We start from the raw sequence: 65,804 nt of genomic DNA on the forward strand, positions 1-65,804 counted from the left end.
CTCCTCCAAAGAAACACCTCAAATTCTTGATAGAATGTATCCCCGTTCTCAGTGAAAATTTGAGGAGGGACTAATACTGGGCTACATCAGGGGTCCAACCTCTGCCTCTACCATCTTTGGGCATTGTATTTAGGGAGCAGTTCTTGGGCTGGATCTTCTGGCGGCAGGCGTAGGAGAGACAGCAGCGCGCGTCTGCTGTTCAAGGGGCAGGAAGGAGCCTGAGGCAGGTGGAGAGGCTGGTACACGGAGGGGCTGCCCCTCCCCCTGCCTCTCCCAGGGCCTGCGCCCCCTCTCTGGACCTGACCCAAACCCCTATTAGCAAACAAATCATGAAGTCTCTGTCCCACCCTTCGTGGTTGTGGGGAGAAGCTGGGTCTTCAGAGAGAGTTCAGTCCTGGACCAGGCGGGATTGGGGTGCGACATTCTGGTCCAGTATTGCTAACAAGCCTAGGACCCCGCCCCACCCCCACCCCCACTGCTTCCCTAAGGCTCACTTGGGGCTGCCACCAGCCTCCCACCCTCCTGGTTCCGCTGGCCGGGCCAGGAGAGGGTGGGGGATGGGAGTCCCTGGGGGGGTCCCAGGCGATTCTTGTATATAGTGGGGTGGGACTCTGTCCTAGGTGACCTCTGAGCACGAAGGCTCGGGGAGTCCCATTCTGTCTGCTGGAGAGGGGGCGCGGGGATGGAGGCACAGGGGGGATTTCCTCCTCTCCTTCCTCCGGTGGTGAATTCACTCCCCCCTCCTCAGCCTGCCCCTCCAGACCACCAGCCAGGGAGGGGAGAGGAAGGAGGTCACAGTCAGGAAAGTGGCCTGTGACAACTTCCCTCCTTCCCGCCAACGTGAGCCATCCTGAGATGTGTGTACAATAGAAACCAAACCAAATGGGCGCCCTCGGTCGGTCGTCGGTCGCCGGTCGCCGAGGGGGGTGGGGAGGGGGTGGGAAGAAGGGATGTGTGTCTGTCGGTCCCCCTCCCCCTCTCCACTTCTTACCCACAAAGGCAGAAGACTGTTAGGCTAGGGGGCTCAGAGAATTCAGTCCCGCCCTGACTAATTGAGCCAAACCTAGAAACCAACGCAAAACACACATAGTGAGAGACAAAACAGAGGAGAGAAAGCGCGAGAGGGAGCGAGATAGGCGAACAACACAGAGGAGACAAAACAAAAATAGCAAAAAAAAAAAAAAAAAAAGCAGTTCTTTATAATTTAATATTCTATTTTAATAAAGGCGTTTATTACCGTATAAATGTAGCAAAGAACCTGGGCTAATATGAAAAAAAGACTTTTTATTAGGTAATTTATTATATGAAAAGGATATTTTATTTTATGATAAAGTGATCCTTAAAAAAAATAAAAAAACTTTAGAAGGTTTAGAATATATGTAGGGAGAGAAGAAGAAAAAAAAATACATTTGTATTCAGAGTTAAATCTTAAAAAAAAAAGTGTTTTTAATATATGTTCGGGTTTACGTTCCTTTTTCCCCCACTTTTATTTGGGGAGGAATGTCATTTGCTTTTTGTGGGGAGCGTCCTGGGATGTGTGGTGGAGATGGGGGCCTGGGGGAACCTGGTCCCTCTGGGGCCCCAGTAGATTGGATTTCACTCCGTGGGCCCCCCTCCCCACTCCCCTCCCCCTCGGGGGAGCCGGCAGAGCCAAACAAAGAAAGGGATTAACAAGAAAGGAAGAGCGCTTGGACTGAGGATCCTGGGCTGCCCCCCCCCTCCCCTGCCCTGTCCCAGGGGCAAGTGGGGAGGGGAAGTCCAGAGCTGAGGCCTAGCAGGCCTGCGGGAACCCTCAGAGAGGTGTGAGATTTAAGAGAACTAGTTTTGTTTTGTTTTGTTTTGTTTAACCAAAAATGAGAGAGAGAGAGAGAGAGAAGAAAAAGAAAGAAACCGAGGGGTTTAAAAGAAAAGAATACTACAAAATAATAATTATTAATAATAATAATTCAAATTTATTTCATATAATCCTAGAGAAAAAGAAAGAATTACTAGTTACTTAGTAGATGATATTCAGATAGCTTAAAGTTTAGTAGCATCGAGGGCCCCTGGGTCCAGTAGAATGTATAAAAGTTGTAACGAGAGGAAAGTAGTTGAGGGAAGCGGTCAAGTGCACCCTGCATGTGGGGAGCCCCCATCTCCAGATACCGGGCAGGAGCAGGCCGCTAGCGGAGCTCGGAGCTTCTGGTCTGCTGGGGTTGATTCTGAGAATCCTTGGATTTTTAAATTGTAGGACAAACAGATGAGGGGCTCCGTCCCCTGGGTCTTTGGAAGATGGACACTGATCCATTTCAACTACATGGGAGCTGGGCTGGCCAGGGCGGAGGGGAAGGTGAGCGCCTTCGCCTGTGCCCTCGCCCCTGGGGGCCCACCACCCTGTCGGTCCCCAGGTCTCTGCAGAGCGGTCCTTACTCCTAAGTGCTGTGTCCTCTTGGGGCTCTCTGGGAAGGTGCAGGCTTCCCAGCTCAGACCCTCCCGGACCTGCTTCTCCCAGGCCCCAGGAAGTCCTTAAAGTGCAACCTCGATTCACCCCGCGGGGAATTGATTCAAGAGCCTGGTAGGTCATTCTAGAAACAAGACACGCACACACTTCCCACCTTCCTGGAGCTTCATGAGGGCTGGGGGTCAGGCCCCTGTCCTCACTCCCACACGGTATCCCGCTTAGTTTTTGGCCTCCGTGGGATTGACAATCTCAGTCATGGCTCTTTCTCTGGGCCTGCTTTGTCTCCTAGAAGTTAGACTCCAAGAAGGACTTCCCACCCTCTGGGGTACCGTGTAGACACTGTCCTTGAAGGCCTGGGAGAACTGGGGCCCCCAGGGGTATGAAGGCAGGGGGCGGGCAGCAGGACTGGGGGGGGGGGCGCTGCCCCTAGCCCTGTGCTCCAGGCCACCTGCAGCTCTAAGTGTTCAGGACACAGCAGCACCCCTGGGTGCCCTGCCCTGGGGGCACCTTGCCCTCCCCACAGGAAACCTGGGAGCGTGGCTTTGCATGTGAGAAATCACCTCCTGTTTTCTAGCACTTGCCTCCCACCAGCGGCTCAGGGCCGGCCCTCTGTCCCGCCCCAGGGAGCACAGGGGACCTGCTCCAGCGTCACACCTGAGGCTCTGTCGTGCCCCTCCCCGGCCCTCAGCCCCCAACACATCTCCCTCTCCCCGGTTTACTCTTCTCACCCCACCTAGGGAGAGTCCCCCCTGCTCTTTTTGTCCTAGAAACCCCGCTAGTTTGGGAAGGTAGAGTCTGGGGTGGGGAGGGCTTCCCCTTCCCGCCAGAGGGTGCGGGTGGGGTAGGGAGGGAGGGGAGGCAGCCCTGGGGCAGGGGGTGGTCTCCGCGGTAGAACGTAGAGTAGGATTGTGGTCAGACTTAATTTGAGGCATCTAGTGAGGACACGTAAAAATCCACCAAGGAAAAATATTTCAGAAACAAAATAAAGGCAGGAAACAAAACGAACCCATGGATAATCAAGTCAAAGTGAAGTTGCACAAAACGCAGAGAAACCAAGAAGGGGAGGGCTATTGTATTAAATGTGCTATTAAGAACTTAATTTTATTAAAAGTATTATTAATTAAGGCTCTGGCCTCTTTCTCCGCGTGTGGGTCTGACCTGCGGTGGGGCAGAGTGAGGGGCCACCTCAGGAATTGCCGGATGGAGGCAAGTGACTCCGGGGGCCCTGCCCCCTTGTGGGAAACGCCACAGGGCGATGTTGGGATGTTGGGCACTGTTGGGCCTCCAGGTCCCTCCCGTCCCTCCCCATTTACCACCTAGTCCTCCCGGGGGTGGGGGTGGGGGGTGGGGGGGCGCAGCTTGTCCTGCAGAGCAGGGGCCTGCCAGGCCCAGGCCCGACGCTGGGAGACTCTCCCCAGCCATCCCCCTGGAGCGGGGCCCTCGCCGGACCCCACGCCCCCTCTCTCTGGGGTCAGGACTGCGTCCTGGGCAGGAGGCTCGCCCCCCCACACCCCGGGCTGGCTGTGCCCCCCCCCCCTTCTCTTCCAACACTTCCCCCTGCCTCCTCCCCTCGCCCCTGGCATTGGAGTGACCTCAGTTCTTGGCACCAGGGCCCTGGGCACCAGATGGTGCCTGACGGTGAGTTCCTTTGTCTCTCCTTCCCCGGACACCCCTTCTTGGCCACGCTGTCCCCCTCCCCCACCTGCCCTGGGGGTTGGCAGAGGGAAGGGTGGGCACCTCCCTCCCCCTTGGCACTGTCCCCAGACCACAGGACTCCAGAGGCAGCTGGCCCTGGGGGGCAGTGGGTGTGGTGGGGAGGCTGGGGGTTGGGGGAGGGGACACGAGCTCAGAGGGGCCAGAGGTGAAGGGGGACAGGGATGGGAGGAGCAGGCTGGCCAGACGTTGGTACAAAACAGCTTTATTGGAAGGCTTGGTCTGTGTGGTGGTGGCGGTGGTGGCGGGGCGGATTCGGGGAGGGCAGGTCATAGAGATACAGGGGTCGGGGAACGGGAAGCTCCTGGAGCTCCGTGGGGCCACTCTGGCATCTGGAACCACAGGGCAGGGAGAGATCCTGGACCCGGGGTGGGAGTGGGGCACCAAAAAGCCAGCGGGGGTCGGGCAGGGGCCGGCCGGGGTCAGAGGCTGATGCAGCAGGCCCTCTTCTCCCCTGGGCCCTGCTCCTGCCCCACCTGGGCACCGCCTAGAGTGATGGCGTTGGTCCGGCTGCTGCTCTGCCTCTGCTTGGACACTTTGGTGAGGATCTCTGAGGGGGTGCGGAGGGCAGTGATGGGGTCAGAAGACCGAGAGCCCACACTCCCCTACACACGGCGCAGGCTCGCCAAACAAGGGGTGTGACCACACTTCAAGGAGGCTTTGCTGGAAGGAAGTGGAGTTTGGGCACCACGGCCCTTCTACTGATTTGGGTGGAGAAGGGCTAATGCTTAGCTCCGAGGGAAATGTGACCTTCTGGTTCCCTCCACAAACCTTGGGCTTGGGGGTGGGGTGGGGTGGGGTGGGCGCTGGGGAGGCTCTGAGGAGGCTGGGGGCCCACGGAGGGGCAGAGGGATCATTGGGGTAGGCCAGGGCCGGCGGGCTGCACTCCAGCCACTGCCCACAAGAAGCCTCAGGACCGGAATGGGGCCGCCAGGAGGAGGCAGGGCTCTAACCTTTGAGGACCGTCTGGAAGGCCAACTCGACATTGGTGGAATCCAGGGCTGAGGTCTCCAGGAAGAGCAGCCCATTGTTTTCTGGCAGGAAAGGCAACACAGTAATAATAACATTGACCCTGTGTTTACTGGGTACATCTGCAAGGTGCTAACCCGTTGGCATGTGCAGTTCAATCCATGCTTGAAACCACCTGCCAGGGAGATTTGAATAGGATCCTTTCTCGCGCAAGAGGACGCTGAAGGCCAGCGGCACAGAGAGCTAAACAAAGGCCCGGCCAGGCAGGGGCACGGGACACCTAGCCTGTACCCTTGACCACCAGCTTGCTGACTCTGACCCCAGAGGCCTCCTGGGGAGATCGTGAATGGAGAAGGTCATGGGGAGCGCACCTCCCACACCCCAGGGTCTCGCGGAGTGGCCGGCTTTAAAGTCAAGGACAGGGGCGCCTGGGTGGCTCAGTGGGTTAAGCCTCTGCCTTCGGCTCAGGTCATGATCCCAGGGTTCTAGGATCGAGCCCCGCATCGGGCTCTCTGCTCAGCAGGGAGCCTGCTTCCTCCTCTCTCTCTGCCTGCCTCTCTGCCTACTTGTGATCTCTGTCAAATAAATAAATAAATAAAATCTTTTTTAAAAATTAAAATAAAATGAAGTCAATGATAAGGAATCGCCCATAAAGACAATCCTGGGGCAAGTGGTGGGACCCGATGAGGGACCCAGGGTGACTGAGAGGAAGGGCTGGGAGACTGGGAGGAAGGAGTGACGCTGGAGGGGGCTCCGTGGAGGAAAGCCAGGCTGGGGCAGGAGCAGGGGCTGGGGAGGTGGGAGCGGGAGGGGCGGGGCTGGGGGGGGGGCTCTCACCGGCAAACATCCGGGCCTCTTCTGTTGGCACTTCCCGGGCCTGTTGGAGGTCACTCTTGTTGCCCACGAGCATGACCACGATCGTGGCCTCGGCGTGGTCGTAGAGCTCCTTCAGCCAGCGCTCCGCCACAGCATAGGTCTGGTGCTTAGTGAGGTCAAACACCAGCAGGGCCCCCACCGCACCACGATAGTACCTGGGGGGTAGAGCAGGGGACAGAGGCAAGGTCAGAGGTGGGTACCGGAGATGGAGAAGTACGACAGCTGAGGTCAGGGGACCCGCGTCTCCAGGCTCGGGGCCTGACACTGAGCCCTTCTGGCTTGCTGGTATGACGGAGCCGGGGACCCCAAAGCGGCCCCTGCTTCTCTGAAACCACCACCTCCATCCTGTCTTTCTAGCCATGGCTTCCTTGGGTCTTTTGTTCCGACGTTAGCCCTCGCTCGCGGTCCACCCTTGAGCGCCTGGGCCATGCTCAGGTCGGCCTCCTGGATCCCGCCTTCAGTGGCAGGTTCCTCACGTTCCTCCTGCCAGGGTGTCCGCCTTTCCGGGGTCTCAGAAATGGCCAAGTGCGAGCAGACACGAGGCAGACGCTTCTCTATCCGTCCCCCAGCCTCCTCCAGCCCGGGTACCTCTGACACCCTGCTGGAGCCTGGGGTTCTTATATTAAGCAGGGATTAATTACAGCATCTTAGTCCTCCGGAACTTGGAGGATTACACCACATACCCGACGGAGAGTGCCTGGTACCCCCCTCCCGGCACGCAGCAGAGGCTAGGGCAGTCGGTACCACTGTACCCGCACCTGGGGCTCACGGGGGTGGGGGTAGGGGCACGGAGCGCAGGGCCCCGCGGCCTCTCCTCCGGAGGCACTCCCGGATTTCCCCAGCACCCCCCAGCCCCGGGGGCTCACGCGGAGGTGATGGCTCGGTACCGCTCCAGACCAGCCGTGTCCCAGATCTGCGCCTTGATGGCGGCTGTGCCCAGCGTGACCGTGCGGGTGGAGAACTCGACCCCGATGGTGGTGCGGCTGTCCTGCTTGAACTCGTTTCGTGTGAACCGGGACAGCAGGTTGGTCTTCCCCACGCCCGACTCGCCGATCAGCACCACTGCCGACGGGGAGAGACAGGGCTGAGCTGGGGGCCACCCATCGGGAGCGGGAGCCAAGCCCAGGAAACCGAGGGAGGAGCCCAGCCTCCTGGTGGAGGGTTCCAGACTCCCAGGTGAGGGGCTGAGAGTGGGGGCTGCAGGCCTGGCAGGGCTCTTGGTCTGGTCAGCCTGCACTTCCGCTGAGGGGCGCCAGCCACTGGCTGTTTGTGGGTGTCGGTGCTGAGGGCTATGAGGTTGGCAGGGTGTGGATGCGGTTGGGGCATAGGTCTGGGAGGGCTCCCGTCTCTGGACCAGGCCGTGTGACGGCTTTGTGCCTGCCTGCGTGCGAGCCGCGAGGACGGGGAGGCTCGGCATGCAGGTGTGCGTGCGTGTGTGTGCACGCGTGTGTGTGTGCACGCGTGTGTGTGTGCATGCAGGGAGCCGCCACGTGAAGGCAAATACAGGGAGAAGAACACTCGGCAGCGACACGCCTGGGGAGGGAGGAAAGTTCGGGGGGTAAGAAGTTAGGATCCGAGGGGCGCCTGGGGGGCCCAATCTGTTAAGCATCTGCCTTCGGTTCAGGTCATGATCTCAGGGCCCCACATCGGGCCCCCTGCTCAGTGCCCCCTGCTTCTCCCTCTCCCACTCCTCCTGCTTGTGTTCCCTCCCTTGCTGTCTCTGTCAAATAAACAAATAAACTTAAAAAACAACAACAACAACAAGAAAACAAGAAGTTAGAATCCAGCTGTCTCCAAGGAGGGACACAGGTAAGAACACGGGGCCAGCCTACCCAGACATGCGTTTTCACAGGACACATGGGAATAGAAATACTGTCTCTCTTCCAGATGGTGGTGAGAAGTGAGACGCTGCTCAGGCTGATTGTTGCGGGCCGACCGCGCCGTCGCCGTTGGGTTTCCAGGGGCCAGGATCTGCCAGGGGCCCTGAAGAGCCTCCGGGCTGATGTGCGATGTCCAGGGCCTAGCCGGACCCACGCCGCAGAGCTGGGGGCCGGCTGGGGGTGTGGGGCCAATGCCAGGACAGCGCACAAATCGCGTCACCCCCAGCGGACACCTGGGATTACAGGGGGACCCCCAGCTGGCGCCCGGGGAGCCACATTTTCTGGGCACTGGCCTCTCACTCGCTAGAGACCTCGAACGAGCGGCTCAGCTTTTCTAGGTCTTGGGCTCCTTGTTACAAAATCTAACAAGTCCCCTGGAAGGTGTGCAGGCGGGAAGAGGGCTGGGAGCAGTGTGGGCGTGGGGGGGTGTGTTCCTGACCCCTCCGTCCCCCTGCTGGGACCCTCCTCCTGGCTCACCAGGCTCACCCCTGCAGGTGGGTGGGCTCCTCGCGCTGCCCGCATGCCCAGAAGGTGCTCCGGGCAAGGGCCTTAGAGCCCCACACCCTTGGATTCGAGTGTTGACTTTGTGACCATTTCAGCTACTCCCTGCCTCATCCTCATCTCCAAATCGGAGACACGAGGTGGTGGCAGTGGCCGAGGGCCTGACACTATTGACTCCTTTAGTACCCAGCACGGCGCCGTGACGCCAGTACCGCGATCACGATCGTCCCCTTTTTACAGATGCGGAAAAGCAGGCACCAGAGGGAGAAGGGGCTGGCACCAGACAGCACGGCTGGCCTCGCACACACAGAGGTGTGCTGCCCCAATCTGCCTCCAAGGAAGGCCAGGCCCCCAGCCGCCAGCCCCCTCCGCAACACCCTGTACCCCGACTTCTCAGTGTCTGCTTCTGGAGACCCCCACCTGCACAAGCTAGTCAGGGACAGAGCAGAGATCTGAAGACTCCGTCTGGAGGCTCCCAAACTCCCGGCTGGCACAGAGGAGGGCTCAGGGAAGGGCAGCAGACTAGCAACAGCCACCTGGCTTCCCCTTCCTAGAACAGGGGCCGGAGTACAGCTACCCCAACCGGAGCGGCCTGAGTCCCAGCTTCCAGGAGGGTGGGGCATAGGCCGGGAGAGGCAGTGGGGTGGGGTGGCTGCCTCTGTGGTCTACCCCGCCCTGAAGGAGACGGAGAGGTGGGGTGCGGGGGGCTGGGGTCTGAGGGGTCCCACACAGGGGCAGAGGTCGAGGAGCAGGAAAGATGCCTGTGTGCCTCCAGGATCAGCCAAGTGGACCCTATGCCTGGCACTTGGGCCCAAAAGGGCTGCCAAGGGACAGCAGACAAGGCCGCAGCCCTCACAGTCTTCTGGGCTCTGTCAGACCCTGCTCTCAACCTACTACATCTTCCCTGCCTTCACCCCGAAATGGACAAAGCTCTCCTTTCTCTTCTTGCCTGTATGTCCACTCGGAAACAGGACTTCCTTCCCCTCCAGTGATTCCCTCTCTTCTCCAGAGGGAAGTCCCCTCGGAGATCTCTTGTGCTACCGCGCTTGACGGCTCCTAGGCGCGGGCTTCCTTCGCCAACCGAGCAGAGGGACCCAACCCGGCCCCACCGGGGCAGCGGCCAACATCATTCCCTTCAGGAGCAGGGCACCCCGGAAGTTCCAGAACTTCTGCCCCAGTAACCAGACCCCGCTCCCCCAGCAACCTTCTCCTCTGTGAAGGAAGGACGGCCCAGGAGGGTCCTAGGAACAGGTAAAAAGACAGGAGACGCGCTCTGGCTCTATGTCTCGCTCCCTACGGACCCCAACTCACCCTTGAAGACAAAGTTATAATCTTCCTCGGCTCTGTTCCCCATCCTGGCTCTGCATGGAGGGGAGGAGGGGCTTCAGGGGCGGAGGTGACAGGTCTACGCGCTGGCTCAATGCCCTCCACCCTGGGTTCTGCGGAGGAGACCCAGATCCGCAGCTCCGCTCATGGGGGGTGAAGAGACTTCTGCAGGCAGAGGGCTTGAGGGCCTGCTAGAGGCTGGGGAGGGCCTGGGAGGCTCCACTCGGGCAGGCGGGGGTGCAAGGTGAGGAAGCTGAGAACAGGAAGAGCCGGTGCCCGACCTGCCGCCAGGGGGGCGGAGAGAGGATGACGTCAGACAGGTTAGGCAGGTTGAGTGTCTGCTCTCCACGCGGCCGGCGAGTGGGCGGGCCAGGGGCTGGGGACACAGAGCTGGGGGGAGCTGAGACAGGCACAGGACCTTCAGAGAGCAGCTGACGGCTGAGTGCCTGGTGCTAGGGCTCCTGGGGCCGGGGACCCACCTGGGCAGCTACCAGTGAGTGAGAAAGAGCCTCTCAGGCGAAAGCCTGCTTCTCCTGCTTTTCCTTCAGCGCCTCTGGTTGGGGGGTGATTGGGGGCACCAGGGGAAGGGCTGTTGGGGCGAGGGGCTGGGGCTGACGGGCGCCATCCACCCTGCCGCAGTTCAGAACTCCAGGAGCAGCACGGTGGACACGGCATCCTCCGCCCCTCCTGACAGCCCAGGGCCTGGGATAAGCCATGTTCCTCACCCAGGGTGGGGCTGAGACTCACAGCCTACCTCCCCCACCCCCCCGGGACGGTCCCTTCCCACGGCACCCGGCTAGGGGCTAGTAGCACCCTGTCCGGACCCGCTGTAAGCACCCAGGCTAGGGGGAGACCTGCCGCAGAGACAGACAGGCGGACTGAGGAGGCTGAGCGCAGCGCAGGATCTGGAGCTGGAAGGCCCCTGAGAGGCCTTGGACACTCCCTGCCCAGGACCTATGGTCCAACCTGCCTGCAAAGGGCTTCAAGATCTGGAGGGTCTGTGTGAGTGTGGGGCCTTGGTAGGCGTGCACACTCTTCCAACCCTAAGAGCAGAAAAGCCATCCCCCACCCCCCAGCTTGGGACTGAACGACGCTGGCCTTACAGGGCCCTATATTCTTGCTGTCCAGGACAACCACCACCAGCCCCCCAGCAGCCCGCTGCTCCCCCGAGGTCACTCCCAAACGTTTGCCCGACAGGGAGTGGAACTTCCGGAAGCTCAGAGGCAGGGCTGCGCTGTCAGAGGGCAAGGTGCCAGGCAGGTTCTCCGGAGCAGTGCTCGCTCCATCCCACCTCCCTGGGCTCCCCAGGGTCAAGAAAGCAGTCAGCACGCAAGATAGGAGTTCAAGTTTATTCTTGGAAAAAGCAAAGTCTCGCTCTCCCCTCCACCACCCAGAAAGGGCTCCGAGGGCCCTGCCCCTCCACACGGCCATTGTTCTTTTCCGAGCCCAGCTCCAGCCGAGGCCCACTAGGAGGCGGCCACTTGGGTTAGGGGTTCCTCCAGGTACCGCACCAAGGCCTGGGCCTGCAAGAAGGGAGAAGTCAGGCCCGGGGTCCGCTGCCGGACGGCCTCCCGCGCTGAGCGCCCCGCCCCGCCCCGCTCCTGGGCGCTGGCCCACAGCGGACTCCAGGAAGGTGGGGGGGTGGGAGTGGGCCGTGAAGAGCACAAAGGCTGGGCCCGCAGGCCGAGGGACGGCCATATACACACCTTGGCCTTGAGCATTCCGAAGCCCACTGTCTCCTTGGCATACATACACAGCAGAAGGTTGGCCACCCGGGTGATGGCGACACGGCCCTCCTGGTGGGGGTGACATGGAGGAATGGGAAGTTCTGCTTGGCACCCTTAGCCCACGCTTTTCCCCAAGGGCCCCTCTTCAGACAGCCTATCATCTTCCTCCCATGCACTGGGCATGGCAAGGCTTCAGACGAGGGGCTCTGGCCGCAGCCCTGGACGTGGGGTCCTGAGCTCAGACTCCAGGATCAGCACAGCCCCTGCTAACTGACCTCCCCTAGGAAGCTCGACCTCACACACCTTGGTTTCCCTTCCCATGACTCCCGTGTCCTCCCCGCTGGTGAGGGTGCTAGTACACAGGTCGGAGTTTTGAAACTGGCCCGGGCTGTCCAGATGGGTGACATCATGATTACAGGTCTGCCCCAAAGACCCCGGAAGGAACATGCAAGCATAGAGTTTTCTTTTCCCAAGGTAAAGCTTTTCGAATTGCAGGTCTGACTCTAGGGTTCGATCAGTTAAGGAGGTAGGTCGGCATGGAAAAGAGTAACGGAGCACGCTGCGTGTTTGTCTTAGTTGGGGGGTGTGGGATTGGACTTCACAGGTACTTCTTACGGCTGGGGTGCAGATAAGACATTGGAAAGCTACGGCCCTACAGCACCAATTCGAGGGTAGGCAGCACGCAGGAGTCATCAGCAGAGCGGAAATGGCATCCTTGGTTGGATATGGGGTGAGGACGAGGCAGGGGGCCCCAGGACAGTGGAAATCCTTTGGGAAGAGTTCACTCTGGGCCTTTTCAATTTGGTTCAGCACACTTCCACTGGGCATCTGCTGTGCGCTGGGGCCCAGGGGCAGCACTCCCTGCCTCTCTGGCCTCCCTCCTACTCACCTCCCCCATTCCCAGGCCACTTGAGCTACATCAACCTTGTTAATCCTCGACCAGACATTAGTGCACCTCAGGGCCTTTGCACCTGCTGTTCTGTCAGAACTGTTCTTCCCCTAGAGGGCCGTACGGCTGCCCAACTTCCTTTGGATCTTTAATGAACTATCTTTTCAGTGAGACTGTCTTGAATACGTGCCCTCCTCACTTCCGTTTCGCGTAGCATTTTCGGTATCTTACATCCTAGTGTTCTGACTCACATACATATTTTGTAACACACATAAAACCCTGAGCTGCCGTGAGATATCAAGGCCGCAGTTTGGGTCCTGTTTGCTCCTCTTTCCCTAGTGCTCGCGAATACTGCAGGGACCTCAACATCTGTTGGCTGAACAAAAGAAGGTGCGTGAGACAGTTTCCGGGAAATTCACAGTCTAATGGCCACTTCCCCTTTCTGGACTGCAGCTCCTTCTTCTGTAAACTGCAGGGACGGGCCTAGGGTCTGGAGATTCTGCTGTGCTTCCGTGAGCCTGTGGCTCTGGGGTAAGGACACTGCCAGTTTACATCCTTTTGCATGATCTTCACAAGCCTGTGTGTATGCGCTCCTGTTGGGGGTATGACTGCTGCGTCAGGGAGTTCAGAGAGCTTCCCAGACACAGGCAGGGCTCCAGGACTGACCAGCGGCCAGCAGAGACCAGAGGCCCAGGCAGACACTGGGACCCCGGCTCCCTGCTCACCACCGCAGGCTGCCTGGGGTCCTGCCTACCACAGAGCTGCAGCAGACCAGCTCTCAGTAGCCCTGGGAGATCCTGTCCCTGCCCCTCCAACCATCCAGGGTGGGAGCGAGGTCGCCCCACGGGATCCCCTCGGGGGACAGAGGGGGCGGCTCGGTTCTCCATACCATGCAGTCCATGAGGATGAATTTGAGATTGTCTTCGTTAAACGCCTGGTTCCCGTTGCGGTCGTAGGCAGCCCAGATGTTGCTGGCGATGGCCGCGGTGACCCGGGCGTCCGTGTCCCCGTAGCCGGAGTAGGCCAGCAGGGATCCCTCGTTATTCAGCAGCCTGGCGGGCGGCGGTAAGCGACAGGGACGCGCTCGGGCGGCGACGACGACGCCTGCGCTCTCGCCCCACCTCCCGCCGGGGCGCGTCCGGAAAGCAGGGTCCGGGCGGAGCGCGGTGCCCCCCGCGGGCCGCGGCCGCTCTGCCCCCGGCCCTCCCCGAGCCCCGTCCCCAGCTCCCCTCCGCGCCCGCCGGCCGCACTCACAGCGTGCTCTGGACACCGCCGGTGTTGGCCTGGCTTAGCACCTGGGTCAGAGCCTTGGGACGCAGCATGCCTGCGGCTCCCAGGCCCGGGCCTCCGCGCCCGGCCCCGCGCCGCCTCCCGCGGGCCCCCGCGGGCACCTCCCTGAGCTCCCGGACGCTCCGCAACGCCGCGCGACCCGGAGGTCCCGGCCCGACTCCCGGGAGGCGACGCAACGCCGCCCCGCCGCGGGGGGCGCCGGGAGTTGTAGTTCCGCGGGGCCTCGCGGTGCACCCTGGGAACTGTAGTTCGCCTTTCCCCGGGGACCACGCGGTTGTTGGGGGGAAAAGAGCGGGAGCGAACGGACGGGGACAGGACCGGAAGGTCGTTGAGCAACCCAGTCCCGTCCCCCCCACCCCGGGGGGAGAAGCGTCAGCATGCCCGCTTGACAGTCCACGACCAGAAACCGAAAGGGCAACCCCAGTCTTTGTCAGGCACACGTCCGGTCACTTTCCCGAGCGGTTCCCTACGTCACGCACGGCCCCGGGAGCCGGGCCGAGGCTCCGAAAGGCCCCGGGAGCCGCGCTTAGTAGACTCGCGCGGGCCACGGCCTCCGGGGACGTGGTCGGTCCTAGAGGTGAGCCCTGGGCGCACGTCCAGACGCGGCCCAGCCCAGCCTCCGGGTCGGGAGAGGCCCGGGGCGGCGCGGCGGCGACAGGGACACGGCGCTTTGTCCCGGAGCGGCCGTCGACGCGGAGGCTGCGGGCCCGGGCGGGCGGCCGCCGTCTCGGGGAGCCCGCCCCGCCCCGCCCCGCCCCGTCCCGTCCCGCCCCGCCGCGCCGCGCCCCGGCTGCAGTGCCCCCACCAGGCCGCCCGGGGCGCTGTGGGCGCGGCGGGTCCGGAGGGCTACGCGGCCGCGGGGAGGGGAGGGCAGGGCAGGGGAGGGCGGAGGGCGGAGGGGCGGAGGCCGGAGCGGAGCCGGCCCGGCGGCGGGGCGGGGGGCAGGAGGAGGAGGAGGAGGAGGAGCCGGGACGGGCTGGCGGGCGGCCGGGTGGCGGCGGCGGCGGCGGCATGGCGGAGCCGAGCGGGGCCGAGGCCAGGCCCCCCATTCGGGTCACCGTCAAGACCCCCAAGGACAAGGAGGAAATTGTGATCTGCGATCGAGCCTCCGTCAAGGAGGTAGTGCGCGCGGCGAGGGCGGCGGCGGAGGGTCTGCGGGGAGAGCGGCGGCTCCGAGGGGCGGGCGGGGAGGGCGGGGGCCCCGCGGGCTCTCGGAGGGGCGGCGGGGCGGGAGCGCGGCTGCGGGCGTCCCGCGCGGGAGCTGGGGGAGCGCGGCGCGCGCGGCGGACGCCAGGCCGGGGCTCGCCTTGTGGCCTGGGCTGGGGGCGTGGCGGAGAGCGGGGAGGGGGCGCCTCGCTCCGCGGAGGGCCGGGGCGCGCGGGCTGAGGGCAGCGTGCGCCCCGAGGACAGGTCGGGGGGTCGGGGGGCCGCGGCCGGCCGGCCCCGGGCTCGGCGCTGCGCCGGGGGAGCGGGCGGGGGGCGGCCCCGGCTGCCAGGGCGCGGGGCGCTGGGGGAGCGCTTCCCTCGGTGCTGGTCCGTCCACCGCCTCACGCTGAGGGGGTTCCAGCGGGCCCTCGGCCGCCCCGGGGCTTGCGGTGAGCCGTAGGTGCTCAGTGGAAGCGCGGCGGTTGAGTGAGTGAGGGGACACGGCCCGTGGCCGCCGCCCCCCCGCCCCGTGGCTGCTCCAGGATTTGTCACAGGCGGGGCGTGAGGTGGGCCGTCGGGTTGGACGGAGGGAGCAGGCAGCGGCCTCGCGGAGCAAGTGCACTCCGGACGCAGAGGGTCCCGTTTGGGCTGGTTTGGTTGTTTCTGGGGGGGAGCTGATAGATCCGGGCGGTCTGACCCTCCCAAGCCGGTCTCCGGGGCCATCACTGCCCCTCCCCTGCCGAGAATGCCCAGGGCCCGCCTGCGGCAGAGCTCCGCTGGGAATCAGCTTAGCTCAGAGCCCTGTGTTGGGTCCAGAGCCAGGGCTTCGGTGTCAGGGCCGCCCGCGGCGAGTTACCTAACTGTGCTGATCCCCAGTTTCCTCATCCTGAAAGTGGACGTGGAACTTCTTATCTGTCTCACAGGACAGAGACTCACTGCTGTGAGATCACCGGGGTCTGGGTGCGGTGATGGGTGCAGGAAGGCTGGTCGGCAGGGGAACCCGGAGTCTAGAACCGAGGGCTGGAGGGAGGCAGGCCTGGGTCCAAGCCGGCCGAAGGAGTTGGGACAGAGACACGGGCACAGCGCTGTGGTCCCCAGGGGCTGGGGGGAAGGGGCAGAGGAGGGAGGCAGAGGGAACTGGCTGGGCCTTCTAGGGCACAGGACCCTGGGGTTAAGCTGAGACAGAAGCCTGTCCCTGGTCGTCTCTTCGGTTAACAAGGGAGTTGCTCGTGGCCGCTTGGTGGATGGGGCCTTGACTGCGGAGGGGATTCTGCAGATCAGAGGCAGGGTCCCTGCGGGTGGAACCCAGGGGAGCCGAGCCGTGACCTCTGCCTCTTGACCACAGTTCAAAGAGGAGATCTCCAGGAGGTTTAAGGCTCAGCAGGATCAGCTGGTCCTGATCTTCGCAGGCAAGATCCTCAAGGACGGGGACACCCTGAGCCAGCACGGCATCAAGGACGGGCTCACTGTCCACCTGGTCATCAAGACCCCGCAGAAGTAAGTCCAGGGCGCCCGGGGGTCAGTCGGGGAAGCATCTGCCTTCTGCTCGGGTCGTGACCCAGGGTCCTGGGATCAGTCCCAAATCGGGCTGCCTGCTTGGCGGGGAGCCTGCTTCTCCTTCAGCCTCTCGTCCTGCTCATTCTCTCTCTCTCTCTCTCTCTCAAATAAATGAATAAATAAATAAAATAAAACAAAAGAAGAAATAAGTCCCCAAGAGGAGCAGATGCCGCTGCTGACTGGGCTTCCCCATCCAGGCCCCACTCTCACCTGTGGCTCCCCTGAACCCGGAGGGCCATGCAGACACCCAAGAAGGCGGCTCCCAGAGGGATTGCCAGGCAGCCCTGGGGTCTCCCCTGCAGGGGAAAGGAAGCTCACCTCCCTCTCCCCAGTGCCCCGAGGCAGATAGGCGGTACCAGTTCCTCCCTCATGATCCCCGCCCCCTGCCCCCAGCACCACCCACTACCGCCTCAGGGTGGCTTCCGAGGCGAGGCGGCTAAGGTTAGGGCAGGAGATGCACCGAAAGGAGCTCCTGTCTCCCCTTGCCTGTTCACCTCAGCTAGGACTTTGTCCTCAGGGCTCAAGACCCAGCTGCTGGCGCTGGGTCCTCCCCCTCTACTCCGGACCCTGCCTCGGCGCCGTCTACCACGCCCGCCTCGCCCGCCACCCCCGCCCAGCCGTCCACCTCTGGCAGTGCAGCTTCAGACGCCGGCAGTCGGAGGAGCAGTGGGGGGGGGCCCTCCCCGGGGGCTGGGGAGGGACCCCCCAGTGCTGCTGCGTCCATACTCTGTAAGCCCTCAGGGAGGAGTTCTCTATCCTGTCCGGGGCTGGGGAGCCAGGGAGAGCCAGGAGGAGGCAGGAATGTGGTCCCTGCTCCCAGGCTGATGGGCCGAGGGCCCCCTGGGCCTGGGGTTCCAGACACTGGGACTTGGGAGGAGCTGGGGCAGAAACTGGCCTCCCGGGGCCTCTCGGAGGAGGGGAGCGTGGATGAGCCTTAAGAGGGAGGGACGCAATGCAGCTAGGGGTGTGGAGCACGGCGGGTGAGGCTGTCGGGGCGGGGACGAGGGGCGTCCAGCAGCCGCTGGTTGGGGGATGTTTGTTGTCCATGTGGCAGTCCCCGCAGGGCACCGTCTCTGCGCTGTGCCCAGTGCTCAGCCTGTGCCACCAGCGAGGTCTGAGGTCTCCGTGTAGGAGGGCAGTGGAGTGGGGCGGGGGTGGGGGTGGGGAGGATGGAGGGACCGGCAGGGGAGAGAGGAGAAGCCGAGCAGCTGGTCCTGGAGCCCCGAGCATGTGGCCGCCCTGGCTGTGGCCCGGTGGGGGCGGGGTCTCGCGGCCGCTGGTGACCCCGGCCCCTCCCCGCAGCTGGCTTCGGGGGCCTCCTGGGCCTGGGCAGCCTGGGCCTGGGCTCTGCCAACTTTATGGAGCTGCAGCAGCAGATGCAGAGGCAGCTGATGTCCAACCCCGAGATGCTGTCGCAGATCATGGAGAACCCGCTGGTCCAGGACATGATGTCCAACCCCGACCTCATGCGCCACATGATCATGGCGAACCCGCAGATGCAGCAGCTCATGGAGCGGAACCCCGAGATCAGCCACATGCTCAACAACCCCGAGCTCATGAGGCAGGTTCGTGGGGGGCACGGCGGGGGTGGGGCCAGCTCGTCTCGCCCGGGCTCGTGCGTGCGCTTGTACACGTACCGTCCCCGCCCCCCCCGTCCCGGCACCCGTGTTGTGGACCCTGCAGCTGGAGGCCTCGCTTTCCAGGAACATCCGGTCTCCGAGGCGAGTGGGCCAAGCGGGCTTGTGGTTATGGTGCCGAGCGGTGGGTGCCATCGCTGAGGCACCCCGCAGGAGCTCCCCGGAGCCTGGACGGGGCTCCCAGCCCTGCTCTGGGGCTCAGGGGAGGCTTCTGGAGAAGGTGTCCGCAGAGCTGAGACCCAGAGGAGGAGAAAGAGCACACCCAGGGCTGAGGGACAGCAGGTGTGAGGGCAGGAGGGCACTTGTGGAGCCCTGGGGCTGGGCAGGGCTGGTGGCAGCCGGAGACCCTGCAGACGCAGTGTCGCGTTGGCCTTTGGGAGCTGCGGCTCACCGCCCAGCGCAGCGAGGGACGAGGACAGATGCTGGCAGCAGGGCTGTGGGCACCGGGGCTGCATTCACCAGGAGAGAAATTCCTTCAGAGCGAGGATTTGAAGGTGTTTTCTTCGCCGTCTAGAGCAGTGCCTGGTGCGCAGACGTCCCCGGGCAAAACACTGAATGCGGGCGGGAGTCACAGGACCAGGAGTCAGGGTCCCAGCGTGGACATAAAGGTGTCGTAGAGGCAGGTGCGGAGCGGGCTTGGGAGTAAGGACAGGAAGGCATCCCCAGTCCGTGGAGACAAGAAGGCACAGTGTGCCGTTACCTGCGTCACGGACTGTTTGTCTCCTGGTCGACACTGACACGGGCAGCCCTTAACTGACACTGAGCCTTGCTGGCTCCAGAGAGAAAGCCCCCATCTTCGGGTTTCGTGTGGTCTGGCCAGCCAGAAACCCCAGGCCGGTGTGAGAGAGTGTGGGGAACGCTGTCCTGGCTTGAATGCCTTCCCTCCCCGACTCGTAGTCATCGTCAGGAACCACAGTCGGTCTTGGGCAGACAGACCTGCCTGGCCCGGAAATCTGGTTCTGCCACTCCCTGGCTCCATGTCCCCAGTGAATCTCAGCTGGTTTCCTCATGTGCAGAATAGGGACAGGAATGTCTCCTTGGGACGAGTGTCGTGGGGATGCCATGACTTTGGTCGTGTACATGGTTGTGCCTGGTGTCTGTATGCAGTAGGTGCTCAGTAGCTGTTGATTTCTTCTGCTGCCTCTTCCTCCTTCTCGTGTCCTTTCTTACTCGGTTTGCCCGTCTGATGCAAGACCCCCCTCCAGGACCCACCCTCTTCCAAGCTTGGTACGTCCCTGGTGCTAGGATTCTTCCTGTCTCTCCCTTCCCCACCAGACCATGGAGCTTGCTCGGAACCCAGCCATGATGCAGGAAATGATGCGGAACCAGGACCGGGCCTTGAGCAACCTGGAGAGCATCCCCGGGGGGTATAACGCCCTCCGCCGCATGTACACAGACATCCAAGAGCCGATGTTCAGTGCTGCCCGGGAACAGGTGGGGCTGGGGGCCGGGCTGGGGGAGGGCTACTGGGGCTCAGGAGTCCCTCCCCCGACCCACACAAGCCTGGGGTGATATCTGCTCCCCTCTTCTGCTCCAGCTCTCCGAGAGTGGGCCTGGGCTTGAAGCACTTCTGCAGCAGAGGCAGGGATGGTCCAGCCTGGTGAGGGGCCGAGGCAGTGGGGCAGCCGGTAGCAGAATCCCCTGGGGATGCTGGGCGGGCGTGGTGTCCGGGGATCTGACTGTCTCGTGCACCAGGGGCTCAGAGGTCGTGAGGCAGAGTTGGAGTGGGACAGCCGAGCCCAGCACGTGCGTCTCCTGTGTGGCCCACAGGTCCCCTGTGTCAGCATCACCCTGGGGGCTTGTCAGAAAGGAGCTTCCTGGCCCCTTCTTTGAGCTCTTCATTGGTTCAGTCTCTGGGATCAGGCTTGGGAAGATGCGCTTTCGAAAGTGCCTTAAGAATTATTCCAAGTGCAGAAAAAGTATAGAAAAAACACAGCGTTCTTTTGTGTCCATGCTGCCCTAACGTGCTGATGTGTGTAGCTTCATAAGAGCTTTGGCTCTTTTTTTAAGTTTAATTTATACTAAATATGTTACACATTTATACACTTCCCCGTTCCGAAATTACACAAAGTAAACCAAAGGGGTCCTTCTATTTCCATGTCCGGGCCACCTCTTGTCCACCCCAGAGGCATCTGATGTTAGTATTTTTTAGTTTCCTGGACGTGTTTAGCGTTTGCGAATAAGACGTTCCAGATAGAACCGCAGCCTCCAGGTACCCCTGCCCCATTTTACCCTTTTCCGTCTCTAGAGCGAACTGGCTCCGAGAAGTCAGGCTGTTTATCATTTTCCTTCTTTTATGGCCTGTGTTTGTAGCCATGAATAACCCAGAGCACTGATCTGCATGTTTTTAAACCTCACAGAAGTGGTACCCTGCTGTTCGTATCATTTTTAACTTGCTTTTTCAAAACGTTTAAAAAATGTCTTTCTGGAGAGTAATACGACTTTGGAAAGGTACCCCTGTTGTAAGTGTGTGTCTTGATGGAGTTTCCCACGCTGAACACCCGCCAGCCCCTGCCCGAACCTGTGCCCAGGTGGGAGGGTGGGGTCCCACGTTACCTTTTCCTGGGGGAAGAGAAAAGCCCCTGCTCCTTGTGGTTCACAGTAACCCAACAGATTCCCTTGTCCACGCCGCCTCCAGCCTGCAGCACGTCTCCAGAGATCAGTGTGTGTCTTGCTGACTGTCCAGGGTTCCACTGGTCGGTCTGTCCCTACAGTGATACCACATTGTCTTCACTAAGTCTGGGTTCCCCCGTAGAGTAAACCCCCTGCCTTATTCTCCAATGTCTTCTTGGTTAATCTTGGCATCGCTCTTTCAAATTTAGAAAGTGCATATAGGGATCAATTAGGAGTCTTTAAAACAAATTTCTTCTTCTTCTTTTTTTTTTTTTTTAGAATAAGCTTTTTTTGGGGTACCTGGGTAGCTCAGTGGGTTAAAGCCTCTGCCTTTGGCTTAGGTTATGATCCCAGGGTCCTGGGATCGAGCCCGGCATCGGGATCTCTGCTCGGCAGGGAGCCTGCTTCCCCCTCTTCTCTCTGCCTATCTCTGCTTACTTGTGATCTCTGTCAAATAAATAAATAAAATCTTAAAAAAAGAATGACCTTTTTTCTTTTTAAAAGATTTTATTTATTTATTTGACATACAGAGATCACAAATAGGCAGAGAAGCAGGCAGAGAGAGAGGAGGAAGCAGGCTTCCTGCCTAGCGGAGAGCCCGATGCCGGGCTCGATCCCAGGACCCTGGGATCATAACCTGAGCCGAAGGCAGAGGCTTAACCTTAACACACTGAGCCACCCAGGTGCCCCCATTATCTGCTTTTTCTTTCTTTCTTTTTTTTTTTTAAAGAAGATTTTATTCATTTATTTGACAGAGATCACAAGTAGGGAGATAGAGAGGAGGAAGCAGGTTCTCCACTGAGCAGAGAGCCCGACATGGGACTTGATCTCAGGACCCTGAGATCATGACCTGAGCTGAAGGCAGAGGCTTAACCCACTGAGCCACCCAGACGCCCTCATTATCTGCTTTTTAAAAGAAGATTTTATTTATTTATTTATTTGACAGAGAGGGAACATAAGCAGGGGGAGTTGGAGAAGCAGCTTCCCCAGAACAGGGAGTCTGATGCAGGGTTTGATCCCAGGACCCGGGGATCATGACCCAAGCCAAAGGCAGAGGCTTTAACCCACTGAGCCACCCAGGTGCCCTTAAACAAATTTCTTCTTAAGATTTTTCTTATTTACTTGAGAGAGAGAGAGCACGAGAGGGAGGAGGGTCAGAGGGGGAAGCAGACTCCCCACCTAGCAAGGAGCCTGATGCAGGACTTGATCCCAGGACCTTGGGATCCTGACCTGAGCTGAAGGCAGATATTTAACCGACTGAGCCACCCAAGCGTCCCTTAAAGAATTTATTTTAATAAAAAGTTATATAAAGTAAAAAAGGAACTTATTTATTTGAAATTACATGTAAGTAGTTAATTTAAAATGTTCATAAAAGTAATGTGTGCACATGGTTAAAAAAACCCGGTAGCTGAGAAAGGTTCCCGACAAGCACTCTGGCTCGCTCTGACGCACGCCAGGCCGCAGGAGCCCCCGGGGAAGAGCCGAGAGCTGGTGTCCGCAAACCAGGCTTCGGGCGCTCACGCCCGTTCCTAGTGGTGCGGGCGAGTCCTTTCCTTCCTGAGACTTAGCTTCCGCGTCTGCAGACTGGAGGCAACGCAGCAGAGCAGAGGTTCTTGATCCTTGGGGCCTCGGACCACCTTAGACGCTTAGGAACCGCTGGGGACCCAAAGAGCTTCTGTTTCTGTTCCCTCTTCACCGCATCTGAATTACAGCTGGGAAACGCAAGGAAGGTGTAGTCATTGGTTTTAAAATAAGAGGAAATGCACTACACATTAACATAGATGGCATAATCTTCTAAAAAAAATAACTTCGTTTTCCTAAACGAAGGAAGCGTGAGCGGAGCGTGGCCTTGCTTTAACGTTTGCCGACGTCTTTAAGGTCTTTAAGGTCTGGCTTTACCGCCGGCCGACTGGACTCCCAGCCGGGCTTCGGCATTCGGGCTCTTGCCATGTCCCATGTCACGGAGCCTCTGGAAAAGGCCACTGAGCAGTCAGGAAGACAACAAAAGGGAAGAAAAGCAAACAAGCCCCCAGAACTATACAAAGCTGTGGACGGACCCCAGGGCCACACTTTGAGAGCTGGTGTCTCGGAGGGCTGCTGTAAACCTTAGAATAAATGTGCCAGGTGCTGCAGAGTAGGTGCTCCGTAAATGGCGCTGTTACTGCTGGAGGGAGGTTGGAAAGGGGTTTGGTCCCTAGAGCGTACCGGAACCCAGCCTTGGTGGGTGTGGGGCACCAGGACAGGACGGCAGAAGCAGGGACAGAGCCTCGGGGTCGTGCGTGGGTCTGGGCCCGTTGTCAGCAGTCATCTGGTCAGACGGGGGAGGCGTGGCTCAGGGCTGGGGTCCTGGTGAGCTCTGCTCCCCATAACCCACTTTGAATAAGCAGGAAGCCCCACGGCGAGGAGGGCGAGGAGGGCCTGACGTTGCTCAGTGCTTCCTGCTTAGGTGCGGCCCACCCAGACCCTCCGGAGAGGGAGCCTGAGCGGGAGCATAGGGTGCGGATACCCCCGCACAGAGCTTTCCCAGGTGCAGTGGGCCTGGAGGGAAGGAGTCCCAGGGCTGCCTTAGGCAGCGCACCATCTGATGGGGTGCAGACCCCTGGGCAGTGACACAGCGGGGAACCTGGTGCAGAGGACCTGTTTAGCTGAAGGAGGCCGAGGAGGAGGATACGGGGAGGGAAGCAGCGGGGTGGGGGTGGGGGTGGGGGGCGTGCTCAGCCAGAGATGGGCTTGTGGCCCTCGGGGGATGGAAGGCCATTTAGGGCCCCGGTGGAGGGGGGGCGGATTCTGGGGAGTGGGTGCTGGAGCAAGATGGCTGGAAAAGGGGAAGCCTGGAGGCCGATCTGGGCTGAGCTCGAGGCCGCTCCCATCAAGCCAACAATTCTGTCAGGGGAAGGTGCAAAGAGGAGCCTGTTTCTGCCCCTTGAGCGCTAAGGAAGACAGACCAGTGGTTTTGCAATGGGAAGCATGTGTGTGGAGTCCCACGGGGCGCAGAGGAGACTAGAAACCAAAAGTTCAGAGGCACCGGGAGGGACGGGAAGTTTCCAGTTATCTGTTGTGACCCGGGTCGCCAGCACTGGCCAGCTCCTACGCTGAGGGATGAGGGGGTAGCTGCCCATTGTGAGCTGCCCTCGGGGGTCTCAGGCCCCTGTCCCTTTTCCAGGGAGGGGAGGCTGTTAGGAGAGAGGACGCAGGGGCCTGGCCCTAAGCCCTGGTTTGTTTCAGTCCTTAACCCAGAGCCTTTCCCTCCTCCCAGTTTGGCAACAACCCCTTCTCTTCGCTGGCCGGGAACTCCGACAGCTCGTGCTCCCAGCCTCTGCGGACTGAGAACCGAGAACCCCTCCCGAACCCCTGGAGCCCCTCACCCCCCACCTCCCAGGCCCCCGGGTCCGGGGGGGAGGGCACCGGAGGATCAGGGACCAGCCAGGTGCACCCGACAGTCTCGAACCCCTTTGGGATCAATGCGGCTAGCCTGGGGTCAGGTATGTCCTGGGGAGGGAAGGAGTTTAATGGGGTCATCAGGGTGGTCCCTGTGCCCCAGGACTGAATGGGGCTCACACTGCCCCAGAATATGAAGACAGGTGAGACTGTATTGAAGCCACGGAGGGGCTCTGCAGCCTCAGAGGACGTGGGGTGGTGTGGGCTGTGTCTCCTGTCCCTGGGAGCAGCCTGAGTGGTGGCTCACCTCCAAAGTTCTTGCAGCCCCTAATGGAGCTGTCCAGCGTCACTGGGTCGGACTGGGGAGAAGCTTGCAGGGGAGGACTCAGCACACGTGGGGCAGGCAGGTGTGAGGCTGGGGGAGAGGGATGTGCAGAGCTGCACGGAAGGGGGGGTTACGCACTGCACAACTGTTGGGGATGCCCCATATATCTGGACATGACTTTACGTATGAGCCTGGGGGTATCTTTGGTAGATGCCCTGATTTCTCTGTGCCCCAGGCCAGGGGTGGGCAGGTACCTTGATCTGAAAGTCCCTTTCCCTCCGTATGCTTCATTTCCCTTGTTTGTAAAATCAGGGGTTTGAACCTGATCCACTGCTTTAAAATTGTACTCCAGTCCTGGGGTACCTGGGCCAACCCCGGGAGAAGGAAGGACCCAGTGGGAGGGGCTCCAGCCATCCCGCCGGGCTCTGAGCAGACCGTTGGCCTACTTGGTTTTGGAATGAGATATGGTTTGAGGAAAGGCTTCCGGCACAAAGACAAGCCTGCAGACCGCACGTCTAGGTGACCTCTGACTGACCCTTTCCAACCCTGACGTCGAGCTGGGGCAGGAGCAATTGGGGGACACGAATGAGAGAGACCCAGTTTCCAACCGGGAAGAGGGACCCGTGCCCCTGTACTTGGGGGCCCGTGTTAGCGCTGCCCTCTGAGCTGCGTCGCCGGGCAGCATTACAAGGAGGGGGTAGAAGGGCGGCACCGGGTTCCACCTGGACCCCTGTTCTCCTGCTGCCTTTTCTTCCGTGTGCCAGGGGTGTTCAACAGCCCAGAGATGCAGGCCCTCCTCCAGCAGATCTCTGAGAACCCCCAGCTGATGCAGAACGTCATCTCAGCCCCCTACATGCGCGGCATGATGCAGACGCTGGCCCAGAACCCCGACTTCGCTGCTCAGGTATGCAGCTGCCCTGAGGGGTGCGCCGGGGGCAGTGGCTCGTACTGGGCAGCTCGGTCCCGAGTCAGCCGCGGGGCGTGGGTCTCAGGCCCACACGGAACCTCCGGGTTAGTTGGCTTGCCAGCGGTTTCGGCAGTGGCCCCTCCCTCCCGGAGCTGTGCAGGCTCCGGGAGTTCTTAGCGGTGCCCAGAACAGGTGTGGCGCAGCGGGCACCGTGAACTGGCCGTCGCTGCCATCAGCACCCAGTGTGGGGTGAGCGCCTGGGCTCGCCGCCCAGAGTGTGCCTCCAGGGTGCCCTGAGACCCGCGTTGCCTACAGTGGTCAGGCTGCGGAGGGAGACCGGGGCTGTGGGGACTCTTGGGGCGGACGGGCCTAGCCTCCCCTGCTGCCTTCACCCCTGCAGATGATGGTGAATGTGCCGCTCTTTGCGGGGAACCCCCAGCTCCAGGAGCAGCTCCGCCTGCAGCTCCCCGTCTTCCTCCAGCAGGTGCGTGAGGCCCTGAGTGTGGGCTTGGAGGGCGGGGCAGAGCTCTGGCCTCGGGGCGCGGGGGGCCTCCGAGTCCATCAGGCTACCTCCCATGGCCGTCCTGTGCCTGTTTCCCACCAGATGCAGAACCCGGAGTCCCTGTCTGTCCTCACCAATCCCCGCGCCATGCAGGCCCTGCTGCAGATCCAGCAGGGCCTGCAGACCTTGCAGACCGAGGCCCCTGGGCTGGTTCCCAGGTGAGGGGCACCCTGGGGGGCGGCGAGGTTCGGCTCCTCCTCCCTTCCCCTCCCCTGGCAGCCTCGCAGCTCTCCTGTTCCCGCCTCTCCCTCTCCGGACCTCTCGTGCCCGCCCCGATCGCAGAGGCTGTCTCCCACCTCTTGGTCTCTCCTGCCTGCAGCCTTGGCTCCTTCGGGATGTCCCGGACCCCAGCCCCCGCAGCAGGCAGCAACACCGGGTCTGCACCCGAGGCCCCCACCTCTTCGCCTGCGCCCCCTGCCACATCTTCTCCAGCGGGGGCCCCCAGCGCTCAGCAGCATCTCGTGCAACAGATGGTCCAGCTGTTGGCTGGGGGAGGGGGCTCACAGGTATGGGGAGTGGGGCTGCGCTGGGGGGCGGGGCCGCAGGATGGAGACAGCCGAGCATCTGCAGTCAGCCGGCCCGGCCCTCAGGCTCTAGTTGGCCAGCCGCCGGCCTCGGGTGGGTTGCTGCCTTCCCCGTGTTCAGTTCCTGCTGCCATGACACGGGGCTCAGACTAGTGACCGTCCCTCTGGGCTGCCACGCACCGTTCTGAGCACCTTCCGTGGGAGGGCGCATTTGTTCCATGTTCTCCCAGCCACGAGAGGGGAAACAGAGGCCCAGAGAGGCTAGGTGGCTTTCTCAGAGTCACACAGCCAGTAAGTCGGTAACAGAGCCGAGATTCCGACCGAGGCACGCCGGTTCCCAACTGTGAACGTCAGCCGCCGTGTCCGAGCGCTGGTGCTGCCATCAGGGGGCTCTCAGGGACTGCAGCCTCCTCCAGCACAGAGGCTGGGGAGGAAGCTTCTGGGGGACGAGGTCACTAGAGCCCTGGGACGCCAAGTCAAGGCCCGGGCATCGGCTGGGGAGTCGGGTTGACCCCGGGCAAGGCCTTTCTTTTTCTGGCCTCTGTACCTCCCCTGGGAAAAGCCTTTCAGCAGAACCGTTAGCGGGCCCAGCTCTATAGGAGGCTCTGTGCTGCAGAGCCCGCGGAAGGCTGGCGCCCAGAGTCCCTGGGGCCCAGCCTGCGGCGGGGGACGGCACAGAACACTGCCGAAGGTTCTCGCACGTTTCCTGTGGGGGTGCCGCCGTCCCGTCAGAGGCTGGTGGGCTCCCAGGTCAAGATCTAGGCTCCGCCCGCCTCTGTGTCCCGCAGGGAAGCCCTTCTGGGTGTTTACAGGAGGGCCCAACATGAAAAGTCTTCGCTTTTGTAAATGCGTCTATTTGTCAATTGGCTGAGCAAAACCCAACGGGTTCTTTCTCACCCGGGCCCTTCTCCGGCCTCTTCCCTGGCTCCGTGTGGACGCGGCCGGGGTTGGCGGCGTTTGGCTTCCAGAACCCCACTAACGTGTCCTGAGCGCTGAGGGGAAGCAGTCAGGAACGTGGGCTGAGGAGTTGGACGTGAGCCACGCCCCACCTTCTATCCCACGGTCTTTAGTGGCCTGGGTGCGGGCTCCTTGGCCCCCTCCCTGCCCACTGGTTGACCCTGAGGACATGCGAGATGACTTCCTGCTCCCCCTCCCTTGGCCCCGGGGGGTGGGTCCTGTGTGCCCCTCACGAGGCCTGTCCCCTCCAGGTGCAGACACCAGAAGTGCGGTTCCAGCAGCAGCTCGAACAGCTCAACTCCATGGGCTTCATCAACCGCGAGGCCAACCTGCAGGCCCTCATCGCCACGGGAGGGGACGTCAACGCAGCCATCGAGAGACTCCTGGGCTCGCAGCTCTCCTAACCGTGCGCCTGCGCTCCTGCCTCTCCCCTCCCCGGGCGCCAGCCCCTGCCCTCTGTGCCGGCCGTCCCCATCGCTCCCCGTCCTCTCCAGAAAGGAGGTGGGCCTCAGGGCCGCGGCCTGGCCCCGGAGCTCTGACGATTCTGGTTTCACTTGCACATCTCCCACGGAGTCTTCTGTCCAGGTCCTGCAGGGCTGTGCGGGCTGCTTTCACAGTGTCCCGGCCCAGGCCCCGCTCCCGGCCCCGCTGCAGGGCCCCTCGTGCAGCCTGCAGACGCCCCGGGGGTGAGGCAGGGATGGGGTCTTCCGCAGGGCCCACAGGAGCTTGTATGGATGCTCGTGGAGACTCCCCCGCCTCTGCCCCCTCCTCCCACCGGCAGCCTGGCCCTAGCCAGGGTCGCACGCTCGGAGGGAGGAGCAGGTGCACAGGCTCGGCCTCCTCACCCCCCTCCTGGTCCCCTCATCCAGGCTTTGTTGGGTTGTCCCAAGAGAGGAAGCAGCCTGTCCTACCTGCCTGAAGGGGGAGGCGACCGCCCTCTCTGTACAAGGAGCTAATGAGCCCCGGACCAGCCCCGTGGAGATCCGTTGGAGGAAGGGAAGGGGGAAGGACTGAATCAACGGCTCAGAAGTTGGACTTGACACTTGGGGACAGAAGCCCTGCAGCTGCTTTAGGAGGGAGAGTGCGGGCTCATGCGGGGCAGAGAAGGCCTCGAGATGCTAACAGAGCTGGAGCTGGAGGACGGGGTTCCTCCCGGCTCCGGGGCCAGGACCCACCAGTGTTCCCGCATACGCTGGTTGGAACCCCCCTCGAAAGACGTGAAGGGGTTGGGGTCTGTCCCGGCAGTGGGGGTGTGTGTGCGCGTGTAAGCAAGTTGCACAGGGGTGTTTGTTCCGTTCCACGCTCCCACCAGAGAGAAGGGGGCAGAGGGCCGGTCTCAGGCGGGAGCACAAACAGTCCAGAGAGCTGGGCCCCTCGGACCCCGGGTGCTGCGTCCCCAAGGGTAGTGTGGCCGCCCCTCCCCCTTGTGGGAGGGGGTCGGTACAGGAGGCTCCCCCACGCCCTCACGTCCTTGGCCTTTGGAATCTTCACTGTTTGCTTCCAGGCCAGAAAGTTCTATTTGAGGAAGGAAGGGACAGGGCGCAGTCATGCCTCTGATCTGGAATTGGATGTGGCTCTCGGAGCGCCGGCAAGGCTCGTGCACTGCTTAGCGCGTGGAAGCAGGGTCTCCTCCAGGTGGGAAAGGGTCCCAAGCAGTCCAGAGAGGATGGCTGTGTGGCTTCCCCCTCCCTCCCCAACGTCCACACTGGCCTTTGTAAATAAATGACGTGGTCTTTGATGTCACCGTGTCTCGGAATCTGTTTTCTGGGGGCGAGGAGGCTCGCCGAAAGCAGCTTGGTTCCAGGGTTTTTACCAGGCGGGACCTGGTGGGAGTGGTTCTTGGGTCCAGTCCACCGAGACGCTGAGCGTTGAAGGTGTGGGAAGGACTGCGGGGCACAGCCGGTCCCCAACCCCTCGGGGCTGAGGGAGGTGCAGAAAGGTCCTTCCTGCCGACCGATGCGTTGGCAAGACTAGCTCCCCCTCACCTCAGGGACAACAGGCAAAACACCAGGGAGCCTTGCCGCCCGGACCTTCTCCAAGTGACCTTTAGGGGCTTCTGGTCTTGAGCTCCGAGACCAGGCGGGGCCGGCTTGTCCCACCGCTCGTGCCAGCTAAGGAAAGTTGAGTGCTGATGGTGTCCCGTGCACCAGGTTACGGACCAGGCCACAGTGCCACGCGAGGGAGCCGTGCGTGGGAGCCCCGCTTCAGGTAACGTGGGCTAGACGTCCCTCGCCAGCACTTTAATTACAGGGTTTGGGTTTTTTTTTTAAGATTTAAATTTATTTGACAGAGCGAGAGACCACAAGCAGGGGGAGGGGAAGGGGGAGAAGCAGGCTCCGCACTGAGCAGGGAGCCCCATGCAGGGCTTGATCCGAGGACCCTGAGATCATGCATGACCTGAGCCCAAGGCAGACGCTTAGCGACAGAGCCACCCAGGCACCCCTCACTACTGGGTGAAAAAATAACTGAAAAAGCGTCAAAGGGCCACCGAGAGCCGGTGGGGGCACTGCGGGGAGGGGGAAGGCCACTGCCCTGCAGGAGCCCTGCCTCGGACTCTGCGGCTGCTGCCCATGGGGAACACGACGGAGGGGCCGCGCTGTGCTTTGAGAGCCTGGAAGGACAGGAACCGGGGGAACAGCAGGCCGGCGTCCCCAGGTGCGTGGCAGAAGCAGCAGAAATCTCCAGGACGTACTGTCAACCGTGTAAAAGTGAACGATGCACCAGTGAGGACAAGGTGCTGCCCGTGAGGCCAACCGGGAACGAGGGACAACGGACGGACCCACGGCGACTCCAGCAGCTGGGCCTACAGATGAGCACAGCTGCTTAGTGTCGCAAGATAAAGACCCGACCTGGAAGTTCCAGCGAGACTGGAAACTACCAAACCAGACAGCGTCCCGGTGGCAGAAGGACCAAGTGGAGAGGTGAGCAGGGCGTCCGTGGACGGGCCCTCTAGCCGATGCCACGCAGCTGCGCCAGGAGCTGGTGCAGACGGCCAGGCCACGAGGATGGGCATGGGCTCCACTACACGTCTAGGTCACATCACAGTGACAGAACTGATGAAAACCACAATTCACAGGTTCAGGAAACCCAGTGAGTTACAACAGACTTGCGTTTTGCAAATAGGTCAAAAGCAGCGAGAGAACGAGGGCTGATGAGCCCGAGAGGGACCAGGCCCAGCACTGCTGTGTCCACAGCCACATGGGAGCCTGGTGGGTGGGCCAATCACCTCCAGGTCCTCAACAAGATTTTTTTTTTTAAAGATTTTTATTTATTTGACAGACAGAGATCACAAGCAGGCAGAGAGAGGAAGGGAAGCAGGCTCCCCGCTGAGCAGAGAGCCCGATGTGGGGCTCGATCCCAGGACCCTGAGATCATGATCAGAGCTGAAGACAGAGGCTTTAACCCACCGAGCCACCCAGGCACCCCTCAATAAGATTTCTAATTTATTATTAGGTAGAGAACACAAGCGGGTTTGGAGGGGCAGAGGAGAGGAAGAAGCAGGCCTCCCGCTAAGCAGAGAGCCTGGTGCAGGACTCCATCCCAGGACCCCGGGATCACGACCGGAACTGGAGGCAGATGCTTCACTGGTTGGGGCTCCCAGGCGCCCCCAGGATGGATGTTTTCTCGCTCAGCAAACAGAAGCACAATGTGTTCCTGCCAAATGACTGGAGGGAGAAAATAAAGTGAGGGCTCTGAGGCAGGACAAGAAGGAAACACCATGTCAAGAAATCTGGGAGCTTTCCCAGCACGGCGGAGCCATCGTGCATGGTCCTGCCCCGGTGGATTTACCAAGACCCATAGAACCTTCCAGCAGAGGACCCTAGGATATGCAAACAAGAAACATGTCATCTAGGAGGTCAGGGGACACCAGGACAGGATGAGGAATGTAACCAGAGGCTCAAAACATGTCATAAATGGATGAAATCAACTCCCCGAGGAGGGGCGTCAGCTGCGGACCCAGAAACTCAGAAATGAGCGGCATCTGTGAAAACAGCGGCAAGGAAGCCTAGCACTGGGCTCGGGGCGACGCACATCCCTCGGATGTCTTGTTAACAAGCCTGGTCTAGCCCACTGGGGTAGACCTAAGTAAACGCTGGATCCCTGGGGCGCGCGGTGCTCCCCGGGGAAGCGGGAGTCTACAGACAAGTGAGGGGCTGAGTCTAGAAGGACCTGAGTCGTCCTGGATTAGAGGTGAGACACCAGCACGAGCTCATGTTTAGCTTAATGCAGCCGCAGAGGCAAACGCCCGGGGAACATGAGTTGGCACCGCCTGCGTCCTGGCTCTCCGTGGCAAGGGGGCCGAGGAGGTGCGACACATGGGGGCGTCTTGGGCACCTGGCGGCCAGGCCTTGGTCTCTGAGGCCATCCTCCGGGGAAGTCCCCCAGGTCTCCCGGAGGAATGGCCGATGCCGGGACAGGACACCTGCTAGATGAGCGGGGAGCACACCAGGGGGACTGGCAGACCCCCAGCGACCAGGGTGTGGCAGAAGACACGGGAGCCCCTGGAAGGCCTCCCAGTGGCGGCATAGAATTGAAACCCAGAGTGCAAAGTATGCCCATGAGTCTACTGATGCCCATCAATAATGGATCAAAAAATAGGCAAAGAGAGACAAATGTGTGCAGGAGAAGTTCCCAGCACCGTATGTCAATCTTCCGCCTAAAGGAGGTCGAGCAGATCTGCCCGCTCCTCGGCTGTGGGCTGTACAGGCCTCCCTTCCAAAGCAGGGAAAGGGCACGGCCGGGTGACTTTAGAGAGGGGACGCGACCTCAGCACGGGGGTGCAGGTCAACAAGAAATCATGCCGATAGCATGTGCTCATGACAGGAGGCGATAAAAACAGCATCTGACCTCAGTTCTCTTCCCCCGAAACTCCTATCTCCCGTCCAGTCACGAGGAAAACACCGCGCTGTCCCGTCTGCGTCCTCCTCAGAACCGTCAAGGTCATCGGAAACGAGGAGAGTCTGAGGAACTGTCACGGTCGTGAGGAGCCTAAGGAGACGCGACCATCAAAGGTGACGGAGCATCCGGCTCCCCAGAGAAGACATCGGCTGAAAACTAGAGAAATCTGAGTGAAGTACAGATGTTAGTTAATAACAACGCATGAGCCAGGCGGCCGCCTTAACACCCGCGACAGTGAAGGGTGACCGTCGGTGCGGGAACCGGGCCCAGGGTCTGTAGGAACACTCTTTGCTGTAAGTTTTTTTATAAATCTAAAATTCTGCACAATAAAAAGTTTATTTAAGATGAGAGAGGGCGCCTGGGTGGCTCAGTGGGTTAAGCGTCTGCCTTCGGCTCAGGTCATGATCTCAGGGGCCTGGATCGAGTCCCGCATCGGGCTCTCTGCTCAGCGGGGAGCCTGCTTCCCCCTCTCTCTGCCTGCCTCCCCATCGTGTTGTTTCTCCCTCTCAAATAAGTAAAATCTAAAAAAAAAAAAAGAGAGAGAGAGAGCGAGAACATTGAGAGCACCATAAAGAGAACAGGGAAACAGGGAAACCCTCAGTCACAGCTCTGAATACCCGTCTCTCTGTAACTGACGGCTGCAGGCCGAGACAATAGCCATAGGGTCTAACAGACCATGAATTCTAAGATACAGAGTTTTTTTCAGGGTGTGTGGGTGCCTCAGTGGGCAGATTGTAGAACTGTTGATCTCGGGGTTGTGAGTTTTAGCCCCATGTTGGGTGCAGAGATTACTTAAAAATAAAATCTTAGGGATGCCTGGGTGGCTCAGTTGCTAAGCCTCTGCCTTCAGCTCCCGTCATGATCCCAGGGTCCTGGGATGGAGCCCCACAGTCGGGCTCTCTGCTCCACGGGGAGCCTGCTTCTCCTTCTCGCTCTGGCCCTCCCCCTGCTCATGCTCTCTCTCTCTCTCTCGAAGAAATAATTTATTTTTATTTTTATTTTTTTAAAGATTTTATTTATTTATTTTACAGAGAGAGATTGATAGATCACAAGCAGGCAGAGAGAGAGAGGGGAAACAGGCTCCTCGCTGAGCAAAGAGCCCGATGCGGGGCTCGATCCCAGGACCCTGAGATCATGACCTGAGCCGAAGGCAGACGCTTAACCCACTGAGCCACCCAGACTTCCCTCGAAGAAATAATTTAAAAAAACAAAAACAAAAACAGGGTGTCTGGGTGGCTCAGGGTTAAGCGTCTGCCTTTGGCCCCGCCTCGGGCTCCTCCCTCTTCCACTCCCCCTGTTTGTCTTTCTCTCTGTGCAATAAATAAAAGCTTAAAAACAAACAATCAAACAAAAAAACAACAGCAGCAAGTGTTGGTGAAGATGTGATGAAACTGGACGTCGGCATTGTTGGTGACAATGCGAAATGGTAGAGCAGTTGTGGAAGACGGGGTTGTAGCAGCGTCTCAAAACACGGAAAATGGAGCTAGCACACGGCTCAAATTCCACTCCTGGGTCTAAGCTCAAAGGAATGGAAAGTGAGGTCTTGAAGAGATGTGCATACACCCGTGTTCATAGCAGGATTATTCCCAAGAGCTAAACCGTGAAGTCAGTCAGCTGTCGCCCATGGGTGACAGGGACCGTCGCTGGGGCCTGAGGAGGAGGCACCTTCTAGTTTCGTTGTGACAGGCACGAGCGTCGAGGACGTCGCAGCGCCCGAAATAAGCAGTCACCATCCGGAGGAGCCCACACAATGCAGGAGGCCCGTCGCGTCGCCAGCCCCGCAGAGACAGAGCAGGGGCGGCCGCAGGGCGGGGGCAGGAGATGGAGGGACCGGGTGCCGCGGGACGGGGTTTCGGGGCTCTGCGGTGACGGGTTCTGGAGGCCGACGGCGGCCGCGTGTTGGGTGCCCTGACGTGAGCCCTTGAAGCGGGCGACACGCTGGATGTCCTGTCGCGTATCTTACCACAATGAAAAAGGATTTGATCAATAAAATAGAAAACACACAAAGCCGACAGCGTGGGGAGGGATAATGAAAGAATATGCCGCATCGTTTCGCACATAAAAACCTAAAGTGGGCAAAAGTAAACTTTACTTTTTAAAAAAGATTTGTATCATTTATTTATTTATTTATTTATTGAGGTGAGCGAGTCCACAGGGAGGGGCAGAGGGAGAGGGAGAGAGAATCCCAGACCAAACTCCCTGCTGAGCGCAGAGCTCCATCCCGGACCCTGGGATCGTGACCTGAGCCCAAGGTAGTCGCTTAACGACTGAGCCACCCAGGCGCCCCGTGTAATAAACTCTTCAAGCACACATGGAGCATTTACAAAACTTAAATACACCCGGGAAACAGGACGGAGGACGAATGTCAGTGAATTCTAGGAGCTGCTATGACGGCCCCTGGGCCGACCCCGGGGCACCCACCCCGCTCCTCCGGGGGACTTGCCAACCGCTCACAGCAGGGACCTCCACCCCCACCCCGGGGGGGCTCCCGGTGGTTAATGGGGCCGAGGCCACAGCCCACTCAGCCTTCCTCCCGGCGGGTCCTGTGTCCTCACCGCCCTTCCCCGCGGGGCCCTCAGCCTCGGCAACCTGCGGGAGCCCCAGCTTGGACGGCGGCACGTCTCCACTTGTCCCCACGGGTCGCCGTCCCAGCCAGCCAGGGGCAGGGCCCGAAGGAGGTCCTGGAGGGCGAGGCCCCCTGCCCCTCGCTGCGGCGGACGCCAGGCGGGTCCGGCAGGCGCGGCGGCCAGCGGCCTTTGTTCCCATCTCAACTTTTGCTAAGTGAGGAGCCCACAAGCTTTGTCTTGACCTGAGCGTCTGGGCGACAGCCGAACTCTGGAGGGGGTGGGGGGCTGACGAACGCGCCCCCAGGCCTCGCCCTTGGCACTTTCCCTCTCCAAGCCGCAGCCCCCACCCCCAGGCCTCGCTCTAGGGACAGAAATTCCAACGCAGCTGGAAAGGTGCTCAGGCATCCAGAGAGGACAGGAGGAGGAAAGTGGGCGCGTGGCCCCCCCGGATCCACTCACCACCGTCCCACCTGTCCGTCCCGCGGTCAAGGGGCTGGCACCGACCTCCTCGAACAGAAACTGGGCTTTATTTACAAAGGTTGACCATCTGGGGCTCCCGGCTCCGGGCCAGGCCTCGCCCGGGCACAGCCCCTGCAAGGCCTAGCCGTCGGGCCGGGGCGCCCCGGACCCCGACCCCCGCCCCGACCAGCGAGCGCAGCAGCAGCCGCACAGACAGCGGCGCAAGCCGGCCAGGCTCCAGCGGGAGGCCGGGCTCTGGCTGTAGGCGCCGCTCCCCGGGGCGCTGGGGCTGGGGCGCTCCTTCTGCCGTGGCCTCCGGGACCGCCGGGGCGGGGGGCCCCTGTTGGCCTCGTCCTCCTCCTGCTCATCCTTCTCCCCCTTGTGCTTCCTCAGGCTCCACTTCTGCCTCCGGGCCGGCGCCAGGCCGGGCTCTTCTTCCTTGGGGAATCCGAGAGCGAGGCGTGACCCATCCCGCGACCCATGGGCCTCGGTGTCTGAGGGGGCAAGTGAGGCAGAGAAGGACCGAGGTCGGAGGGGAGGTCAGCGAAGCCTGCCCTTCCCCCTCGGGGACCGCGGGCAAGTCCCCAGACAGCCCCTGCCCCGGGGGCTCAGCCTGCTGCGGCGGGCGCCGGGGGGTTCCTTCGAGGCTCCCGACGCGGATGCTGTGGTTAAACAAGACTCATTCTGCGAGGCAGATCCTGCCCCCCAGGGGTCCCCTCTGGAAATCCTGGCTGCTCCTGCTTCGGGGGACGGATATGTCTACCGTGAGTGTGATGGTTTCCGAGGTGGCGCACCTTCCTCCTCGGCAAACCTGCACTTCAGATAGGAGCAACTTGCAAGTCAGCGACCGCGGCCCCGACAGAGCGGCTCCAGCCCACAGGCCGCTCAGTCCCTCCACCAGCCGGTTTCCTGCCCAGAAATGTTGCGAGGAAGCCCCGGAGGAGGGGTGGAAAGGCGGCCCGGGACTGAAGCACTTGTGGGGGAGGACCTGGGGCAGACACCCGGCTAGGCACCGAGCATCTCCACTTCTGACCCATGTCATCTTGGGAGAGTTATGTCCCTTGCCCGTGCCTCAGTTTCTTTATCTGAAAAATCGGGACAATAATAGCATCTACCCAGAGAGGCGTATGTAAGCTGTGCTTTCGATGACTGTTGGCCTTTTACTCTGGAGGCAGTCATTTGAGCCATGCTTAGTGAGGATGTGGGCTGGAAGCATGCGGGGAAGGTTGGGAAGGTGGCCGCAGGCCATTGCCGGGCACGGAGCACAGGCCGGGGGCTCCCAGGGGAGGCGGGGTGCGGGGGAGGCGGCACTCACGCTGCTCAGCTCCCGGCTCCCTTGGTAGCCGAGGTCATCAGTGAAGCTGTGGACGGACATCGAGGATCCGGCACAGGAGTTAAAGGAGGAATCTTCCGTCCCTGGGGCTCTCCTAGCTTCTTGGGTCCCCTGAGGGCGAGGAGGGCTCAGGAGGGTGCAGCTCACACTGAGCAGGTGCCTGGGGTCAGGGGCCTTGCCCCGGCCTGTGCCCCAGCCTGCCCGCTGACCTTGAGGGTGGAAGATGAAGACGCGTAATCTTTCTTCCTCATGATCGTGAAGCTCTCGGAGCGCGTATGCGGGGAGTCCGCGCGTCCCCTCCCTGCCCACCGCACACTCACGATTCTAGTCTCCGTGTCCTCACAGAACTGGTTGTCATAGCAACAGGAGGGTGGGGACCCAGGGCCTGGGGTTCCAGGGTGGGGGCTGCTCTGAGGGGCCGAGAGGGCACGTGCGCCCGTTCACACACACACTCCTGCTTCGCTTCTCTCAGGAGGAGGCTGGAAATGCTCATTCCCCGGCCCCGACCGACCAGGGCCAGCAGAAGGAAGACTGGGCTTAACTACAGACTGCGGTCCGATTCCGGAAAGGGCGCAGACCCTGCAAGGGCTTCAAGACGAGGCTGACGCAGACTCGAACTTGGCTGACGCAGCCAAGAGCTTCAGGTACCGGATCTGTCTGAGATATTCGAGGGACCCAAGGACTCAGAAGGGCCCCTCGAATGTCTGTGCCAAGAGCCAGAGCCGCCTCTCCCTTTCTCCTCTCCCTCAAATGGCACACTGCGATATGCAACCCTTCCCAGGACCTTAGGGTCTCTTTGAAAGTTCCTAGAGGGTGTTTGGGAGAAAACTGAGTACGGACTCTAGCAGAAAATCGTAGATTATGTCACCGTCAAACGTTGGGGGTGCAATAATATTATTGTAATTACAGGAGAAAATCTTGCTTTTGGTCCGCTCTGGGATGTGCCCAGGCAGGGGGCCAAAGGCATCCTTCAGAATTTCTGCTCATCCTAGTGCCAGCCCAGTTTGCAGATCTGAGGAATGCTCTCGAGTAGCAAGGAAGGAGTGATTGGCTTGGAGAGTCCAACCAAGTCCCCCGGGACGCAGGAGAGGAGGGGAAGTAGAGGGACAGTTATCGGGGAAGGGGACTATGCCAGGGAGCCTGGGAGAGGGCTGAGGGGCTGTGGCTAGACTCAGAGGGAACCTGTAGTCTGAGAACACACAGGATCAATGTCTTAAGGGGTGCCAGAAAGGAAAAGTATTGATAAATAGGGGGCACCTGGGTGGGTCATTCGATTAAGAGACCGACTCTTGATTTCAGCTCAGGACATGATCTCCGAGTGGTGAGATCGGTCGGACCCACATCAGGCCCCACGCTCAGCACAGAGTCTGCTTGAGTTTCTCTCCTTCTCCCTCTGCCCTTCCTCTTTCTCTCTCCCGCCTCTCTCCCTCTAAAATAAATAAATAAGAGGCGCCTGGGTGGCTTTGTTTGATAAGTGTCTGCCTTCGGCTCAGGTTATGATCTCAGGGTCCCGGGATCGAGTTCCGCATCGAGCTCCCTGCTCAGTGGAGAGCCTGCTTCTCTCTCTGCCTCTGCTCCCTCTGCTTGTGCTCTCTCTCTGTTAAATAAATAAATAAAATCCTTTAAAAAATAAATAGAACCCTAGATGGCAAAGAAAGGTATACTTCTAAAAAATAAAATAAATAAATAAAGTCTTTAAAATATACTCTCCTGATGATTCCTAAGGACTTCCCATAGCTAAGAGAGAGAGAGAGAAAAAAAAAAGTATTGATCACGAATCACCCTGTGTCTGGCAGGTCAGGAATCCTCCCGAAAAGTAGAGGTGGCTCTGGAGAAAGTGACCAGGAGTCCGTGCATTAGCAGAGATCAAGTTGTTGCTGGTCTGTGGAGAAAAGACTGGACACAGAAATGCAGCCTGGTTCCAGAAGAACGAAACGGCAGCCAGCAGTTCCTGGGCATCGAAATTTGCATCCAGACATTTAGACTCACTATTTCAATATTTGATTTTGTTTCACTGAGAATATAAGCCTGAATTACTTCTGTAAAATAAAACGAGTTCGTTGCTTGATTCCACTGACAGGAAGTAGCTAAAGTAATCAAATTCATAGAAACAGGAAGTAGAGTAGTGGTTGCAGGACTGGGGCAGGAGACAGAAACGGGCATTCCTACTTGGTGGGTACGGAGTTTCCGTTCACGAAGTTGAAAACTTTCTGGAGAGAGATGGTTGACAACGAACAGTGTGGACGTCCTTCACGCTACTGAACTCTGGCCTCTAAACGGTTAAATGGCAAATCCCATGTTTGATATATATTTCCCGCAATAAAAAAAAAAAAAAGACTCTAAAAGAGAAAAAGTTACAACATTGCTGTCATCCTGTGCTTCTGGATGCTTCTTTTTTTTTTTTTTTTTTAAGATTTTATTTTTTTATTTGACAGACAGAGATCACAAATAGACAGAGAGGCAGGCAGAGAGAGAGGAGGAAGCAGGCTCCCCGGTGAGCAGAGAGCCCGACTCAGGGCTCGATCCCAGGACCCTGGGATCATGACCTGAGCCGAAGGCAGAGGCTTTAACCCACTGAGCCACCCAGGAGCCCCTCTGGACACTTCTTGAAGAGTGGCGTGGCTCCGAGTTAATCTATCACCACTTAGGGAACGCCCCGCCCGCTAGTTTGTGCCCATCAGAGCCGCCTCCATCTGGCGGTGAGGCTCTTTCCGGGTGCCTGTCAGGCCACCAGCCAAAAAACAGTTGGCCATTTCCTTTTCAGCTTAGCCACACACTATCTCGGTTTCCTTCTTGTTTCCGATCCCGAAAGAGAGGTCAGTGGGCAGCGTGGGCTCCATGTTGACCATCGGGGGGAACAGGGCAGGAAAGCAGCAAGCAGCTCACACGGGCCCCACACGCCTGGCCTTCTGGCACATGGTTCCCTGCACGCCTAACAAGGTTCTACCCAATCTCTTGGTCTGTGGTTCCTCTGAGGTGGCAGGAAGCAACCGTATTTGTTTGGGAGTCTTTCAGCAGAAACATTTCCGTGACGATTAGTTGTGAAACCTCTCCTCTAGCCGGAGCAGATTCTAAGAGGGAGAATATAGACAGAGATGGTGTGTCTTCACCGGCCCCGGCCTCGTCCGAGACACTCCCATCCGCACGGGGATGCCGGGGGAGAACTGGTCTGTTAGCCCAGCATTTTCCAAGGTTTTCTCTGGTTCTAGAGAAATAAAGGAAAAAGCCGTCTATAATTCCAAGGGGTTTGTGAAGCAGCCTCACTTGGATATAGGTCCCTTTAGTTAACCGTGTTCGCCACTGTCGGTGGGGGACGTAGGTGATATGTTCTGTCCTAACTCTGGTGTCTATTTCTTGCCGGAACGTCCGCCGTCCACACGTGGGCCCAAAGCACCAAGAGGCAGAATTTCACAGGCAGGATGAACTGCGTGTTTTAGAGAACATTATAATTAAAATGAAGAATCCTTATTTGGGGAAAAGACACAATGAAGAGAATGTGAAGGTAGACCAGGCCTTGGAAGCCCCACACTAACCTTTTTCAGAACACTTAGTACAGGGGCACCTGGGGTGGCTCTGTGGGTTAAAGCCTCTGCCTTCGGCTCAGGTCATGATCTCAGGGTCCTGGGATCGAGCCCCGCATCGGGCTCTCTGCTCAGCGGGGAGCCTGCTTCCTCCTCTCTCTCTCTGCCTGCCTCTCTGCCTACTTGTGATCTCTCTTTCAAATAAATAAAATCTTTAAAAAAAAAAAAAAACCCACTTAGGACAGTGTAACGAGTGTGTTCATCTGTCCCCCATTCCTGGCGCGCCCCCCCCATTTCAAACTCTTCCGAGTCCAGTGTGTCTTCTACGTGCTTGTTCTCTTGGAAACTAGCATGGGGCTGGTGACAGTAAGAAGTCCATGAAAGCAATTGCTTTATGTCCAAATAACTCGCACTGATCAAACGTCTGAAAGTGAAAAAGTGGGCAAGAAGAAATGGTTCGTTTGACTAAAGCAGAGAGGGGTCGGGGTGACAGTGAGCATCTTGGTTGTCAGACAAAGGGATATGATTCCATGAACAATGTGCAGCACTGTTGTGTGTGTGTGTGTGCGCGCGCGTGCCTGTGTGTTTGTCAAATCGGACTTGACATTCCATTCGCCTTTTCACTCTAGTCATGGGGCTATCTGACCCCATTACTAGGTTCTAAGCTTCTTGAGGGCATACCATACCCTGTCTCTGTGTCTCCCAAAATGACTATTGCAGCTCTTGGTACACGACAGGTACCCCCCAAAACGGAGGCTCAGTGGATCCACGCATGAACAAGGGACTCAACCAGAAGGGGCACAGGCAGAAGGGTCAGTGTATAAATGGGCAAAGGAAGGATGGAGACATTTCCGTCCGGGATCCAGAGTGGCTATTGGTAGGGAATGTCCACGGCGTGTGCTGAAGATATATTCCTTTTGTGTCCAGCTGAGTTCGAGAAACAAGGACATCCACACTTGGTATTTCTCCAAGCCTGGAGAAATTGCCATGAAAACAATGCTTTGAAAAGGGGGAAAAAAAAAAAAGTCCCTCAATCAACAAGGATTTTTTTTAAAAGATTTTATTTGTTTATTTGTGAGAGAGAGCGAGAGAGAAAGAGCGAGCACAGGCAGGCAGAGGCAGAGGGAGAAGCTGGCTTCCCCTCCAAGCAGGGGCCCGACCTGGGACTCAATCCCAAGACGCTGGAATCATGACCTGAGCCGAAGGCAGCCGCTTAACCAGCTGAGCCACCCAGGCGCCCCAGACTTTTTTTTTTTTTTTTAGATTTTATTTATTGGACAGACAGAGATCACAAGCAGGCAGAGAGAGAGTTGGAAGCAGACTCCCCGCTGAGCAGAGAGCCCGATGCGGGACTCGATCCCAGGACCCTGGGATCATGACCTGAGCGAAGGCAGAGGCTTAACCCACGGGGGCCCCGGCGGGGAGTCCGGGAGCACCTCCTTCGCGCGCAGCAGCACGGCGGGACCGCGGGCCGAGCGCGGGGGACAAACAGCGTGTCCTCATGAAGACGGAGACCAGGGGCAGGACGGTCAAGGCCAGCGCTGGAAGGAGCGACGGCGTCGGGCAGAGCCGGGGCAGCCTGCGGGGCCGGGACGCAGAGTTCGCCCGAACGAAGGCGGAAAACGTGCGTTTCTCCGCAGCAAGGAGGCTCCTCGGCCCCCCGCGGACCCGGGGCAGCGCGGGCGCAGGAACGGCGTCCCGAGGGCAGACGCGCCGCCCGCAGACCCCGACCGCGCAGCGCTGTGGTCGGCCGCGCCCGCACCGGCCGCGACCTGCACGCCCGGGACGCCGGGTCTCGTCCCGGAGCCGAGCGCGGGGACAGAAGTGACCGCCGTGAGGGCGCGCGCCAGCCGCAGCCCTGAGCCCCCGGTTCCCGACGCGGAGCCCCGGACACCCTCCCCGGAGCGCGGCCTGCGGGGTCGGCCCGGAGGAGCCCAGACGCGCGCGCCCTGCGAGAACACGGCCGCGGGGCTCCCGGCGGCCGCGGCGAGGCCACCACTGCCCTTCCCGGCCCTCGAAGGCTCGAGAAGCTCGGGGCCCGGCGCCTTCCGGGACGCAGGGGGAACCCCGTCGGTCGCCGGGAAGCAGAAGGGAGGCCGGCAGCCCGGGGGGGGGAGGAGCCTCCCCTGGCTCGGGGTTCGCCGGCGCCCGCGACGCCGCAGACTGCGGACCCAGCCGCAGGGCACGTGCGCCGGGGCGGCCGCGCGCGGGGGCGCAGGCCCGCTCGGGTCCCCAGCCCTGCGGGGCGCCGCAGAGCCAGAGGCGGGGCCGGGCCCCGGAACTACAACTCCCAGGAGGCATCGCGCGAAGCACCGCGATTTCCGGGCCGAGGTCACTTCCGGCCTCCGGGCTGCTGACGCTCTCTTCCGGTCTCGGTGGCCCACGGAAAGGCCGGTGGGATGCGCACGGTGAGTGCCGAGCCCGGGGGTGCGGGCGGGGCGCCTCCCGGGTCCGCGCGGTGGCGGCGGCGGGGTTCCTCAGCCGCGGCCGGGACGGGAGGGACGCACTGGCGGGGGAGCCCTAACCCGCAGGGACCCACGGAAAGGAGGTGGGGGCCCGGGCAGGGCGTGGGGAGGGCCCCGTGGGGCTGGGCGGAGGCCGCCTGTGCGGGGGTCCCCGGCACCCCCACCCGCCGACGGCAGGAGGGCGGTAGGGCTGGGAGGTGGGCGATCGCGGCGTGTGGCTCAGCCCTGCTGGGTGCTGGGGAAGGGGCTGCCAGGACGGCGGTGCGCTGCGTGCGGGCTGACCGCCCACGGGCGTCTTCCCGCGAAGATGAGGCTGCTGGCGTCCGTGCTGTTGGCCCTCTGTGCTGTCGGTCATGCGGAGGAAGGAGCGCGGCTGCTGGCCTCCAAGTCGCTGCTGAACAGATACGCCGTGGAGGGGCGAGACCTGACCTTGCAGTACAACATCTACAACGTCGGCTCCAGGTGAGGGGCCCGGGCGCTGCGGGCCCGCCCTTGTCCTTCCCCGCCGGCCGGAGCCTGCGGGGGACCTGCAGCCACAGGGGTCAGCACGGAGGGAGCGCTGCTGGACCCATTCGCCCAGGCTCCCAGAAACCGCTCCGCTGGTCGGGGCTGGGGGAGTCTCGGGTGGGGAGGAGGGAAGCGGAGGAGGAGCCCCGTCCTTCGCCCTGGGCTTGCGGGGCTCAGCTTCCTTCCTGCCATTAACCTGTACGCACCTGTGCGGCCTTGTTAAACTCCTGTTTGCGTCCGTTCTCTCTTCCAAGTGTGTCTTGCTCGGTCGACACTCTGTCCCCTCTGTCCGTGTGACACACGTACACATAGAAGGTGATGGGCCCGTTCCTTCCGTGGTGCTTCTCGGCCAGAGAATCCAGTCCGTGACCCGGATTCTCCGGTGCGGCAAACCCAGCTTACTGTGTGACTCGTGCCTGGCTTGGTAGTTCTGATTTTTGGGACAAGTGGGCAGATTTAATTGGTGATTACTTTTTTTAAAGATTTTACTTATTTGACAGAGAGAGAACGGGAGAGAGGGAACACAAGCAGGGGGAGTGGGAGAGGGAAAAGCAGGCTTCCCGCCGGGCAGGGAGCCCGATGCAGGGCTAGATCCCTGGAATCCCAGGTGCCCCAAGAGTTTATAGTTAAGTAATCTCTCCACCCAGCAAGGGACTTGGACGCAGAACCCCAAGATCAGGAGTCCTGTGCTCCCACGACCGAGCCAGCGGGGCGCCGCCAGTTGCCGGTTACTGTACTTCTGGGTCCGTTGCTTACTAAGCTCTCTTGTCCCTCCGTTGCGCAGCGCTGCGTTGGACGTGGAGTTATCTGATGATTCCTTCCCTCCCGAGGACTTCGGCATTGTCTCCGGAATGCTCAACGTCAAGTGGGACCGGATTGCCCCGTATCCTTGACGCTGGGTGGTGAAGGCTGGTGTTGGGGAAGACACGGACACAGCAAGGTCACTTCACATAGTCTGGCTGCGCGTGGCCGTTCTGTCACCTCTGCTGAAGAGACGGGACAGTAGAAAATGGAGTGTGATCGAGGGGAGACCTGGGGAAGGAGGGTCCTCGAGGTCCGGTTGTAAGGTGCTATAGCACGCTGTCTGCGGAACAGGGGGACATTTAGGAGGCTGTTTGTGGCTGGACGAGGGTATTTAAGCTGCTTTAACGGGAAGGTCAGTTGAGAGCTAGCTCGGAGCCCCAGGGGGCCTCCTAAAGATACTTCTTGCCCAGTGGGTCTCTTTCTGGCCTCCACCAGTTAGTTTCCGAGTGGGATTAGGTAAAACTCTTCCCCGTGAATGAAAGTATTTAGATTTTCTGGTGAGGGTAAGCGTTCTTTCTTTTTCTTTTCTTTTCTTTTTTCTTTCTTTCTTTCTTTCTTTTTTTTTTTTAAGATTTTATTGATTTATTTGAGAGGGAAACACAGCGAGAGAGGGAACACGAGCAGGGGGAGTGGGAGCCGGAGAAGCAGACTCCCCACCCAGCAGGGAGCCCGATGCCGGGCTCGATCCCAGGACCCTGGAATCATGACCTGAGCTGAAGGCAGAGGCTTAACAACTGAGCCACCCAGGCGCCCCTCGTTCTTTCTTTCTTGTTTGTTTGTTTTGTTTTGTATTTTCAGTCCTCCCTCAGTTAGTCAGTGAAAGAATTTCTGTGGAAATGACTTTTCCAGTCATCGTATGTGTTGCTTTGAACGCTGACTTCAGAAACCCCAGGACCAAGTCCAGCTTGAACCTGCGTGTTGCGTGTCCCGGAGACCCTTGCGCTGGGCTGGGACGACATCCTGTCACGCCCCACGTTTCAGGCCTAGAGAACGGTCTGTGTTGATTACTCCCGCGGAGGATTGCAGGCATGAAGCCCCCCGTGTGGGCCCCCCTTTCTGTGGACGGTGCGTCCGGCCTCCACGGTGAAAGGGCCTTTCACCAGCGGCATCTCCTTGCTTCCTTGACGGTCGGGCCAGCGCTAGCAACGTCTCCCACACCGTGGTCCTGCGCCCGCTCAAGGCCGGCTATTTCAACTTTACCTCGGCCACTGTGACCTACCTGGCCCAGGAGGACGGGCCCGTCGTGGTAAGTTGCCCAAACCTTAGCTGGACGGGCCTAGATCTGCCTTTAGAAACTTGCAGAGACGCGCCAAGGCAGCCGCCGCACTCAGGATGGTGAGAAAGCCCGGAGGCTGCGTGCCGGCGGTCTCCAACTGGAAAGCTCCAGAATGAAGCAGTTGAGATGGTGGGACAGGAGAACCGCGGCCTCGCCTCCTCATTCTCCCCCCCCCCCCCCCCGTTTTGCTTTTAACCTGGACGGCGCTGCTTGCCGCGTGGTGGGCGCTCGTGGGTCGCCCGGGCCCCTCCCGTCCCACCGCTGCGTCCGCCTTTCCCTTGCCTCGACCGCTCCTGCCGCGGACGCTCTACTGGTGTAGCTGGTCTCTGCCTCCAGCTTTCCGGCCCATTCCGCCCGCCGCGCCCTCTCTCGTTCTCATGCGCTCTCTGTGGGAAGGGACCCCCCTCCCAAGGCCCAGGTGTGGACAGCATCCCCTCGTTTCTGTCTTCTGCTCTTACACCCCCGGCTCTGTCCTGCTCAGTCTCTCAGCAAGTGTTTGCTGACTGCATAGAAGTTTCTCGAGCTCTGATGGCCTCCCTGACCGGAAAGTATGGTTGTCTGCTGTCTCCGAGCCTCGTTTGCTTACGTGTAGGTCTTCAGCCGCTCCCGCTCCCAGTGCAGTGGTAAACTCCTTGAGGCTGGGAACTACCTTTGTGTTAGATGACTCTCTTTCTCACGTACAATAGAAAATAAATAGCGAATTGTCCCTCCGTCGGCTGTTGAGAAGGTCAGCAGACACAGCCCCGGCAGCGTGCTGGGATCTAGGGAACAGCCGGGAGGTGGGGACGCGGTCTCCGGCCGGAGTTTATGAGGCCTCCGACAAGACGCTGTGGCTGGGCTGCCGGCTCCACGGCGAGTGTGCAGCCCCAGAGGCGCTCGGGTCCGCCGCTCGGGTCAGCCGGACGAAGCAAACAGCCTCTGACGCTCACTGCACTTTGTAAATTTTTTTTTTTTTTTTTTTAAACCAAGACGTGGGACCATATTCTTGCAAACCTCACTCAGTTTTCACATTCTGGGTCCTTTCTGCTTTCAGAACCGGCCCCAGGACTCTGGTTCTACCTGGTATTTGATAGGTTAAGAGACACCGGAGAGACACAGGCTGTTTGCAGTGTGCTCCGGCGCCCAGCTGTGCTCCAGGGCGGGAATGCTCCTGGTCCCGGCCCCCCGGCCCGTTGCAGTTGGCTGAGGCGGCCCCGGCCCCCTGTCCCGTGTGCAGTTGGGTGAGGCTCCGTGGTCCGCCAGATGCCCGTCAGGTCGCAGGAGCCTCCTGTCCGTTGTGAGGTGGGGAAGAGCATTTCCGCTGGAGGAGCAGGGAGCCACGGCCAAGGGCAGTGCCTTCCGTCCCACACCTCGTCCTGCAGACGGGCCGAGACAAAGAGGAAGGATTTGGTCTAACTCAGCCGCTCGCCTGGCCTGCCCCGTTGAGGACAGGCTCCTCGTGTGTCCCCTGGCTCCCGGCGGACTCCTTGTCGGCATGCTGAGCATCGGGCAGCTCCCTCGTTCAGAAGCGTTCCCGCATCTTCTGGATGCTCTCTTGCGCCTCGGGGAACCGAGAATGTCAAGCTTTGGCTTGGGTCGGCCGGGGCTGCCGGTCCTCCCGGGAGGCGGCCTAGGACCTGCGCTGACGCCCGTCCTGTCCTTTCAGATCGGCTTCACCAGCGCCCCTGGACAGGGAGGAATCCTGGCCCAGCGCGAGTTTGATAGGAGGTTCTCCCCGCATTTCGTAAGCTCCGCGCTGTCCTCTCCCTCTCTCCCTGGGTCCCTTTCGGTTGTGGGACCTCCGGGTCTCCTCAGAAGGTCGTTCGGTTCTCGTCACACCTGCTTTCTCAGGTCTGACTCAGCCACCACCGAGTGTCCTCACTGAGCCGTGATTCGAGACTCTTGGCCATGGGATGACCGTGGCCAGAACCAAAAAATGGCCCTTTTCCCTGTGCAGCCTCGAGTCAAGTCCCATCTTGGGAGTCCTGGGTCTGTTTTGAGGTTTACAAGAACAAGTGTGTAGACTCCCAGCGTTGCAGAGCACTGGGAAGGTAGAGTGGGAGCACTAGTGGTCTAGAGAAGCTTCTCGTCCATTCTGGGTCGGGTCAGGCAGGGCCTGGGGCTCCATAGCTTGGAAGATAGGTGGGTCTGGAGAGAGCCCTTCCTGCCAGGAGCAGTCGGAGGCGCCTCTGCCGGGCTCGGCCGAACGGGCGCTCCCTCCCCCGCCGCCTCCTTCCCGGCCCTGCCGTGGCCTCGCTCAGACTCGTGAACAAGGGCCTCTGTCGTCCTCCACAGCTGGACTGGGCAGCCTTCGGGGTCATGACGCTGCCCTCCATCGGCGTCCCCCTGCTGCTGTGGTACTCCAGCAAGAGGAAGTACGACACTCCCAAGACCAAGAAGAACTGAGGCCTTCCTCGGGCCGCCCTGCCAGGGGGTCCGGGGGCTTTCCAGGCGCCGGAGGGTCTCTCGAGTGCAGCCTCTTGGCCCCCAGCCCTGCCACCTTCTGGATCCTGCCTGCTCAACCAGAGTGCGGGACCAGGCCGCGGGTCTGTGAAAGCCGCCTCGCTCCGTCCCGACGCCATGTGGCGGGAACGCCTCGGGCAGGGAGCCTTGAGGGCCCTTGGTGCCCCTGCGGGCCGCGGTGTGAACTCTGAGGGGCGCAGGAGGGGGCACCCCGGAGACTGCCTGACTCGACCTCCTTCCCGTACCGGCCCCTCTCGGAAGAGGCAGGAAGACCGGACGAGGGCTGAGGGACACTCCGAGGCTCCCCAGTCTCTGTTCTGGGTCGGGGGGCGCTGACCAAGTGGGGTTTTCTAATAAAAACCTGCCACGCTGACTCGTCTGCCTCCTCGTCACCCCTGGGCACCCCGGCTCCTGGGCAGGTGAGCGGACCTCCCGCCGGCTCGCTGTGGCCTGTGGGTCTGTCTGTGCGGACGTCTGTCCCCACCGGACACCCTGCCCGCGTCACCCCTCCCCCTCCGCTTTCGCCGCGCCGCTCCCGCCGCCCTGACCCGTCCTCGCTGCGGCCTCCACGGCAGGAGGACGCAGCGGGAGAGGAAGGGCCTCGACGCCCGGTGAGAGCTTCTGGTCTTGATTTGTTCACTGACCTACCTACCGAAAGAACTATCTCTCGACACCTGCTTCTAGCACTTCCTCTGTTTAACAACTAGCTTTTCTTTTTTCCCTTTAAATTGTTTAATCTCTCCCCGGATCAGCTGCTGATCTCGGGGTCGCGAGTTCGAGCCGCGTGCTCCCCGACTGAGCCAGCCAGGCGCCCCAAGAACAAGCTTCTCTTAACTTGAATTCGTTTTAGTTCCATGCACCTGCAGCCCTCGACCTGTGCCCTCGGCCTGTGGCAAGGCCATGGTTCTGGCTGCCGGAGCAGCGGCCCTGAGTTGCCTCCGTCCGAGCCAGGAATGCCGTGGTCTGAGAACAGCCTCCCAGGCAGGAGGGAAGCCCAACAAACACCGGCTTTGTTCCTGCCACCAAGTTGCTCAGTTTAGATGCTGTTGGGGGTTGAGGGGGGAGAGACTGCCCAACCGGTTTAACCTTTCCTGGGCCCAGCGCGTGGAACCCGGGCCCAGGAAGGATGAAAAGGACCTGGAGACAAAGGGAGGCTCCCAGCGGGGTCGCCGTCCGCCAGCTCACCTCCCTCCTTCAGGGGCTGCGGCTCGGACACCCCAGCACCGGCCAGGTCAGAGGGCGAGGATGATACGTTTGCTCTTGTTTGTTGTGTTCTGGGGGAGACCGGGGCTTCGCAGGGGGGGGGGGGATTAATAGGTCGGAAGCTTGAGGCTGAGAACAAGGACACGGAGGAAGCACGGGGCCGGCCGGACAGCGGCCGTCTTGCTCCCGAGGACTGGGACACTGGTCTTCCGAGGAGGGAACACACTCCTCTGTCCGCGTGGTCCCTGCTGGAAACAGGCGTTCACCTATAGTGGGAGGCGCTGCGGTTTAGAGGACGAGATAGAAGCCGGGGTAGGGTTCCTGACTCTGGAAGGTGCCACAGGAGCCTTCCTCCTAGCCCGAGCCCCAGGTGGCAATCCTTGCCCTCCTGCCGGGCGGTCTTCAGGGAGAACTCCACACGGGGGGCCGGGGGGCACCCAGGTCTGACGCAGATGACAAGAGAAGCATTGAGAAGGCAGCTGCTGTCACAGGCCCATTGAACAAAGGCCGAAGCCAGGCTTCCTCTGGAGAGATCAGGCTCCCTGCAGTCAGGATGGGGCGGGAGGCTGGGGCTGGGGCTGGCACATCCGGGAGTCCCGTGGGCAGACGTAGCAGGGTAGCTGGCCCTGGCTCGAGCCCTCGGAGCTCCTGGAAGAAATCTAATGGGAGACGACCAGCAGACGGCACCCCTCCACCCTCCTGGAGACCACCGCGGGAGGTGTGACCCGCATGCAGTACAGATGGGGGACCCAGCCGTCATGTCCCGCACCCTCCCACGCCGGCAAACCAGCCCTCCATCCTCCACGTAGGCCAGACCTGCAGCTGGTAGCGGCTCCCCCACACCCCACCCTGGTGCCAGGAGGAGCCAGGGGTCCAGATTTCCACGCGCCTCACAGACTAGGCCCTGGGACTCCCCCTGTAGAAAGTCTGCGGGGACTGGGTCTAGGAATTCCCAAGAAGCCGACAGGACGGAAATCCGGGAGGCCGGATCCCCTGGGCTCTCTGGGACTTCCCCTGTGACCGCCCAGAATGCCACCCGCCTCAGAGTCTGTGTCCTCGTCTGGGTGCAGGTGGTTTGAGGGGAGGTTCTGCAAGGACCGCCACCCATAAAATGAGGCGGGGTCCCCCTGTGTTCTTGTGAAGCAAGGAAGAGCCCTTGGGGCTCCTGTGGTTTGGGGCCTGGCCAGCGGGAAAGGGCCGGGTTTCCACGTGTGGCGGCAGCTGTCCCTTCTGAATTCTGGGGCCTGGTCCCCCCACCAGGGGTCGTCTAACTCAGTCCTCTGGTGTCCCTGCTCAGGACCCGGGAGCCCACGGTGAGGGGCAGCCGGCATGTCACCTGCAGGAGGGCTGTGGGTGCAGCGTTCCTGTCCCACTGCGGGCACACCTGTCACTCCAGGTCCCCGCTTGACGGACAGGGAGACAGGCTGCCGGCTTCCCGGGCCCTGAGGCCCTGGCCCTGGGACCTGGCAGAGCCAGCCAGGTCCTTGACCACCAGGAGGAGGGCGGGGAGGGCCCTAAGGTCAGGACCTCCTCCGCCAGGGGGAGCTGTGAGGGGACTCAGCCCCCAGAAGCTGGGATGGGGTGGGGGCAGGCTCCCGGCCAGGGCCTGGTGATCGGCCCTCCCCGACCCCCCACCTGGAAGCTGCCTCTTAAAGGGACCAACAGGAGATTTGCAGCCTAATTAGAGAGAGGACAAAGGTCCTCCCTGGTTCTAGGAGGACCGTGCTGTCAAGTAGGTTTCCAGCTGTGGGATTCCCTGGGGTGCTCTCTTTCTCCCCCCTCAGCTGTCCCCGACCCGCTGGAGTGAAGGGGACGGTGCCCAGAGTCTCCGGGTGACCCCAGCTTAGCTTCGTCCACCTGTTTCCATGTGGGCCTGAGTCCAGTGGCCGCTCTCTGTTCAGGGAATGCTGAGGTCAGGGGACCCAGGGATCCTCGGGACCTGCCACGGTATGCAAGGGGTTAAAGGCCTGGGCACAGCACCACAGGCTGGGGTGTTTGAAGTGGGGGAGGGCTGTGCATGCAAACTCCTGGACCAGCCCCCACTGAGGTGTGGGACTGGGCTCCTAGAGAGGCTCCCTGCAGCGGCTGGTCCCTGTGCTGAAGCCAGCAGCCCCCAGAGGAGTGAGTTTCCCTCCTCCCTTGCCCCGGGCCCTCAGCCCAGGAGCGGGGATCCCCCTGGAAGCAGAGCTCCTCGACCCCTCAACACCCAGGAAGAGGCCGGCCAGCTCCGGCTTTCGGCGCCCAGTTTCAATCCGAGAATATCGTGTCTTTGGGGGACGGTGTGAGTGTGTGAATGAGGGCTCTCAGGTTCCGCCAGGAGTTCACACTTACTCTCGGGTGACAGGTGACGCCAAGTGCGCGTCCTTAGAAGCCTCCCGATCCCCACTCATCCAGGCTCCCCCCCTCTGAAGCCTGACACAGGTCCCATACCCTTGGCCACCCACTATGAGATTTCAGGGGCCACAAGCTCCTGCCAGAGAGTGAGGGACTCCCTGCTCCCAGTTCACCCGTCCCGTCCACCTCCCACTGTGGCTGTCCCCTGAGACCTGATGGGTTCATTCCTTGGGACGCAGTGGCCAAAGTCTTCTCAGGTGTGTCCCTCTGAACCTCAGAGCCTCTCTTGCCCCACCCTCTGGCGCCGAAAACCCTGACCGCCTGCCAAGGAACAAGTGGACCGGAGTTTGGAGAACACTGGTGGGCCCTGCCCGAGGCTCTCCACTCCGAGGAGCCCCTGGTAGGATGAGTTCACAGGCCCAGGGAGGAGGAGGAAGGCGGGCCCTCGGCTTCAGTTTGCAAACCAATTAAACAAAAAAAATGGTTAGCCTTGGAAGCCTGAAGCAGCACAATTCCTTTTTTTTTTTTTTGAAGATTTTATTTATTTGACAGATCACAAGTAGGCAGAGAGGCAGGCAGAGAGAGAGGGGGAAGCAGGCTCCCTGCTGAGATGCGATCCCAGGACCTTGATATTGTGACCTGAGCCAAAGGTAGAGGCCCAATCCACTGAGCCCCCAGGTACCCTGAAGCACACAATTCCTGATTCCGGATTCCTGAGCCTGGCATATCCAAGAGGAAGGGCGGTTTCAGGTGGGTGTCTGGAACACACTTGTGCTGGCTTAAGTAGAGGGAGGTGTGCTCACCGGAGAGGGCTGGGGACACCCAGCTCTCTGGCTTTGGACTTCCAGAATTAAGTGCGAACAATAACATCGATAACTTCGCCCTGTGCGTCCTGCATGCAGGTGGGCGCCTCTCAGAAGTCAGCCTGGAGGGCCTCTGGGGGGCCCAGTGGGTTAAGTGCCTGCCTTCAGCTCAGGTCATGATCTTTTTTTTTTTTTTTTTTTAATATTTTATTTATTTATTTGACAAAGAGAGATCACAGATAGGCAGAGAGGCAGGGGTGGGGGTGCAGAAGCAGGCTCCCCACTGAGCAGAGAGCCTGATGCGGGGCTGGATCCCCGGACCCTGAGATCATGACCTGAGCCAAAGGCAGAGGCTTAACCCCCGGCGTCCCACCAGGGCAGGATCTTGGTCAGGTCATGATCAGACTCCTTCTGCCCCTACCCCTCCCCCACCCCTGGTGTGCTCTCTCTCTCAAATAAATAGATAAAATCTTTATTTTTTAATTTTTAATTTTTAAATTTTTGAAGGATTTTTATGTATTTGACAGAGACAGGGCGAGAGAGAAAACACAAGCGGGGGACTGGGAGAGGGAGAAGCAGGCTTCCCGCCAAGCAGAGAGCCCAGTGCGGTAAAATCTTTAAAAAAATTTTTTTTTAATTAAAAGAAAAGAATTCATCCTGGAAACCAATGTGGGCAGATAGACGGCTTTTGCCTGTCTTGCCCCCGACCTGCTAAGGGACCGACCGTGCGGGGTTTGTGCACAGACCCTCTGGGTCCTCCTCTCCAGCCAAGGCAAGGTCCGCTGAATGAACACCAGCCCTCGTCACACACCCTTGGCCTTTGGACCGTGGGAATCGGTATCCTGCTGTCCGGTATTTGGCAGAACACCTTAGCGACATCTCATGTGCTCCCCACCAAGAAACAGAGTCGCGGGAGGTTGGGGGTGGGGTGCTGGGCTCCTGCCATAGAACCGGGTCAGGGGAGCAGGGCGGAACCAGCGGCAGAACCAGCGGCGGAACCAGCGGCGGCTCCTGCGGTTTCCTTGATCTGAGGCAAGGAGAAGCCCAGCTCTGGTCCTGTCTGGGGTCACTGCTGGATTCATGACTCACTGTCCAGGGCAGAAGCAGCAGGAAGGTCACATTTTGAATCATCAGAGGGTTTTCCATGAGCCTGTCCCCCAGGGCTGGGAGAAGCCAGCCGAACAGGACATCTGGCTCCGTCTTCCTTCCCATTCTTTATTACCTGGTTCTTTTGGGGGTCGTCTTCCTGATTGTCACCCTTGGGGAGACTCAGGACCCCAGGGCCAGGCCCAGGAAACCCCCAGGCTGTGAAGGGGACTGAGCAGTGTCCCCCGCAGTCCGCTTGGCCCGGCCGGGTGGATGCAGCGGCGGCATCCACAGAAGCCCTGCCTGCCCTCCCCCAATTTCTAAGATGTCAGAGGGAGTAGGAAGAACAAATTCGGTTTCTCTGGGAACCCATCTAATTGCCTCCTTTCTTGGGCTGGTGGAGGGGCAGACGCGGGGAGCGTTGAAGAACAGCAGCACTGCGGGGGGCGCCTGGGGGGCTCAGTGGGTTAAGCCTCTGCCTTCAGCTCAGGTCATGGTCCTAGAGTGCTGGGATCGAGCCCCGCCTCGGGCTCTCTGCTCCGTGGGGAGCCTGCTTCCTCCTCTCTCTCTGCCTGCCTCTCTGCTGACTTGTGATCTCTCTCTGTCAAATAAATAAATAAAATCTTTAATTAAGGAAAAAAAAAAAAGAACGGCAGCACTGGGGATGCTGTATTTCACGAGATGACTGTGAGGGTCCCACAGGACAGCGCGGGCTGGAGGGGGCTGGTTCCCACGACACCTCGGGCTCTGCACAGCTTAGCTCCTCCTCCGAGGGCTCCAGATCCCGGTTAGGAAAGGCCTTGGGATCTTCAGCAGCCCTGCCCCAGGCTTGGCGCCCAGCGCCTGCTCTGGGGACCTCAGCAACCCTCCTCTGCGCGCCTTCTTGTCCTTCCCGAGATTCGGAAACCCAGTTGCTCTAGATCAGGAGTCTGCAAACTTTTTCTGTAAAGATCCAGATACTATTTTAGGCCTTGTGGGCCAGACGGTCTGTGCCGCAGCTACAACTTTGCTGCCGTAAGGCCGACCCAGCCGCAGACCATATGTAAGTGAACGAGCGGGCCGTGTTCAAAATAGCCTTTATTTATGCTCACTGAAATCTGAATTTCATAGAACTTTTATGTGTCACAAAGTAGTGTTCTTCTTTGGATTTTTCCCCCCAGCCATTTAAGAAAGATAGCAGAACAGATCTGGCCCACAGAGTCCACTAGCCGCTGCCCCTGAGACCAGAGCACTCTGCCCCCGCTTCTCCCCCAGGCTCCGCTGGCCCTTCTCGCCCCGGACGCTGGCTACGGCCCGTCCTCTCCATCCGAGGGCGTCCATGGCCACAAGTCCCTGTTGTGCTGTGTTACTGCGCACCTGCCGGCGAGCTCTCCAGACGTCCCGGTCTCAGACTTTTGAATAACGGAGATCTCTCTCTCTCCCTGTGAGCTCCTGTCCCTGCACCCCGGTGTGCCCCACAGAGTACCGGTGACTCGTGTGGTCAGTGGACGGCCCCCTCTCCGAGCAGGGGCAGGAGACGCTGATGGTGCGCGCTGGTGGGGAAACCATTCAATCCAGAGACAAGAAGATAACGCGACTTCTTAGAGCCCCTTCCTGCTTTCCTCCCGGGCCCTCCTCTGGAGCGTCTGACCCCAGACCTGTTTCAGAGTCTCCGATCTCTGCTCCGCGGCAGCGGGTAGTGACATGATGGGATCTCATTTGGGGGCTAAATACAGCCATTGTGCGAGAGCCAGCCCTGGCCACTGCCCGGCACCATTTCCTGAGCTCCGGAGGCTGGGGGAGCCCGGAAGGGCCTGGCGGGAGCTGGCGGAGGAGAGGGGGGAAGGCGACCATGCGGGCAGCCTGCGTTTCAGAAAGTGGAAGGAGGAATGTCTCCGGGAGGGGTTGAGGCTGCCTTGCTACACCTCATCCCTTTGAAGGACAGAATGGACATTATTGACATTGTGGCGTGGAGGGGGCGGAGTTGAGAGACCAGGACAAATGGAGAGAAATGGAATGAAGATATGAGGCAGAAGGAGCCCCATCGGGTACATTTGCACAGAGGGCGGAGGCCGGGAATGAGTGACGCAGGCGCTGGGCAAAGGTGGGTCTCCCCGAAGAGGCCAGACTCCAGCTGGTCGGAGCCCGAGGAAGAAGGGTGGGCGTTCAGGACCAGAGCCTCTGTCTCCCACGGACCCTCTGCAGCAGGTAGCATCCCCAGGGACAGAGGGGAAGAAATGCTTCCCACCAAAGCCGGCGCCACGCATGCCACGGGGACGGGCGTAGCAGACAGAAGCTGGGGCTGGTGACTCAGGCCTTTGGCCTCTTTTGTGAGGTCTCCGCCCCCTTTCCCCCCCCCCCCCTGCTCCTCTGTTCCCAGGGAGCACCCCTGGTCCTCCCCTTGCCTCCACCCCAGCCTCTCACAATACTTTGTGTGCATTTCCCCCTCCCTGCCCCCCCCCCACCAGCTCTGGAGACCCTTAGAGGGCAGGCTGAGGTGCTGGCCCTGGGACCGTGCCGTGCTGGCCATGGGTCTGCCCGTCCCATTTCTAGCCGGCACATCAGGTGCACCAGGCCGTGTTCGCAGACGCAGAGAGCGGACCTGTCCTGGCGGCTGGCTGCGGGCCCCACACCCCCCCCCCCGTGGCTCCCCAGTGTGAGGAGCGTGGCCCAGCTTTCCAGGCCTCTCCCTTCCCCCTCTGTCCACAGAGCCGTTGGTGGGGCCGCAGGTGCACCTGCCTTGGCCCAAGCACTCACCCCCTTCCTTCCGCGCTGTGGCCGGGACAGCACAAGGGCCTCTCTCTGGAGCTGGGTGGAGCAAGGGGTGGGGACAGGTTGTAGGGACAGTAGGAAGATTGCCTTGAAGGAGCCACCTTCCGACAGTGGGACTTCTGGTGTGGGTGGTGGGGAGTAAGGTGACAGGCAGAGGCTGGGCACCCTCGTGGAGAGCCTGCGGGTCAGGGGAGGGCTCTGGCTCCCCGCCAGCTGGTCCTCCGGGGCCCTCCCAGCAGCTCCACTGGGAGACTCCTGCTAGCAGAAGACCCCATAGGGACAGGGCCTAGGACACAGCAGCACAGGGGCCAGCAGGAAAGGAGAGGTCCCGCCCGCCCCCCCCACCTCGGGGTCCTTGGTCCTTTGTTGAGGAGTGGGGCGTCTCAGCGTCAACTTTAAGAGCTCCTGAGGGTTTTTAACTCTGAGACTCACTGAGGCTGGCCCCAGGGCCGCCGGGCGCGGGGGTATTGGGTGGCGAGAATAGTGCTCACGTCAGGGACAGAAGAAACTTCCAGGTGGCGGCCAGTGGTGTCCAGCACTCTGCTTCTGGAGAGAGGACTTCCGGCTCCGCTCCTTCCACATGAGCAGCCTTGGAGGGGCCAAGCCGTCCTCCCCGCCCCTCTGTCTGCCTAGACTCCCCCCTTGAAGCCAACCACTCGCCCCTCTGGACCCCTCAGGCCACTCCCTTCGGTTTCCTCTTGCTGAGTTTTCTTTTCTTTTAATTAAAGATTTTATTTATTTATTTGGTAGACGGGATGGGGGGATGCAGGCTCCCGGCTGAGCGGGGAGCCCGATGTGGGGCTCGATCCCAGGACTCTGGGATCATGACCTGAGCCGAAGACAGACGCTTAACCCACGGAGCCACCCTGGCACCTTCCTGAGTTTTCTGAGGGGCTATGAGCTCACTCCTTCCACACCCCACAGCCTTCTGTCGCACCTCACTAGCCACTCTGGCCACTCAGTCATCTGTGATTTGGGCTTCTGTCTCTGCATACACACACGTGTGCACACACGTATGCATGTACGCACACACTCCTACACACACACACGCATACACGCGTGTGCACAGGGGCTGTGAATTCCTTGAGGACAGGAACGGTATCTGTCTCTTTGCTCGGCTGGGTTTTCTGCTGTGCCGGTCAGGGCTCAGGACATGGGCGCATCCTGGGGGAACGAAGATGTCCTCACACCCTGGAGAGAGCCCCGGGCTGGGAGTCAGCGAAGCTGCTTACCCCTCTGGGCTCTGGGCCGGCCACGCCCCAGCTCCGCGCCTCAGGAAGGGAAGGGTTGGCTGTGATACCCCCCAACCCCCCCATCCCAGGATTCCAGGATTCTAGAACTCCTCTCGCCCCTTTGTCTTCTTGACTCAGACTGGCCCGTGGGTGCCTCCCATGAACGGAGACGTCCCAGAGGTGTTCCTCGCAGGCGGAGACCTGGTGTCCCAAGGCCACACTCGCCGCTGCCTCTCTGCAGTCGAGTCCGGAGAGCAGCTGGAGGAAGACGAGGAGGAAGACGAGGAGGAGGAGGAGGAGGAGGGAAAAACACAGAAGCGAGATGGCTTCCACGCTGTACCCCTCCGGAGGTCAGGGGCCTTCCGTGCCCATGGCCACAACCACAGCCCGTTCAAAAGACACAGCTGGGGGCCAGGCAGGGAGCACGAGGACCCACTGAGCAGGTAACGCCCGTGGGCCCCTGCCCTTCCTTTCCTCAAGTCCCAGACCCTGGAGAAAGGGGTGAGGCAGAGATGCCGGGGGCTGAGGGTACCTGGGCCCTGGCCCTCCCTGGAGAGTCTGAACCCGGCCTGTCTCTGGCTTTTGGGGGAGATGACCCTGCTTTTCAAAGTGCGGCCCCCCTCGCTCCTCTCCGGCTGGTCTGGGGGCAGGTGGGGGAGGCCGTGGAGGGGAAGGGACAGGCCATATCGCCTCCACCTCCCACTCTGGGTTTCACTGACCCATAGAGCTGGAAGGGACCCAGGCATCATGGGGCCCGAACTTGTCCCTGTGCAGCTGAGGGAAGTGAGCCCAGAGAGCTTCGGAGACCCCTTGGGCAGCATCCCCGGGCTGGGGCATTGCTGGTTCTGGGCTGACCCAGACGCAGGACGTCGTAGGCTTGTCCGTACAGCAGCGCAGGGCGAGGAGAGGGCTGTGTGCATCTTCCTGCCAAAGACGGGGACCGGCTCTCCTCCCCTTCTGGAAAACCCCCGACCACTTCCCCAAAGACAGGGGAAGTCAGAGAGGAGGTCTGGGGGTCAACGTGGAGAGCTCAGTGTGACGGGTCTCTGAGAGGAAGGGCACTGACCGCTCTGGCCGTGGTCCCCAGGGGCAGGTTCGCTCAGCTCAGGTGAGTAGACCAAGCTCCTGGGCCCAGCGGGCTGAGCTGCGGGAAGGAGAGGGCCCTGAACGGACTCGACTGGGAAGCCTGGCCCACGGGGCTCATGAAACCTTCCAGAGAGCAGCCCGTCGGAGGCAGAGATGCCCTGGGGATCGCCATGGGGGGCTAGCTGTATCGCAGGGCCTTTCAGGGGTCACCTTTCGCCGTCAGGCACTGATTCTGCCCCTTGGGCTTTGAAGGGGCAAAGCTGGGCATCAGAATCCGGGCAAGGAATGAGACTGCAGCTTGCCGTGGGGTCTGGCGAGCGCCGGTGTCCCTTCCGAGGACAGTACTGCCCCGTGGCCAGCAGGGGCCACCCTTGCCCGCAGCTTCGCAAAAAGCACAGCCCCAGAAGCCCAGTTTGGGTCTGGGCGGCATTTGTGCCATCAGGAAGGGCCCGGTGGGGCGGTGCCCCTCCCTGGTGCCCGTCACTAGCCACTAGGCACTGAGGGCAGTGGTGACAATGTGCGTTTCAGGCACGAACTGCAGGCACCGGGATGCACAGGCGCCAGGGAGGCCGTCTTGCTGCAGAGCCGAGAGGAGCTGGACAACTTTCTGGGGCCGCAGAGCCAAGGCAGTCAGCCCGCCCACGCGGTATGGACAAGCGTCCCCACGGAGGCCAGCGCCTTCTCCCCGTCTCCTGCCCCCTTGTCTGTCGAGCCACCGCTCTGTGCCCCTCTGTCCTGCCAGCCGCCGGGCCTGTCTGTGCCTGGACCTTGTCCCAACTCCGACTCACTGAGGCTGTGTCTGCTGTGTGTGTAGCCCTCTGTCCGCCTCCCCGGGTCCGCGCGCCCTGTCCCCCACTCCTGGTGTCCTGCCCCTGCCTCTCTCTCTACGACTCGCTGTCCCCACCTCTCTGAGTCTGAGCTCTGCACTGATGTGGACCTCTCTGCTCCTCTCATGAAAAGGCTCCTGTTCCCCTAATTGTGATAACCACTTCTTCCTGTGGGCTCCACATTTCTCAGCTTGGAGCCCAACTTAGACCATGTGGGAAGAAACCAGGCGTCTCATGCCCTGAAAGGCAGTGATCTCTAACAAGAGAATCATAGACTGGTGCATGAGAAGGGGCACAGAGTCTGCGCTGCCTTCGGGCTTAAGGGAACGCATCTGGCGGATCTCAAGCCAGGACCTAGGGACCCCTGGGGATACACAGGCCTTTAGGGGCACCCCTGCGTCAGCTAAGCTCAATCCCTCCAGCTCCTCCTCTAGCTGGCCAGGAGCCCCAACACCAGCCTCCTAGGGCCGGCCTGTGGCTTGGCGGAGAGAGTAAGGGAGACGGGCCGCTGCAGACCGTGGCTGGACCCTGCTCCTCCCGCCGCCTCCCCACGGCCGCCTCCGGCGCGGTGCTGCAGGAGGAGCAGGGTGGGGAGGCAGACCAGCTTCCAGATCCTTCACGTACCTGCTAGAGGACCTAGAGCTCTCTCCAAAACTCAGGATAATAAAAACTGTCTTTTAAAGTTATGATTATTTTGAGGACGCCTGGGTGGCGCAGTGGGTTTAGCCTCTGCCTTCAGCTCAGGTCATGATCCCAGGGTTCTGGGATCGAGCCCCGCATCGCATCGGGCTCTATGCTCAGCAGGGAGCCTGCTTCCTCCTCTCTCTCTGCCTGCCTCTCCGTCTGCTTGTGATCTCTCTCTCTCTCTGCCTGCCTCTCTGCCTACTTGTGATCTCTGTCAGATAAATAAATAATTTTTTTTTCTTCTTTAAAAAAATAAAATAATAAGATAAAGTTATGATTATTTTGAAAAGAAAAACAAAAAAGGAAGGAAGTTCAAGTGCCCAGTGCAGAGGCTGAGCCCGAGGACACGCAGACCCCCTCCCCTGCTCTCCCTCAGCCCCGCCTGCTCCCTACCTTCCTGCCCTGCTCCTACTCCTCCCCCCTCCCCTCTCCTCTCCTCCTAATCTTCAAGCCCTCCCCCTGTGCTTCTCCCGGTCTACATGTTGGTGTTTTTGTTTCTTCCTCCAGAGCCAGTGCGTACAAACACCACTGAGGTCGAGGGGCCAAAAGCTCCGAGGCGCACGAGGGTGACCCTCGGCCTGCAGAGGGGGTGCCTGGGGCCCCCAGGAGGTACTCTGTGTGGCCAGCGCAGAGCTGACCCTCTAAGACTCAGCGCTGGGGCTGCTGGCCGGCTCAGTCAGGAGAGCCCGTGACGCTTAATCTCCGGGTCCTGAGTTCCAGCCCCACATTGGGCCTAGAGATAACATTTAAAAAAAAAAAAGAAAAAAAAAAGATTCAGATGTCTTTTTTTTTTTCTTCCTCTTAACCAGACGCCACACCCAACGTGGGGCTGGAACTCAGGACCCGGAGATCAGGAGTTGCAGGCTCCACCCCAACTGCACCCACCAAGCTTCTCCTAGTTCAGACTCCTTAAGTGGGGCCTGCGCTCTTCCCTTTGCCAGAGTGACTAGGACCCCCTGCTGTATTTCCCTCTCTGTCTCTCTCTCTCTTTTTTCCTAAGATTTTATTTTTATTTATTTATTTATTTTAAAAAGATTTTATTTATTTATTTGACAGACAGAGATCACAGGTAGGCAGAGGCAGACAGAGAGAGAGGAGGAAGCAGGCTCCCCGCTGAGCAGAGAGCCCGATGCGGGGCTCGATCAATCCCAGGACCCCGGGATCATGACCTGAGCCGAAGGCAGAGGCTTTAACCCACTGAGCCACCCTTGATGCCTCTAAGATTTTATTTTTAAGTAATCTCTACCCCCAACATGGGGCTCAAACCCAGAGCCCTGAGATTAAGAGTCCCTTGCTGCACCTGCTGAGCCAGCCAGGCGACCCTCCCTTTCATCTTTAAGTCCATGTTTGAAATCGAATGCCCAGTAAATCAGCGCCCACCGCTAGCCCTTGAACACCACCAGTGCCTGGGGTCTTGGTCTGGCCCTTGTCCCCTCTGCTGCTCCCTCCCTGCCCCACCAGAGATCATCACTTCCTTGAATGTGCTTTATAACCCATCCACATTTCTTTATAGTTTAACACAAATATATATGCATTACCTAATAATATATTAATTTTAATTTTAAAATTATTTTAAAACAATGATGTTACGTGGTACAAAATGGTCTATAATCTGCATTTTCAGTCCACACTCTATCTAATTTTTATCAATGTGTTGCTGACGGTTCCGGTTTATTCGTTCCCATTCCACTCTGCCCTCGAACGTGTAGACAGTGTCGGCTCTGCTGTTCGAGCAGCGTCACCGTGAACCTGCTGTTGTCAGTCTTCTGGCCACATTTGTAAGCGTTTCCCGAGGGCAGACACCTCGGTGGGGGAGCCGAGGGGTGACAGCGCGCCTCAAACTTACAAGATCGCGGCAGACTGTTTCCTCCCCCTCCGAAGTGTGGGAGAGGCACTCTTGATCCTTGTCTTTCCCGGCATTCTGAGGCCTGAGACTTCGTAATGCTGCTGGTCTAGTGACCATAACCCCCACCGAGGCGCCGACCCCGACGGTACGTGCGGCTGAGCATCCTCTCCTGGGCACACAGATCCTCTGTGTTTCCTCTTCCTGTCTCTGCCCATGTCTCGCCTTTGTTGTTATACACATTGCAATGATCTTTTCACCAGATGGAGAAAAACGGTTTGTCTTTTCCTTCTCCTGTGGTGACTTTACATAAACAGAATTTCCTAATTTCTAATTTTATTTTTAAATATTTTCCTTTTAAGGAATCTCTACACCCCACGTGGGGTTCGAACTCACAACTCCCACATCAGGAGTCACGTGCTCCGCCAACTGGGACAGCCAAGCACCCCTGAATTTCTTTTTTTTTCTTTTTTAAGATTTATTTATTTATTTATTTGACAGACAGAGATCACAAGCAGGCAGAGAGGCAGGCAGAGAGAGAGGAGGAAGCAGGCTCCCCGCTGAGCAGAGAGATCATGACCTGAGCTGAAGGCAGAGGCTTAACCCACTGAGCCACCCAGGCGCCCCGCACCCCTGAATTTCTTAATTTTTAAAAAGTAAACAATTATCAAAGCATAACGTATATACAAAACATGCATTAAAACATGTTTGAGATTTTAGTTGGAATTGCAATGAATCTGGACAATAATTTAGGGAAAGTTGACATCTGTACAATGTTGCTTCTTCCTTTCTATGAAGATAGTACACCTCTCTAATATTATTTTTTCCCCATACAGACCTTGTAGATATAGATGTATTCTTAGGTATATATATATTTTTAAGATTTTATTCTTAGGTATATTATACTTTTGTTGTTTTAAATTTTAGTCATTCTGGTGGATGTCTTAGAGGTATCTCATTATGGTTTTAATTTGCATGTCCCTGTTGAAACAGTTTGTTGGGCATTTTTCTTTCTTTCTTTCTTTCTTTCTTTCTTTTTTTTTTTTTTTTTTTTGAGAGAGAGAGAGAGACCATGGTAGGGAAAAGGTAAGGGCTAGGGAGAGAGAGAGAATCCCAAGCAGACTACAGGCTTACAGGCTCAGCACTGGATCTGATGTGGGCATTATCCCTGAGAAAACAACGTGAGCTGAAATCAAATGTTTAGCAGAATAAGCCATCCAGGCACCCCACTTATTCATATCCTTATTGGCTATGTACATTTCATCCTTTGTGAAACATCTGTCCAAGCCTTTATCCACTTTTTTTAAAAGATTCTATTTTATGGGGCTCCTGGGTGACTCAGCCATTAAGCATCTGCCTTTGGCTTGGGTCCTGATCTGGGAGTCCTGGGACCAGGCCCCACCTCAGGCTCCCTGCTCAGCGGGAAGCCGGCTTCTCCCTCTCCCTCTCACCCAGCTTGTGTTCCCTCTCTCACTGTCTCTGTCGCTGTCAAATAAATAAATAAAATCTTTTTAAAAAATTCTACTTTTGGGGGCACCTAGATGGCTCAGTTTTTGGACTTCTGCCTTTGGCTCATGTTATAGTCTCAGGGTCCTGGGATTGAGACCCGAATCAGGCTCTCTGCTCAGTAGGGAGCATACTTCCTCCTCTCTGCCTGCCTCTCTTCCTATTTGTGATCTCTCTGTCAAATAAATAAATAAAATCTCAAAAAAAAAGAGATTTTATTTATTTGAGAGAGAGAGACACAGAGCATGAGCATAAGCAGGGGGAGGAAGCAGAGGGAGAGGGAAAAGCAGACTCCCCGCTGAGCAAGGCACCGTGTGCTGGGTTGATCCCAGGACCTGGAAATCATGACCTGAGCTGAAGGCAGATGCTTCACCAACTGAGCCACCCAGGCACCCCTTTTTTTTAGTATATGTGCTGCCGAAGCGAGCACTAGGCACCCCTTTTTATAACAATTTATCTGTGATTTTTTTTTCTTCTCTAAGTAGATAATTATGTCATCTGTAAATGAGCTTCGTTTCTTTTGTTCCAAAATTTATTCCTTTCCTTTCTTTTTCTTGCCCTCTGTGCTGGCCAGAATCCTACTGTAGTGCTGAGTAGGAATGTGATAACAGTAGTTTTGTTTTTTTTTTTTTTTTTTTAATGAAAAAAGCACTGTGCAGTGTATTTTGGTGTTTCTATTCACGAGAATGGTTTCCTTGTTTCTGATTTTAGAGGGACCACATGTTATTGAAATTGATTTTTGGCTGTAAGTGTTTAAAGAACACTTTTTATCAGGTTTTTTTTTTTTTTTTTTTAATATTTTTTTTTTTTTTTTTTTTAAGAGAGAGAGAGTGAGAGTGAGCACAGGCAGAGAGAGTGGAAGGCAGAGTCAGAGGGAGAAGCAGGCTCCCTGCGGAGCAAGGAGCCCGATGTGGGACTCGATCCCAGGACGCTGGGATCATGACCTGAGCCGAAGGCAGCTGCTTAACCAACTGAGCCACCCAGGCGTCCCAAACACTTTTTATCAGGTTAAGGAAGATTTCTTCTATTCCTAACTGCCAAGGCTTTGGTTTAACAACAAATATTGAATTTTATTCTCTGCTTTTCTGCTTTTGCAGAGATAGTTATGTTCCTCCTTGAATATGTTACTGAGGGGAATTATATGTAAAGATTTTTCTCATGTTAAGCCACCCTTGTATTCTTAGGATGAATTATTTGTTTCAGGGGTACAAGTCTGTGATTGACCAGTCTTACACAATTCATGGCACTCACCATAGCACATGCCCTCCCCAAAGTCCATCACCCAGCCACCCCACCTCTCCCACCTCCCTCCTCTCCAGAAACCTTCAGTTTGTTTCCTGAGATTAGTAGTATCTAATGGTTTGTTTCCATCTCTGGCTTTGTTTTGTTTCATTTTTTCCTCCCTTTCCCTCTGATCCTCTGTCTTTTCTGTCAAATTCCTCATATCAGTGAGATCATATGATAATTGTCTTTCTCTGACTTATTTCGCTTGGCATAATACCATCTAGTTCCATTCACGTCATTGCAAGTGGCAAGATTTCATTTTTGATGGTTGCATAGTATTCCATTGTATACATATACCACATCTTTATCCATTCATCTGTCAATGGACATCTATGGCCTGGTGCATTTTGTTTTATTTATAGAAATTAATTAACTACCAATTCCATTTCTTTAATAGGACCATTCAGACTTTCTATTTCTTCTAGACTTAATTTTATTAAGTTATATATAGATATACATATGCATTTTTATAAGGGATTTTGTTTGCATTTTCAAAATTGCTATCATCAGGATGCCTGGGTGACTTGGTTGGTTAAGTGTCTGCCTTCAGCTCAGGTCATGATCCCAGAGTCCCAGGATCAAGTCCTACATCACCCAACGGGGAGTCTCTGACCCTGCCCTTCTCGTGCATGTCTTCCCCCTCTCTCACTCTTTCTCTCTCAAATAAATAAATAAAACCTTTTCTATTTTTAGAGAAAATTTTATACCACTATCACTCAGCAATTATTAATTTTGAATCAAAAGCACTTAGTTTGATAAAAGTATAAATAAAACCTTTTTTAAAATTGCTATCATCAAGTTGTGGGCAGTTTTCTCCTGCTTTCCTTTTTTTTTTTTTTTTTTTTAAGATTTTATTTATTTATTTGACAGAGAGAGAGAGATCACAAGTAGGCAGAGAGGCAGGCAGAGGTGGGTGGAAGCAGGCTCCCTGCTGAGCAGAGAGCCCGATGCAGGCCTGACCCCAGGACCCTGAGATCATAACCTGAGCCAAAGGGAGGGGCTTAACCCACTGAGCCCCTCAGGCGCCCCTTCTCCTGCCTTTCCAATCACTGGGTCTGTCTCACATTCTTCCTCAGTTTGTCCCTTCCCTCCGTCTGCCCGAAAGTTGTCTACAATTTTTGGCTTTATTGATCCTATTTTGTGTTTACTGCTCTGTTGATTTTTGCCTTTTTAATTTTTTTTTTTTTTTTTTTTTTTTTTAAGTAATCTTTCTGCCCAACGTGAGGCTCAAACTCACCTCCCTGAGATCGTGATTCACATCCTTGGCCAAATGCGTCACCCAGGTGCTCAGCTTTCCGCTTTTATCCGTACTATATCCTTCCTTCTGTTTTCGTTGAGCTTCTTCTGTTCTTTTTCTAACCTTTTGAAGTTGACCTAGTTCATTAATTTTCAGCTTTTAAATTTTTTTGATATAAACATTTTAAGGCTATAAACTCCGTCCGAAAAACTACTTTGGCCAATTCTCACAAGTTTTGCTCTGTGGTTCTATAGTATTTTCATTATTGTTGTTATAAAATATCTTTTTAAAGAGATTTTATGGTCTATTTTTATTTAATTTTTAAAGATTTTATCTCATTTACTATTGTTATAAAATATCTTTATTTTTAAGATTTTATTTTTAAGTACTCTGTACACCCAACATGGGGCTCCGAGATCATGACCTGAGCCGGAAGCA

General features: G+C 58.8%; 5 protein-coding genes across 18 annotated transcripts in view; 3 read left to right on the forward strand and 2 right to left on the reverse strand.

Annotated features, from left to right (window-relative positions):
* Positions 1-4,483: 4,483 nt before the first annotated feature.
* On the reverse strand, positions 4,484-10,002 carry RAB25 (RAB25, member RAS oncogene family). The gene is made up of 5 exons (XM_059413692.1): positions 9,691-10,002; positions 6,865-7,060; positions 5,960-6,153; positions 5,107-5,187; positions 4,484-4,703 (listed from the first exon to the last, which is right to left on the reverse strand). The coding sequence occupies exons 1-5, from the start codon at positions 9,731-9,733 to the stop codon at positions 4,576-4,578; spliced, it is 642 nt and encodes a 213-aa protein (XP_059269675.1). The 5' UTR covers positions 9,734-10,002; the 3' UTR covers positions 4,484-4,575.
* Positions 10,003-11,040: 1,038 nt separating this feature from the next.
* LAMTOR2 (late endosomal/lysosomal adaptor, MAPK and MTOR activator 2) lies at positions 11,041-13,659 on the reverse strand. The gene is made up of 4 exons (XM_059413693.1): positions 13,576-13,659; positions 13,211-13,373; positions 11,412-11,501; positions 11,041-11,228 (listed from the first exon to the last, which is right to left on the reverse strand). The coding sequence occupies exons 1-4, from the start codon at positions 13,641-13,643 to the stop codon at positions 11,172-11,174; spliced, it is 378 nt and encodes a 125-aa protein (XP_059269676.1). The 5' UTR covers positions 13,644-13,659; the 3' UTR covers positions 11,041-11,171.
* UBQLN4 (ubiquilin 4) lies at positions 11,509-28,960 on the forward strand. 3 transcript variants are annotated; one of them, XM_059413691.1, is made up of 11 exons: positions 11,509-12,852; positions 16,167-16,254; positions 16,832-17,043; positions 17,617-17,879; positions 19,227-19,385; positions 23,821-24,046; positions 25,032-25,171; positions 25,575-25,658; positions 25,779-25,894; positions 26,056-26,242; positions 27,469-28,960. In XM_059413691.1, the coding sequence occupies exons 1-11, from the start codon at positions 12,747-12,749 to the stop codon at positions 27,619-27,621; spliced, it is 1,734 nt and encodes a 577-aa protein (XP_059269674.1). In that variant the 5' UTR covers positions 11,509-12,746; the 3' UTR covers positions 27,622-28,960. The 3 variants fall into 3 exon arrangements, with proteins under 3 accessions (XP_059269674.1, XP_059269672.1, XP_059269673.1); XM_059413689.1 differs by lacking the exon at positions 11,509-12,852 and adding an exon at positions 13,642-14,188; XM_059413690.1 differs by lacking the exon at positions 11,509-12,852 and adding an exon at positions 14,574-14,730 and having other exon boundaries at positions 16,103-16,254.
* Positions 28,961-42,297: 13,337 nt separating this feature from the next.
* Positions 42,298-47,863, forward strand: SSR2 (signal sequence receptor subunit 2). Of its 3 annotated transcripts, none has more exons than XM_059413697.1 (6): positions 42,298-42,404; positions 42,769-42,923; positions 43,753-43,851; positions 44,910-45,018; positions 46,694-46,771; positions 47,323-47,863. In XM_059413697.1, exons 1-6 carry the CDS (start codon positions 42,396-42,398, stop codon positions 47,431-47,433), a joined length of 561 nt encoding a protein of 186 aa, XP_059269680.1. In that variant the 5' UTR covers positions 42,298-42,395; the 3' UTR covers positions 47,434-47,863. The 3 variants fall into 3 exon arrangements, with proteins under 3 accessions (XP_059269680.1, XP_059269679.1, XP_059269678.1); XM_059413696.1 differs by lacking the exon at positions 47,323-47,863 and adding an exon at positions 46,985-47,065 and having other exon boundaries at positions 42,322-42,404; positions 42,706-42,923; XM_059413695.1 differs by having other exon boundaries at positions 42,327-42,404; positions 42,706-42,923.
* Positions 47,864-55,012: 7,149 nt separating this feature from the next.
* Positions 55,013-65,804, forward strand: part of ARHGEF2 (Rho/Rac guanine nucleotide exchange factor 2) — a 38,994-nt gene continuing 28,202 nt past the window's right edge. For 2 of the 10 annotated variants that reach the window (XM_059413701.1, XM_059413703.1), the window contains exons 1-2: positions 57,114-57,342; positions 58,514-58,631. Coding sequence is in view for 1 of the 10 variants with exons in the window: in XM_059413700.1 (XP_059269683.1) it covers positions 57,059-57,342; positions 58,514-58,631 (402 nt within the window). In the remaining 9 variants the exon portion in view is untranslated. Of the gene's footprint in view, positions 55,104-57,037; positions 57,343-57,907; positions 58,008-58,513; positions 58,632-65,804 lie in introns of those variants that run through there. The other 8 variants (XM_059413700.1, XM_059413698.1, XM_059413699.1 and 5 more) reach the window with 8 other exon arrangements.

This window comes from Mustela nigripes, chromosome 10, assembly GCF_022355385.1.
Source record: "Mustela nigripes isolate SB6536 chromosome 10, MUSNIG.SB6536, whole genome shotgun sequence".
NCBI lineage: Eukaryota > Metazoa > Chordata > Mammalia > Carnivora > Mustelidae > Mustela > Mustela nigripes.

What these genes read in the sequence shown, in the direction of transcription:
- RAB25 (XM_059413692.1), bottom strand. Translation starts at nt 9,733, where the DNA reads ATGGGGAACAGAGCCGAGGAAGATTATAACTTTGTCTTCAAGG. An exon ending in TACCGAGCCATCACCTCCGC is followed by an intron (nt 6,154 to 6,864) that starts GTGAGCCCCCGG and finishes TCTACCCCCCAG; the next exon opens with GTACTATCGTGGTGCGGTGG. An exon ending in CTTCCAGACGGTCCTCAAAG is followed by an intron (nt 4,704 to 5,106) that starts GTTAGAGCCCTG and finishes GCACCCCCTCAG; the next exon opens with AGATCCTCACCAAAGTGTCC.
- UBQLN4 (XM_059413689.1), top strand. Translation starts at nt 13,642, where the DNA reads ATGCCTGCGGCTCCCAGGCCCGGGCCTCCGCGCCCGGCCCCGCGCCGC. An exon ending in TCCCCGTCTTCCTCCAGCAG is followed by an intron (nt 25,659 to 25,778) that starts GTGCGTGAGGCC and finishes GTTTCCCACCAG; the next exon opens with ATGCAGAACCCGGAGTCCCT. An exon ending in CTGGGGGAGGGGGCTCACAG is followed by an intron (nt 26,243 to 27,468) that starts GTATGGGGAGTG and finishes TGTCCCCTCCAG; the next exon opens with GTGCAGACACCAGAAGTGCG.
- SSR2 (XM_059413695.1), top strand. An exon ending in AAGTGGGACCGGATTGCCCC is followed by an intron (nt 43,852 to 44,909) that starts GTATCCTTGACG and finishes CGGTCGGGCCAG; the next exon opens with CGCTAGCAACGTCTCCCACA. An exon ending in AGGAGGACGGGCCCGTCGTG is followed by an intron (nt 45,019 to 46,693) that starts GTAAGTTGCCCA and finishes CTGTCCTTTCAG; the next exon opens with ATCGGCTTCACCAGCGCCCC.
- LAMTOR2 (XM_059413693.1), bottom strand. Translation starts at nt 13,643, where the DNA reads ATGCTGCGTCCCAAGGCTCTGACCCAGGTGCTAAGCCAGGCCAACACC. An exon ending in TCATCCTCATGGACTGCATG is followed by an intron (nt 11,502 to 13,210) that starts GTATGGAGAACC and finishes CACCCCCACCAG; the next exon opens with GAGGGCCGTGTCGCCATCAC. An exon ending in TCGGAATGCTCAAGGCCAAG is followed by an intron (nt 11,229 to 11,411) that starts GTGTGTATATGG and finishes CCCTTCTTGCAG; the next exon opens with GCCCAGGCCTTGGTGCGGTA.